At 41.0% G+C, this 62,584-nt stretch overlaps 4 protein-coding genes across 4 annotated transcripts; 3 read left to right on the forward strand and 1 right to left on the reverse strand.

Annotated features, from left to right (window-relative positions):
* Positions 1-6,544: 6,544 nt before the first annotated feature.
* Positions 6,545-46,784, forward strand: mcu (mitochondrial calcium uniporter). Its single transcript, XM_010779008.1, has 9 exons — positions 6,545-6,580; positions 17,546-17,659; positions 38,313-38,376; positions 40,004-40,174; positions 40,413-40,517; positions 40,614-40,774; positions 41,180-41,383; positions 42,711-42,827; positions 42,978-46,784. Exons 1-9 carry the CDS (start codon positions 6,560-6,562, stop codon positions 43,056-43,058), a joined length of 1,038 nt encoding a protein of 345 aa, XP_010777310.1. The 5' UTR covers positions 6,545-6,559; the 3' UTR covers positions 43,059-46,784.
* Positions 46,785-48,330: 1,546 nt separating this feature from the next.
* On the forward strand, positions 48,331-57,238 carry oit3 (oncoprotein induced transcript 3). The gene is made up of 9 exons (XM_010779009.1): positions 48,331-48,399; positions 51,801-52,175; positions 52,291-52,401; positions 53,851-53,973; positions 54,072-54,194; positions 55,260-55,420; positions 55,577-55,989; positions 56,806-56,905; positions 57,054-57,238. Exons 1-9 carry the CDS (start codon positions 48,342-48,344, stop codon positions 57,207-57,209), a joined length of 1,620 nt encoding a protein of 539 aa, XP_010777311.1. The 5' UTR covers positions 48,331-48,341; the 3' UTR covers positions 57,210-57,238.
* Positions 57,239-58,349: 1,111 nt separating this feature from the next.
* On the reverse strand, positions 58,350-58,782 carry LOC104952221 (group XIIB secretory phospholipase A2-like protein). The gene is made up of 2 exons (XM_010779010.1): positions 58,623-58,782; positions 58,350-58,488 (listed from the first exon to the last, which is right to left on the reverse strand). The coding sequence occupies exons 1-2, from the start codon at positions 58,780-58,782 to the stop codon at positions 58,370-58,372; spliced, it is 279 nt and encodes a 92-aa protein (XP_010777312.1). The 3' UTR covers positions 58,350-58,369.
* A 1,840-nt stretch (positions 58,783-60,622) lies between these two features.
* Positions 60,623-62,148, forward strand: LOC104952227 (fibrous sheath CABYR-binding protein-like). The gene is made up of 2 exons (XM_010779015.1): positions 60,623-61,514; positions 62,012-62,148. The coding sequence occupies exons 1-2, from the start codon at positions 60,623-60,625 to the stop codon at positions 62,146-62,148; spliced, it is 1,029 nt and encodes a 342-aa protein (XP_010777317.1).
* Positions 62,149-62,584: the final 436 nt, after the last annotated feature.

Genomic DNA, 62,584 nt, shown 5'->3' on the forward strand with positions numbered 1-62,584 from the left:
GGAGGGGGTTGTTGTGTGGATACTAATATTTCCTCAGGTGTGTCCAGTGAAGCGAAAGGTGGACAGGGAGGTGGGTCCAAATGCAAATACAACGCCGCCGCGTCCATACAATCTTTTAGGCGGGGTTCTTATGTATAATTGCTGAGTGTACATATATGAAATTACTTTTTTAAAACGTAATTTTCGTTTCTACTCTGGAACAGGGGTAAAATTTTAAAGTTATGCTAGTTATAAGGAACTCATTCGATTATCCCACTGCAATACATCCGTACCATCGCCAAGTGCTCATCTTGAATGCAACAAATAGAAAAGAGAAAATAGGGAACTTTAGCTTGTCTCTTTTCCTAAATAATTTCGGCACCACCCACCCATCATATATATTCGGTAGAGATTATAATGAAAGTTGTGGATTTATGTCAAATCCACTTTAGGGGAACTGTTATGTAAATTCAGTGCAAGTCAAAAAGTCACCGTTATTACACGAAAATGAGGTGATGTCAAATAATGTCGAATCAACGGTAAAATGAAAAATACAAAGCTAATCTTCCGATGTGTTTATTTTCGAATAAATCTTTTGAACTCTAAGGTCACACGGTTGAGTAAAACTGTCCTATTGTTGACACCTGACTCATTGAAGACAAATATCTGAAGAGACAAGTTCACACACATGAGACATAATTTACGAGCATCAACTAAACTTAACTTTAACACTAAAATTTAGAGTTGGCGTGTCAAACAGGTAGTCTTTTAACCCTGTGGTAAACAATTGAAACTAAATTTGTAAACATCTAGATTCGCGAAATACTTTCATCCGCCATGACATAAGCTGCCCAATTTGAATTGAATTTGAATGCGGAATACATTACATTTTGGTTGACACGGTGACTTTTATGTATTGTTGGCCTCCGCTCCGTCAGAGCTAAAGAAACTCCCGGTGCGTCGCTCTCAATGATTAATTTCCCCCACCCGGGCTGCGACACCTCTTGAGCGTTAGTCCAAGGTAAAACCATTGGGAGAAGGAAGCATACGGGCAAACAGATTTTGTGGAACTTGCGGACAGAAATTTGTTGAGAGGACAATAGAGGTAGTGCTGTTGGACGTCTAGGCGTGTCGGACCAAATTCCGCGCAGTGAGGTGTCTTTGACGAGAGGCACGACGGTACTCCGTTGTCGTGTGCAGATTTCCTCAGAGGGGCCTACAGTGTGTGTTCTGCCATCCGTCTGAAATCAAACTGCATCATGGAGATTCAGATTATATTTATTGTATTCCAAGAGGAATATTTCTGAATAATGAGCTGCCGTACAGGCTGTGGATCCTTCAGGGAGCTGGTGGTGAATCAATCCTTTACATTTCAAATTGTGATGAGTGTAAAAGGACAGACATGGAGCGTAGCAGTCACATGGCGGCTGTGTGTCCTTGCTGTGTCCTTTCACCAGTGTGACAGTATCTGTGTGTGTTATTGTGCTGCCTTTTTGAACAGTTGATTTAATGAGAACATTGCATGTATTTAATTTGAAGCTAGATGATGTCTATTGCTTTTCCGCAAGTCCTCTGATAATTTCTTATGAATTGATTCAATAAAGTATGCTTGGTGAACTTGACCCTCTTTCTATGTTTTATCTTTATTTCTTTGCCTAAAGCTGTGTTGGATTGAATTCACTTTAATGTTAACTTATACAGTATGATGCCTGAGACTATATAAGAAGGAATGTCACAATGTTCGTTTTGAATGTTCTTAAGTCTTGGTACTTAGATATACTTCTCAACTTTGTGAGGAGCTGTCAGGGGCCGTTTTAGTGCCTATGAGCAAAGAGGTCATGATCCTGAGTTGAAGTCCCAGAGAAGGCTTTGCCCACCTGCGCTGTGTTTGGAAGCCTTCTTATTCAAGTGGAGAACGATTCAAATGCCCCAGATAGTCTTAGAGTGTCCAACACAGTTATGCAATGCATTTGACATGAATTTGTTTAAACCTAACATCATTTTAGAAAAGCAAGATCTGGGTGTGATAAAAGCAAACAGACTCGTCTAACTCTGTGAGGATGTGTCCTCAAGCTACTTCTCTTAACAGTAGTACATTATTTGTATGTACATACTTAGTGATTGTTTCCCATTAAATCTTTCTAACTGTGTGTGTGTGTGTGTGTGTGTGTGTGTGTGTGTGTGTGTGTGTGTGTGTGTGTGTGCATATACTTAACTTATGTTTATTAATAATAGATAGGTATGGATATGTGTTTAAAATATGTCACCCCTTGAGTCAGTTTGCTCTCTTTATTTATTTTTATTTATTTTTATCTTATCTTTTATACCCTTAATAGTCCAACAGAGGGTAAATGTACACTTCCGCATTTGACCGATCCTAGTGTTAGGAGCAGTGGGTTCCATTATGTACGGCCCCCGGGGAGCAGTGTAGGGAACGGTGCCTTGCTCAGGGACACCTCGGTAGAACTTCACTTGGGAACAGTCGTCAATCAAGACCTTCTAAAAGTAACAATTACACGTTCATTTACAACACTTTCTTGATTGGCCTTATCTCTCAATTTTCCTGAAAGTGAACTAGGGTGTTCTTGAACTTGTTTTTCATTCATAGTATTCATACACACACCAATGTTAATCCAACAATGCCCTGAAATGCAGAGAATATATTTATCAGGTTGTATTCACCCATGTCAAAGTCAATCAAATAGTGCGTGCTGATATCCTAGGTGCATTGATACCACAATGTGTTGCAATGCTGAGGAAATAACTAATTAGCATAAACAGATACAAAAAATGTATCTAAAAAATGCAGCTCAATACTGCTGTGATTTACTTTTCTTTTTTTTATTTATTGATTTATTTAAAAAAAAGGGACAGTGTACATTAATCAACATATTAAAAACATGTAAAAGTACTCGAATTCGCCAAAAGGCTAGTTTTCACCGATAGTCCATTTGCCAGATGGTGATAGACATCCTAAAAGCAAGAATTAAAATACCATGACGTTGTTATACCAAAAAATAAATAAATAAATAGACGACATCACTGAATACAGATAAGAGTACAGTAAGTCATGATAATAAATAAAACATTCACAATATGCACTCATACACACACCTACACCCCCACATCAGTAATGAAACTGTTGGTTTTCAATGAGCCACTTTTTTGCACTGTGCTTGAATGTGTAGTAGGATGAAGATTCTCTTATTGGGCGTGGTATTGAATTCCATTGATGGGATGCGTGGAATTGATTGATTGATTGATACATTTATTTCGAACCAGTAAAATAAATAATTACAAAACAAATATTGCAGTGCATAGTCATGTAAGAGAAATCAAAACAAAAAAATTACATTTACAACAACAACAACAACAGCATTAGCAACATAAACAATCCCACATCTCGTGTTCGAAAAGGAGTGAGAAGAATTATAATTTATTTAATCTCACCCCCTTGTCCCTAAATGATTTATATACAATCTATAATCTGCAATAATTATCATTATTATTAATTATTATTGTTATTATTATTATTATTTAGGGCCGGGACTTTAACGCGTTAATTAAGATTAATTAATTACACAAAAATTAACGCGTTAAAAAAATTAACGCATTTGATCGCAACTTATTTTCTGCACCGGCGGAACGTTCTCATGTGATGAGTTCAGGGGTACCGGGATTATACTGGAGGCAACGCAACTAAGCATTCATCGACTTCAGACAACAACAAACAGAAGTAACAATATCAAACATCGAACGAAGAAGCTCGATGAGACGCTTTTGCTCTGGAGGCCCGGTGGATGGGAGCATTTTGTTTTAAAAAAACGGACGCGGATGGAAGCATCAAATAAGAGCACCGGTTGTTTGGCAAATTATGGGCAAAAAGGAAATGTTCATATCACCTTCGCAAGCACCATCAAAGCCTGCGAAGTTCACCTCATGCAAAAACATACTAGCAGCCCTCGCGTGGAAGTCTAGCGTGGACGGTTAGGGCCTAGGGTTTCACAAACTACCAATTATTTACTAAGTCGACTAGTTTTCTCAAAATAGGTAGTCGACTGCTCAGTGGTTTCAAAGTGGGGGGGGCCGCCCGGCCCTGGGGGGCGCAGGTCACGCTAGGGCCTCAGAAAATGAGCACGGGAAGCATAAGAAAAAAAAAATGAAAGACAAAAAAAAAAAATTCAATTACCTCTTTTATGAAATATTTTTAATATCTGATTCTTAAAAAAAAAAATCATAATTATAAAATATAATTTATAATCAATGGGAACATATACATTTGCCATAGTGCATTTTTCTGATTGGCTAACGCAGCAAACATCGTTAAACGCCCGACGCCATGACTGTTCATTNTCCCACATCTAGTTTTCGAAAAGGAATGAGAAGAAGTATAACTTATTAATCTCACCCCCTTGTCTCTAAATGATTTATTTATAATCTGCAATAATTATCATTATACATTAGCAAGCATGCTAACACTCAGAGCTAGCCATGGAGCTAACGCTGTAGGCTACTGGAGAGAATATGTGTAACGTAATGTCCTTGTGGTAAACCCTGCGAGAGACAAAGGTTTGAGGAGGCTGTGGCTCAGTGGATAGTACGATGGACTTCGAATCAGGGGATAGCAAGTTCGAGTCTCACTGCAGTCAGCATGTCGTTCACCCCAAATTGCTCATGTGGGGATTGTCCACAGTACTGAATGTATGTAAGTCGCTTTGGATAAAAGCGTCTAACAAATAACATGTAATGTAATGTTTGAGCTCCATACTGTTTAAGAAATAAAGCTAGAAGTTGGTAGAAGCATAACATGGCATTTAATCACCGCAGCGTTTAGCTGAGCTTCTCCCCGTAGAAATCTCTCTAGCAAAGGGAAAGCTGCGTGATGCTACAAAGGGGCGCGGCTAGCAGAATCAGCCTGTTTGCAACAGGGCTGCAAAAGAGAGGTATGAGCAGTATGAGGCATGGCTACAATGGATGATCTGTTTGGTATTTTAAGCAAAAACTTCACAGACATGTTTTGTATAGGTATGGCCTTACAATATTTTTTACCAATACAGCATAATAGGTCCACTTTAAATTTCCATTCACGTGCCCAGTTTGACTTAATCTTAAATGCCTTTTTTGCCGCAAAACTTGTATATATTATGAGGGAAATTAAATCCTACCTGGAAAATCTGACAGTAAACACTATTTTCAAAATCAACTGTAATTTTAATATTGGCATAAAGCATTTCTGCCCTTTGTTTTGAGATATTGACCACAATGACCTAATACAACCAGATACTATATTAAAGGGCCAATCTATCATCGCCTGTTCTACAGCACTGTGCTCTGCCTCATAAATTGGTGTTCCACCTTCCTGTACGTGACTGTAGAGGAGCAGAGGGGACGAGTATGAAAGATGCAATCTTGCCTCTGCACCTCCGGGAAGCGGGGCAGTAAAGAAGATTGCTTATGTAAATAGCTCTGTTGCTGTAATCTTCTGTTGATGAGGTCTCTGATGTGACAGCTTGACACTGAAGATTTTCCAATTTTTTTGTTCTTTGAATTAAGGAGAATTTTACTTTTGACTCACAGGAGTATCAGGGCATTCGTTTAAGAAGGGATGTCCAATAATAATCACAGAAGCCGCAGCACTCATACATGGTAGTGCTTGATTAAAATGATGGCGTATCGAGGGAGTGTTTTTGTTAATGAAATTGGACAGTCATAATTGTTGTCCTTGGTCGTAGAGTTAATGCCGTGCTGTTTACTTTGTAAGAGCTCATCTTTATGCTGCAACTGGAGTGTGGTATTAACAAGCATGACATCCATGTAGGCTAATGCTAATTAGTGCGTTCTGCATGATTGACCGGACTTTTCCCTCGAGCCCTGCCAGTGTTTTCAGATTGTTTGGAGGACTTTCTGTTCTTTACTTATTGGGCTGATGCTGTTCTGCAGGTGTGCTATAGCAATGCTAGCCCAGCTTTCTGTGGTATGACACAACTGAATTAAGATATAACTTTCATGTTTGTGCATGCACACTCTCGCCTTACGCCCTTTTCTTGATGTGGACGGAGGAAGAAGCTGTTAACCTAAAAAAGGCCTGTGATTTTCTCATCCTCATTCCACACACGGAGGTAAAAAAGCAGCGGACCGAAGAGTTCCAAGACCTGGCAGAGAGGCTTAGCGATGACCCTGCTGCCCGCTGTCTTCACGCTTCTGACTGGCATTGAATGTGTGCGCATACCCTGCAGGCCTTGCATCAGCTTGAAGCGCACACAAGCTTCTCACAACTTCACACACATAAAACCTGCCCACTCTTGTGAGACTTGGGATTGTTTGTCAGCTTTTTGTGTGAACGCTTGTTCAAAGCCTTTGATTTGAAATGAAGCTGTGAGCAGAAAGACAAGCGGCACGGAGAGGTGAAGATACCAGACAATTCCATTCTCACTTCATTTGTTCTTATCCTTTGCCAGCTACCTAGTGTTTGCCATTCTATAAATAGGGTTGAGGAGATGTTGGAGAGGAGACTTTGTTGGAAAATGTATTTCCATGGAGACAGACTTCATTAGGCTTTGGATATTTGATCAGAGAGCCAATGAAAGGGACAGTATTCTGGGTGAGTTTAGCAAAAAGTATGTATTGCATTTCATATCGTCAGGAGAGTGTTGCCATAGCACTGTGGTTAAGTCAATTTACAAGAATGTTGTTCCTCTCTGCTGCTTGCAGATGTCTGTTTTGACTCCAAATTATGCAACCCCATCTTTCATACTTTGCCCATATGCAACAGACTCTTGAAACCATTGTGTTTGTAATGTTTACACCACTTTACTTTGCTTGAAACCAAACACATGCACAGTGAGTCAGACACACAAACCCAGATTTAAATCTAATTTCCATAGACCAGTCTCTGAGAGTACGAGCTTCTGCTCATTTGAATCTCCCTGGAATCTCATGATCCACTGGTATGATCCTGAATGAGTCATGTGAATGTGTTTTCCTATAATAGTGCTCTATTAGGTTGCTGTAAGTTAGGTAAATATTGCCACATGTCCAGCATATGGTAGCTTTATTCAATAAATGTAATGTTTTTGCTTTCGTTGTTTCCTTGTTGTGCTCATGTGGGTAACAGAGTGTCGTCTCCCAGGGTTATTGATCTGGGTGTGGCTGTTTGCAGTTTCTTTGGCATTGGATAAAGGAAAGTGCAATTTTTCCACTCTGAAAATGAAAGAAACTCAGCTGATACACATCTCATTGACCCAGTTATTTGTATCACTTCTTTGGTGTTTTATTTGCTGCAAAGCCCATCTGTAACAGAGCTCCATAAATGTATTTTTATGCATGGAGAAGAGACAATGATGAGAGAAAGGCTACAGATGTATTCCCATACAGCCGCCGCATGGAAATCAAAAGCTTGTCTTTCAACTAGATACCAGGTATCAGCCTGCTTGTTGTTTACCCAGGGAAAGTAGTCGAGCAGCAAAGAGGCAAGAGGCTGAGTTTAGCATCAGAGCGGATCAGTGATGCACCTCCAGCTGAGCGTTCAACTCTTAGTGCCAGACTCGTTACTGAGCTTGGTCCTGAGGGGAACCCTGGGGAAAGCCCAACCTGGACATCAACTGGACGGTAAATAAAATGTATGGAGGAAGGAAAAAAAGAAGGGGAAGTGAAAGTGGAGATTTCTTTAGGGGGAGAGAAGGCTAGGGGTATCTTGTTTTCTGGATAGGTTATAGCAACACAATCACAAGGTTGTTTTTGTCTTCAGCCCTAGGCAACATTTTCTAAAGTTATCCAGATATTTTATACCGCTTTTAGAGACATGTCAGAAATTCTTCTTGCCTAGAATCATGGCCATTTGCAGTTGAATTCAAACCAAGTAAAGGTTCTTGGAGCACTTCAAAAATCCTGGTGCTGCAGTTGCCTGGGTTACACTTTGCAAATTAATATTGTCCCTTTTTCCAACAGAGAGTTGAAGGTTATCCATCTCATTGTCTTCTGTTCTCTGCCCTATATGCAGTGGCGGCGCCAGGGTATGGCTGGGGTAGGCTACAGCCATACCAAGAAATGGCTTAGCCCCACCATGACAAATTACTTTAAAGTAAGCAAATTCAATTAAATAATAAGCAAAATGTTGAGAACACGGCTTGCGAAAATATACGGGTCGTGTCCACAACACACAAACTGATCCTGCTGTTACAACAAGTGCACGTTACTGATGCAATATGGATTAGACGTCACGTTCACAGTGATCCCTTTTTATTTACTACAACACAAATGTGCCATTTTTATTTCATACTGTTCCATTTTGATTGAGACAGGGAAATAATCTAAACCTCACGTGTGGCGTTTCACTGTCAAGGGGGGGCGATATAGCGTGTATGTAATTACATTGCAAATACTGACTTTAGCCCCACCACTGTATGGGTTAGCCCTACCATAGATTACCCAAGAAAAATACTCTTGCGCCGCCACTGCCTATATGCAAAAATGTCCTCAGTTCATGACATCATTTCATATACCAGGATATAGTACAACGATTCTCTGTGCAGACATGCATTCAGTAGGAAGCCTTCTTCACAACTCGGCCATTGGGTGACTGGCCTGCACTCTTCACTCCATTGAGTGAATAAATGTAACGCTACAATGCACAGGCAGTGGCAGTGTTCATTCTAGTCTTGAATTATTGAATTGCCTATGAGGCTTTCCCACAATTTATACTTCCTTTGATGATAAGCTGATATTTTCTTGTCAAATATAAATTAAAGAGAGCTGTTGCTGTTCATTAAAAACATATCTTATTTCACAAAAACCCACAGGGAAAAAGGCATGAAGTCTTATTCTGCAGTATATTACTTTATTACCATTTACTTCACAACTCTCACTGTAGATCCCAACTGACATCTTAAGCACCAAAATACATTTGTTATGTCTTTAAGGCATTGGGAGAGTCCGAGCAGGAGTAGTCTGTCAGCGCACATAGCCTCATAAAAAAATACTGATCAGATAAATGGCTACTGTCCTCCTTTAAATTCTGATGGAAAACAGACCAAGATGGACGGTGCATCAACATTTTGAAATGCTTGTGATACCTGTACCATGAACAGGACCTGCGATGTGATCATGGTGGTTAACCCTATCACAGGAAGGCACACAAAAAGCTTTTGTTTGCCTCAATGATGTCATGGAGATTTGAGGTTCACTCAAACCGCAATAATGTCAACATTAGTTGGGTGCCTTGCAGAGATCTGCTGATTGAAAACCGCAGCATGTTCCGTTTTCATTAATAATATGTTACATACACATAACTCTTAAGCAGAGCCATAATATTGCAGGTCAGCAGAGTTACTTCCTGATATGTGCAGTGGAAATGATATACAACCTCACCTTACAATGCCCAAATATCAAGTATGCTGTAAGTATCGGGTTAAAGAGAGACAAATGGTAGGTGATAGGACAAGCCATTCAGTCAAGTGGGAGTAGTCGGTGCTCCTGTAACCCCTTAATGCCTTAAAATGTGTTAAATCTTTGAAATATCACTGTTAATCTTAATAAGATAAACATTTTAATACTGGATTTTAAATGTTATAATGAATAGTCCAAGCATTTTCAATCTGTTCAACACAGTTGTATTAACATTTGACTGGTTATCTTATGTGGTTGGCTGTAGTGCTGCAGTTTGGATAGATAGGCAAAAAGCAGGAAGCAAAAACTTTGCATCCTTACATACAACTGACCACCTCCTGTGCCTCTTCTACATTTTGCCCTTTTGGGATACAGCACACCATATCCTTAATTCCACTAGAGACACATGACAGGCCTATAAACATTTAATTGGTGTGGTCGACTAGAGTTGCATTACAGTTTGTACTTGTAGCTGCAGCGTTGGGAAGCTACAGACTCTTGATCAAGAGGCCGAAAAAGTGCTTGTGGTTTTTAAACTTAGAGATGCGGGGTGCGGACATTATGCAGTTGCCGTTTGTGCTCATGCAGCAGCTGACTCTTATAAGCAAACTACTTCCTATTCGGATACCTTAAAACCCTTATAGCTTTTTCTGCTGGCGGTGTAGAATAAGAGCCACTTAGTTTAGGAACCTGGCGCCAATTCTGAGTGCAAGCCATATTATACTTAATATATACAGCAGTTGGCTGTGTCACTCAATTATATACCTAATTGTGTAAACACTGAATGTTGGTATTGATTGAGAACGTGCCTTCTTCTGTTCCAAAATTATAATCTAGCACAGTGTGTTGGTGGTTCTTGCTATTTGTGGCTTTCACTGATGCTAAGAAGGAGTGCTTTGTAATGACGACACACACAGAGACCTGCAGACATGCAGAGACACCCACTCAGACAGAATGTGTTCCTGCACTGTTCTTCCTCTCTGTTTCTCTTCACTCACTCGTCTCCCCCTCACGCCCACGCTTCTACTCTCTGTGCTGCTGATCATCGGTTTATCTGTACAGCTCTGTAGGATGTGTAACTGTCTTTTGTTTCAGATAAAGCAAACCACACATTTCATACAACCATTTTGGTTTCACACCTATTTTTTGGCTCTCGGCAGTCTATTTCTGAAGCTTTACATGGGAGCCTTCCTCTTCTGCACTTTATATTCTTTTTGTCCTTCCTTACTTTGGTTTGTTCTGACATTTTAAGGCCATTCCAACATTTACAGCAATGCAATATTGTTGCTATCTCTGCCCATTCTAAGCTTTATTAGGATAGCACCTGGGGCCATAAATCAGAAAATTATATTTTGAGTCGATGTAAGACTTTTTCTATAATGTCTCAGCCTTTGTGCTGCCTGCACAGCCCTTTTATTCTGTCCTATAGTCTGCCCTTGTTTTTCCCTAGTTCTCATCTTGAGAAACCTGGGGATGAAGCTGCTTTGTTGCCGTATTCCATTATGAATGAAGGCAGTTTTCAGCCTGCCCATTCATCTCTGCTGCAGCAGGAGACACTGAGCTGTCAACCTCACTTTCTGCACACCCCCGCCTTCCTGACCCTGTTTGCATAAACAGGGAATACATTGCAAAGGGGGTACTACTTGATTGCGTCATGTTTCTCCGGTGATAAAATGAGGGCGGCCAATGACTGTGCAGCCCTCTCCCCTTCTGTCTGGTTTATATTGGTGTGCCGGACCCTGCAGCATGGCTACGCTAATTTCTTTGTCCGGACTTGTCACACATTTGTACAACCAAACAAATGCACACAAATGTCTATGTACTTGAGAGGCTGACTGTGTCTATGATGTGGTTAGTTTAAGTCCTTCACATCCCCTCGGCTTACTTGAGCAGGTGATTGCTATGTATCCTTGAGCCCCTATCTTTATATGTATACCCATCATCAGGGAACATCCAGGGAAGCCTTGTAACTGGATCAGTTCTCTTAAGCTATAAAATACTTTCATTGGATTGGACAGCGGTCACTCAGCAGCCTCCCCACCCCTCTTTACCCTGCGTGTGCAGGCAACGGGTTGTGCTTAATGTGTTGGAAATTTCATGTAATTCTCCACTCCTCATCTCTTCTCTCGGTGGCCAGTGATTGCATGCAGCCTCTCCACTTTCTCCTTCTCTTAACCCCTCCTCCATCTCCCTTGGGTTGACTGCATTTCTACTACTAGTGAGGGAGATGCAGACTGGGTGAATGAGAAAGGCAGGAATAAGAAATTAGAAAGTAAGATACGGGAGTGGGCAGATGTAGCCAGATTGCTCACCTTGATTCCAACTTTGCCATTTTACTCCCTATGCAATATGGTTTCAGAAAAAAAACCGTTATTGTCATGCTGTTCCTTCCTAGAACTCAGAAAGCAAAGTCAGATAAAGAGGGATCTTGGGCAACCTCTCTCTTAACCATCAGATACAAATTGGCTAACTACAACATTTCCCATAACTAACTGGATTAAAACGCACCTACAGTAATTTGCCAACAACAGTGTGACGGGATAGAAAATAAATTACTTCTGCAACATTTTGCACCATGGGAGTGCCACATGGCTTGGTCTTAGGACCATTGATCTTGTGATTTTGAAAACATTCTGTATGCATATGATCGATCGATACACCCATTGGCAGATAATGTATCAGAACGAAACATATATTTTTGTAACTCTCTTTTGTTGTTCTATAAAGAGTAAGCGTTTACTCTGGACTATGTACCTTTCCATAGTAACCTGAATATGTTTCTTTTTATACTCAATGTGTAATTTAAAATAGCTGCGTGCAATAAGAAAAGAGAAAATGAATTAGGTTAATAAGGCCGTCCCCTATCTGTACCAAGCCCCCAGGAAGTGCGCCGGACTCTGAGGAAAATATTCGTTGTGGCCAAACGGCGGTACTACACTTTCGTATCAGTCGCTGGGCCCGGAAATACTTTTCCCATTGACTAACATTGGGAAAGAGACTTCTGTAAATCGCTGGATCATTTTTTAAACTAAATAAACTACCCAGTATGAACATTTGTATAGCCCTTATTAAAAACATTCGGTCCTCAAGTTGTAAAATGTGCTAATAACGTTAATCTGAGAGTTATTATCCTCGGCATCTAACCCACGGGACCACGCAGCCCGGCACGTTCATGTTACGTGTTCAGTACTACATGCGTTTTACCTTTACCCATGGATGCACAATAAGAACGGATTATATGAATACTTTCGTGACGTTTCGCTCTCTCAAAAATTGGGCCATTTTGTCTTCATGCTCCAATGAGCAACTCTCATAGGAATGAATGAGCCTCCCACGCTGTATCCAGTTCTTATACATGATCTGTACTGGCTCTTTTCTCGATCTGGTGTACTGGTTAACTCGCTTAACTGGGAACAAATAGCAATCCAATCAATTTACTTACAATTATCTCACAGCAGCCCACACACACACACACACGCACACACACACACACACACACACACACACACACACACACACACACACACACACACTATAAATAGTTTTTTGTACAGTACGCTCCATCTGGATTCACTGAGTTGTATTGTTATGTGGTGAAGTGTTAAGTATTATTTTTAGGCTTTTGAATTGTCTAATTCTAAGGAGTATCAGGTGCTTGATATTCCCCACTTGCTCCCCTCTTGTGTATCAAGGCTTGAGTTGGTGCTTTTACTTGTTGGAATTTCCCCCTGCGGTGACTGGAGCGGCAGAGTTGTCGAGGGTGTACAAGCTATTATCAACTGCTTCCATGCAGAGAATTATTTTTCAAAATGAATGAATTGTTATGGCTAATCGACTCTTTGGTAGACATTGCTGAATACACAGTCGGATGCCAACTTTGCAGAGCACACACACAGGCCTATTCGACTGCTCCATCTTTCACAGAGGCGCACTTAACTTGGCATCTGTTATATCTAAGATTAACTATTTGCCAATCTGAGTTGTGAGGTATCTTGCATAAGAAGACATCTGAGTCCTGTGGCTGCTTGCTGATGAGTCGTTTCCAGTAACTGGGGAACACGTCAGTTCAGGCGTGGGGAATGTGCAGAGAGGATAAAATACTGGAGTCTGCGCCTGCCTCAGACTTCATGTGAGCGTTACAGTACATAACCTGTTGCTGCGGATCAGGCAGCTCTCAGGTGTCAACACACTTACAACATGTGAAGCATCATGGATTAGTAGTTGGTGTGATAGGAGCTACCTGAAAAGACTGCAAGCTGTGCACCCTCAGAGTTTAGGTTTGGCATATCACAGTGAGATTGGTCCCTTAGCAGCAGCAAGCTCATAACACACTCCGTCATAAATCAATCAGTAAATCAATACATGGCTGCCAGCGGTTGCTTATTTTCTCCCTGTGACAAGGAGAGTGGAGCACGTTCTGAGTGTGTCACAAGGGATGTGGCTGATGTATGTTATTTCATTTGAAATGGAAAAAAATTCCACTTCTATGAAGTTGTTTTGTCGAGAAAAAAAACGTTTACCACTGAAAATGTCCTCATGATAATAACAAAAAGCTAATGCATAACAATAGAAAGTTACTCCAATAACAACAACAGTTCTTGCTTGAAAGAAATAATAATTTCCACTTAAAAATCAGCATACAGTAAATTGTTAATAGGAATATATATATACATAGGGCTAATTATTATCCCTAGTTTATTGCCTTGCAAGCTTTTAGAAACTGCATTCAGTCTCACCCTAGTTAGCGGTGAATGCTTGAAAATGTACTATTCTGCTGACTGGATAACAGTATGGGATGTTTTCGTGTCTGTTACATTGGCTTTGCAAGCAGAAAATAAGTCTGTCTCTTTACCTGCTTATAGCTTATTGTGTTTGATCGACAAAGAAAAGGCATTGTCAGTAGGGACTTAACCTGCTGGTGCCTTGTGTATCAGGAGACTTGGTTGTTATGTTGAGCGTATACATGCTGTATAATGCTACTACAGTGCTTGGTATCTAGAGAGAGCAGCTGTTGTCCTCAGTGGCATCTAATCAACAGAAATAGTCGGAGCCTCCCCTCACTGGGACACGGGCCTCGTGGTGCAGACAGGTCACAGCGACTCCTTTCAGAAACAACGCATAAATAAACTGAACATACGATAGTTTATTTGGCACTTCCTGGATTATGTTAGTGCCGGTAACGATACATTTTTCATTAAAGTATCCTTTTTAACTTTGATTCTTCTTTGAATCCGAATCAGAAACACTTAACACATACGAGGAATGCATACATAAACACAGTCAAAGAAGATCAATTGTAATTGCCTTTTATACTGTTACAAACTCTTTTTATATTGGTTAAGCATTGTCTCAATAACTATATTTCTGGGTTCTATGTCAATATTGATTTAAAATGACTATGTCATCCTTGAAAATCAAACAGGATTTATGTATGAATTAGTTGACATCATGAAGTCATCTTAATGTTTTGGTGTTTATTTTTTGTACACCATAGACCCACTGTTATTGCACAACAAGTAAAACCTGTAGTACTTTTTGAACCAGAATCTTATTGACCCATACATACTGTATTATTCTGTTGCCGCAGCGTGAATTCACTGCCAGCATGAAAATGAGCCGGTTTGGTTGCTTGGCCGAGACCTCACATCAGTAAATACCCCACATCACTGTGGATACTCTCTTGGCGGTTGTTGGATACTTTTTTATAGTTGCTGGACTCCTGAGTTAATGCTGTAGGCCTGCCTTTGTAAATATAAGGAGGAGGGAGTAATCCTGCAGCAACATGCTATCTGTTATCTCTGACCTTAGCACCAAGGTCCAATGCCTATCTTAATGGTGAATACACTGTGTTAAAAAGCTCCAGTTTGTGTTGAAAGGTCCATGTCAAACACACTCATAAACAATGGAAAGTGTGTTTTAATAACTGACTCAACAATCTTTCCCAGTATTATTTCTGCCTATTTGCAGAGCTGGAGGCAAAAATGTCAGCTGGTTATCATAGCAGCTCCCCAAGGGTAGCTAATGTTCAAGCTTGACTTGTTCTGAGCCTTAACAACCCTGCATGCTGAGAATCTCACTTTCCGTAGAATATATTCTGAGAGAAACTACAGACACCATTTCCCAAAGTGTTCCTTGTGTAAAGATAGATTCATTACTGTTAGTGTTTCCACTGGCAAAAACTCAAATGGCCACACTACGAGCTCTGTCCTTCCTTGTAAAAATGTAATTTTCCAATGCTGAGAGTCGTTAAAAGAGAGGTAATTGTGTGTGTAATAACACATACTGTAGAGAGACATCCATTTGTAGATTTGAGCTCTGATACAGAAAGGACACAGCAGATATGTCATTAGACAGATTAATATATATTCACGTGCCAGCCTGCTTTTTATAGGTTATTTAACTGATTACTAATGGTTAATTAATGTATAGCTTACATTTACTGGCAGCATGGGGGCTTAGCGGTTAGCCCTGCATGTCACAGCTGCCTAATGGTGCATCTCTGTGTGAATGTTCTTCCTCTGTCTGTGTGTGGGTTTCTTTCCACAGTCACAGCACATGCAGATTTGTTGACTCGATAGCGCTTGTAGTTGTGAATAAAAGTGTCAATTTGAGTTTTGAGTGTGAGTGTTAGTCCTGTGATAGACCAGCGGCCAGTCCTGGGTGAACGGAGCTTCTTTCACCACTGCATGCTGGGATACAGTTCAGCCTGGAGTAACACACCTAACACACCACGACATAAAGTGCAGACAAAACAATCAACATATTGGGTTAAAAAGCAGGTGGCAGGGTAGCTCTTTTTGCACTTGCTCTTATTATCTTGATCATAAAAAGTTAAACATTTAAAATGAATTGTTACATGTTTCTAAACTAGGTATTAAATATGTTGGCAGATTATACCACTGTTATGCTGCAATGTAGATACATGTGTTTTTAGAAGTCTAGCTTGTCTGTAAAAAACGATTTATGAAGCAATTTACTTTACTCTACTTTAAATAATGTGACCTTTTGGGATTGCCTTTCTAACTAAGTTAGAAGTATTAGAACCCATTAAAGCACCACCAACCAACCCCAAGATTTGATGCCGGTTTTCGAGAAAAACAAGTTAAGACAGACTCCTTAATTATGGGAGTGTTTTTTGCATCTTCAGAACATCTGAAAGCATGCAGATGAGAAACATCTAATATTTGCATGTTCCTGTGGTTTGCACCTGCAGTCTTCCACACACTTTCAAACTGAGTCATGAACGTGACATTTGGGATGTGAGTGAATCAGGTCCTAACTGTTTTATTTTTAACAGCGTTGCCTCTTAGATGTGCTGGTGGTGATGGTGGATGGATTAAAAAAAAAAATCATGTCTGACCTTTCAGGGTGTTGTTGCTTTCTGTGCCTAAAGCAGGTTTGTTGAGCGCTTGAGTGACATACAAGTGTGTGCGATCAGAGCCCCACAGAGGCTGCATAGACATGGGTCTCATATGAGTGGTTCATGGGGTACACTAGTTGGTTTTCAGCATGCTCAGTCAAGGTGTTTTAATGGAGACTTCATCTCCATCTTATTTTTCTTCAGGGCTGGGAGGCAGGCAACATCTGAGCACGTACACTAACTTTAAAGTGAAAGTATTTTAGTCAATCCAGTCTACCGTGACCCTCTGTCATACACCTGCCTACACACACTGTTACAAATCTCTATCTTACAAATGCTCACAGCCAAAGACACCAAAACAACCCTATTTTGTGCTTTTCCTCTAGTATGATCACGTTAAATTGAAAAAATGCAATGCTTATTGTGGTTTAGAAGTAAATAAGCTGCAGTCCGCTCTTCCATCTCTGATTGACAGTGGCAGCGACAGAGACCCCTCCCCAGCGTACGCAAACGTTTCACATGGAAACTCTACATTCTGTATGCATGGCTCGGACCACATAGTGTTTTTGAATGGCAGCTATAAGGAAATGTCCCTGTCCTGTTCCAGTAATAGAAAATAAAAGCACCACTTTCACGCCTCATTCTTTTAAGTCTCTATTTTAGCTCATTGTGACTTACTGTAGAGCCTGATAGTGGCGGTTGGGAAAATAGCGTGAGGTTTGCTGTTTTCCATTTTTATTGAAATTGTCCCAAACACTTTGTTTTCACTTTGCGCTCGAGATGATGCTCCATAACTTGTTTTTTGTGTCCATTTCACTTCAGCAGGAGGTACTGTCGGCTCCTTTCACCCGTCAGACTGTGAGGAGAGCACATGGCCTACGGTCTGCAGCCCACTCTACAATCTTCACCCAGCCCCCCACTGCCCTGTCTCCACAGGTAAGTGTCTCTGCATGCATGCATGTATGTATTATTGAAAATAACATGTCATTTTAGACGTTATTGAATTCTGTGTAATAAGGCCTCTAGCACAGACCCACATTTATGAGAGCTTTTGGTGTGTATGTGTCTGACAGGACATTGATCCAGAGCTTCTCTATATATTAACAGCAGCTAGCATCAGCACTCTTAGCACTATTAAAAGCTCACTTTATTGCAGTTTTTAAAGTACGACGGATAGGTCAGTCAGAATGTTTTATCATGATGATATCTGATCTATTTTGGCCGATTTTATTTTGCAATTAGAATAACCTGCGTCACTCAGCCTTATACATTTCTGTAATGGACAATTTTATGGTAAGTTTTATAATTCCCCTTGTGACCTTCATAAATGCAAGAGGCCGAAACTGCGCTAAAAACAAAATTCAGCAGAAAATACTTTCTCTTGGCAGCCTCTGTGTAGATGTAAAATTGGATTGATATTAAAATCCAAATAATCCGTTACAATCAATCCTTCCCTGTTTTGACGAGGACTTATCTGTTGATTCTATTATTTTCAGTTTGCCTGTAATTAGCATGTTAATCCTATTTATGGTTGGTGAGGCCACTAAACGGCAGCCTGTAATAGAGCATTCAAATGTATTCAAAAACCCCACTGTTCAAAGCAGCTTCACCGGGGTGTTGTTACTTTGATTCAGTGTTGACATGAAGCCGCGTGTGCTGCCATATGAATAACCCAATACGGACACCAAATCATCGGCGTGACAAGTATGTATTTGGATTATAAACACCAGCAAGTTTTTGCAAATGCAATGTGTCATGCAACAACGGAAGACAAGCCGTTTGGGTGACATGTGGCTTTGGTGTTAGAGCTAACCACCTGGTCATTTTAACCAGCGCACTGCTGCGTGTGTGAGCCAGAAATGTAATGGTATTCATATTGAAAACGATGATTAGTGCAACAGCGGGGGGAGTTTTTTTTTTTTTTTTACATTGGCAGTCAAATTACAGTCCCATAACTTCTAATATAGTTAACAGTCACATAGATGCACCTGCCACTGGCTGGGACCCATGGGGCTTTAACATTTAAATTAGTTTTTCCGATTAAATAATGGATGAGTCCACGCCATTGTGTGCATGTCTCTTTCTGAGCCCAGTGGCGTGACATCAATGCCAAATGAATTTCTTCCACAGTTATACATTTGATTGACTACCGCCATCTGTTTTCAGATCGCATGGTGGGGTAACCCGGCAAGAGTTTGATTTGTATTATTGTCTTTTGTTTGCAGTGTTGTGTTCAGCAACAAATTGAAAAGTACTGAAATCTCTGAAATTACTGAGGTTTTCTAAATTGTGCAGTGAAATGCAGGTGTGTCATACTCTAGAGAGGATGTGCTAAATGGATAATGACTTTGGATACCAAAGCATGTTAAAATGTCTGTTATTAATTATTTATAGATGTAAAATAGATAATAAAACGAGAGCTTGAAGGACCTGTCATTGAAGTTTCAAATATATCCTAAATGCAAAATGTCTTTTGACTGCTTTTTCCAAGCTAAATAATGAAACCTTAAACTCTGTTTTTAAACAACATGAACATCATTTAAGCATTTATAAAAACTTTAAACATTTGTGATTTCACGACTGAGACCTGCTAAAGACCTGAGTGTTCACATGCGTGTCAGTCTCCATGTGATTATGTGTACAATCGTCTTGTTTTCTACACGGTATCACTCGGGATTACACTTTCGCACTATTCTCTGCACAAGGTGACATGTCAGTGACCTTTCAAAATGACACGAAGACTCGTCATAAGATCCGGCAGTAGGCGTCTCGGCGCTGCCACTTCGTCCTTCCTCTTTTCCCCGACTTGGCTTGGTCACACTATCACTCTGTGCACTTGGTATTCCTGTGAGTAAGGTCCAGATAGAATCCAATAAGGCAGACGCATTATGTTAAAAAGATCAGCTCAAGGTTAAGTGTGCATATTTTCTACCGGAAAATGCGCTTGGCCCACCAACAAGCTTGCACGAGATGAAAGTTTTATGATGAGGACAGGATATTTGTTTCTTGAGTGGTTGAAATCCTTTGTCTATGTGTGGGGTAAGAGATGCATTAGCTCATCTCTTTTTTTCTTTCTGTCGGTGTGTTTAGTTGTGTGGTAACACGCATGGGAGGGAGTGTTTGTTCAGTGTTGCTTTGTTTGCGTTAGTGTAGGAAATGGAGAAGGCAGGCCTTGGTTTGCACAGGGTTGTGGGGTAGTAATACGAGGAAAAATGAGCAGCGGCTTCCCCTTGGACTCCGTTTACATTTTGCTGCAGTATCCCGCTCGGAAAGGCAATGGGGGAAGGTCGCTGAGTGAGAACAGGAAATGTATACATTGCTTTCCCTGCTGGAAAGTCACAACATCAGCCCTGGGTTATCCTAGCAAGGCCGCGTTCACAACGGGGTGAAACAACAGCGCTGAGAGGAATCCAGTCGATAGTCCCAAGTGTCCCCAGTCTCACTGCCTCCAGAGGGAGAGCTGTTTGTTCAGAGTGCGGGTGGGGAGGAGACATGGGAGGCTCAGCAGGGTGTGTTTGCATTGCCAGGGCTTGTTGTCTCTGCTAGGTAGGGCTGGGGATGATATATTCATAACCGCAGTAGAAGGAGGGTATCAGCAAAACCGTGACACAGTGCAGAAACTCAACCAGAATACAAGTCTGGTTATTTAAACTTGTTAGCTCTGCAAATCGGTCTCTAAACAGTGCTTGCTTGCCGTCTGTCATACCCTTACTGCATACTTCTTCTTTATTTACATGTTGTCTTTTATCTTTTCTTTGACATCCCTCTGCATTGCTGCAGTACAGGCACTTGTCTCCTACTTGGCTATGCCAGCACTCCCTCTCTCCCTCCTCCCTCCCTCTATTGCTCCTTGGCATCCATCAGTTTAGCTGCAGCTTCCCATGAGGCCTGATGGGTCATTGCCACACACGCACGCACGCACGCACGCACGCACGCACGCACGCACGCACGCACGCACACACACACACACACACACACACACACACACACACACACACACACACACACACACACACACACACACACACACACACACACACACACACACACACACACACACACACACACAGCAATTCTCAGCAGCACTAGCCATGCATGGACCTCTCGACCCATCTGCGTCTCAGCTCCTACAGATGGGAGCCGAGGCAATTTGGAGAAGTTGTCAAATATCACACCAACACATAAAAGGAGAAATCTGAAATGAGAAGGAAACAAGTTTTAGGGTTTTTTGCTGTAAACTAGCCAGTTCATGCTATCGTGTTACTCAATGTGTAAAGGTACGCAAGGGTACTGAAGATAAGATATTGAAGATAAGATGGTGCTGCAGTTCCAGTCTTCAGAGTTCTTGAGCAAGTCGCACTTTGAACCTGTTTTCCTGGATCCCGTCTATACTAAACTTGTCAATGTAAAATAAACTTGATTTCCTTTATTGAGGAAGCATCTGCCATGTCTTAATAATAGTACAATTCATTGAGAAGTTAAAAGAATCTCTGTCAGTTGAAAGGTTTATGGCTTTTCCCTCTCTTTGTAGGGTGATAATGTTAGTAATGTACATTTTCCAGTCTTTGACAGGCGGGTGTAGTTTTATAGCAGAATGAGCCATTTTACATACAACTATAGTTGCATCGTTGGTGAAGATGGAGTTGGGAAATGGCCAATTACCGAAAACGATGGCTGATGCTCCGGGAGGCTGGTGTGTTATGCAGAGAGCCATGAAAAACACTTTATCGCTCTATATAAAAGATACATTGAACTGCCAGAGCACAAGCAGCTTAGATTATTTTCTGTTTCCTTAAAGTTTTTAGAATCTATCATTCTTTCTGTATATGTGTGCACTTTAAGTTTAGGCATTACCTCAGCAAGAACATTGCCATACCTTCCATTTACTGATTGACTATAAACTGTGTGTAGATGCTAGTCCAAATGTGTAGCTCCTTGCCAGAAGGGGGAAGAATGAGATTTTGCTTGAATGTTGTCACAAAGAATTTGTGCTCGATTCTAATTTTCAAACCTGATTTGTTGTATAATGGCACCAAGGAGATTTGGAGGAAAACAATATAGAAAAGTACTAAAGGATTTGCTCAATTGCTCTTTTTTTCATTTCCCCCTTCTGTTAGTGAAAGTGGAATAGTGGAGTGAGAAATGTCAGTGGAAGATGCTGTGTGCAATTTGAGTAAACAAATAATATATATACTCCTTTCCTGATTCATTACTCTCAACCGCAGGCATAATACACACGTTTGTAGATTCAGTGTGACTTACAATTCCTGGAGACATCATTATCTTTATCAATTGTGAATAAATATCCATAAATTAGCTTAGAAGTCTCAGAAAAAAACCTCTCTTTAACTCCAGAACTTGCCAAATGAATCCAGTGATAGTTGTCTAGACATCCATGGATTCCAAAAAGCGACTGGTTATAGCTAATTAGGCACACTCTTAATGGTGATCATTATCCAAAATATTACAAAATATAGACTTCAGTGGCGAGCCGTGACTTTTGTACCTATGCCCTCTGACCCCACCTTCCCTAAAAAAAAAAGAAGAGTTATTACATCACAGCGCATATATACTTAAGCGGAATATCAAAACAACGGCCCGGGGTGCAAAACGCATCAATGACAGCGACCCTCTACGACACAAAACAACACCATTTATATAAACACCTATCATGACAGGGCACGCACAGCCAAGTACCAATTAAAAATGAATTAAGTCGGCACGGCGACCCACATTGAAAATGGCCTAAAAAGGCCTACCTTTGATGATCAAATCACTTAAACACAAAGTCCATCCTCCTGTCCTTTTTGGATGAAGCACTTGATGGCGGGTCATGCAGCTGATCCTTTGCCACTCCAATTTATCATTGTAACTCAATCTTGAAAATGACTCGGTTAATAATTTCGCAACAATGTCATCACTATCACTGACATGAGCCATTCATTTCACATTACTCTCTCTTTGAGCTACTATAGCTTGGCCCTCTGTGAATTTACAGCTGGACCACCAATCAGCTCCTGTCTTCAAAGTAACTCGCATAAACGGCCAAAGGAGCTTCTTTCATTTAACCCTTCACATTCCAATGGGCTGCACGATTTGGGAAAATAATCTAATTGCGATTTTTCTGACAGATATTGCGATTCGATTTGCGATACTTGTTTTTAAGCGACACAACGGAAGTTTATTGTAAAATGCGGCCATATCTCCGGCTAGGAAGGTCGTATCAACGTGCTCCCGTCTCTTGCACCCCTGCAGCCCGAGCTACGAGTGAAAGAACTAAACTTACATGAAACTTCCGTTGCGTTGCTTTAAAGTCAAGCTTCAGTTTAAGATTCACCCTGTAATAGATGTAAAACATGTGATGGAGCATTACTAACCTGACTCAGATGGTTTGTTTCACCAAACCATCTAGGAAAGCTCCATTGGAAGCCATTTGAAAAGGGCAGGCACTTTCAAAAATACTTGGCAGGTGACTGGATCAATCTGTCTATCACCTTCTATCATGGGCCACTTCTGATTGATTAACAATGGCTGGTGCATGTGGAGCACAGTACTTCTGATTGGTGTGGATGACTGACACAAAAGAAGGACAAAAAAATAAAATAAAATCGCAGGCTTTGCGATTTGATAATTGCATCATTTAAAATCGTGATTTCAATTTAAAATCGATTAATCGTTCAGCCTCAGAGTCTCAGAGAGGGCCTAGAGGGCCCTGACGGCTCGCCACTGATAGACTTAAAAAACCATTCAAAAAAAACAAAACGAATTGTGTCAATGGCAATGTTATACTCCCTGTTAAGAAGAGAATGGATCTTCCCCAAATGTATGAAAACAATTATATTAATACAATGAAAAACAATTCTTATGTTTTCTCTTGTTACACCTACAATACAAATGTATTGTTTTACTAAGGCTCAGAATGTCCCTTTAGATTTATTCTGTTATTCCTTGAATACCAACAGTCCTCTTTCAGTTCATACACAAGGGACACAGTTGTCTCAATTTGGTCTGTCAGACATTGAAAACCCCTGATTTAGAATGACTGTTCTTTCTATGGGCTTAGCTGCACCTTTTTAAAGGAGACTGTTGTTGACCTAAATAGCTTTTATTTTATCTTTGCCCTATAACACAGAAACACACCCTTATAAATCACTACAACTGGGTTGCACAACCATTTTTAACCCCCTTCCCATTCAAGAAATTTTATATTCAGAAAATGGCCTTAACATTGTTTTGTATGATTTACAATACAATGTGACAGTAGACATGTGCCATATCCTCTAAATGGTTTCCCTAGGGCCCTTTATATTTGACCTGCTCCTCACTTTCAGTGTAATGTCCAATTAGTATACAGCAGAGAGTCCAAATGTTAAGGTGTGTACGGCTTATCTAAAAGGCTTTATAATAGAAGAGCTAACAATGGTGGCTGTTTAACTAACAAAAGATTAATTTGACTTTGTGCTAAAGGACTGATCGTTCTGCACCGTCCTGACTCTCCCAGAGGAAGAATGAGCTTTTATTTCCTTATTATTATCTTTCATGGTCGGCAGGGAAAAGGCAGACAGAAATAAATTAGAAAGAACACAGCTGTTCCACTTCTGTGACCGGGTATTTGTGTTTTCGCATCTCTGAGTATACAAAATTGCATCACTGCTGTTAACAAATTGATTTTCTAAAATTCCCCCACTACAAATATGTACACCATAATCCTACACTACCTCAGACAGCACTTCCAGACTGCTTCAGCTTTAATTAACTAAGCAGTTAATTAGAACGTCCCTCAGTTATTATTATATAATTATCTGTTTTGAGTGGCTTTACAAAGTGAGTGGAGTAATCCTAGCTGTTATCAGATTTAAGGAAGTGTCACTCGTCAGCTGATATGTAAAACACAATAGTCTAATGTTTACCAAACGACTCTTTGTCAGTATTGTGATGCTGTTTGAAAGAAGTGAATTATGATAACTGTAGCCTTTAGTTTGTTGCCCTAAAAGGAAATGGATTATTCCATCATGACACAGATACTGGTCGGCTTAGTAAAGCTAAAAATTACCTGTAAAACTGAGATTCACTCAATGATAACATTATTGATCTGTTTGTCTACACAGTATGTGTTCACAGATATTGCACAAATACAATTGCAGCAAAAGGTCTCATCTACGGAGATTATATTTATGTTTGCATTTTCAGACAGAGGGTCTGTGGGGATAAATCCAATAAAGGCAGTGAACATAATGCTGAATAACAGTAAACAAACCAGCAAAGTTGCTATGTTAAGGGGTATGAGTATGATTGTGCTCCTAAATTAACTATTCCCACTCTTATACTGAGGTTACAGGATATAACAATATTTTTTTCCCTCCTTTTTATAAAAAAAGTTTAGGTGTCTTAGTGAATTGCTGATATTGATCACACAATCAATATGAAGGACTTAGAGTAAAAAGCGGATTTTCTTTCAGGACATTAACAGGCATTTTCTCTGTTATCTGTTTGAACAGCCTTTTGTGTTCACACTTTAAAGTTTCATTGGCTGTACCCGGCTCTCAAATCAACGCCATTATTTCGGTATAAAAGTTTATGTTGGTCTTAAAAGAACAAACGGGAATTCATGAAAAACTCTAATCTGTTGCATTGAATATTTCTTTAACTGGGTTCTCTTGTGCTTTGATACTGTCAATGTGGGATGTTTAGTAGGGACTGGGCAAATCCTTAAAGCAAAGCACCTAATGACAATCCATGAAACTATATTTTAACACAGCCGCAAGAAATATCAGTCTTCTATAAGTTGTTTTACTGAGCTCTGACTTGACGTTTTTATCTTTAAAAACATGTTTCATTTTTCATTTATTTTACCTTGCCTAGTCCTGTGTTTCCCATTTGATATGGTATTCAAACAGCTTAATCCACACAACTGTTTTATTAATCAACTTTTTCTATTGCCCACGTTCTCTTGGATAAAGGACTCACTATATTGTTAAAGGACAAGCCTTATCCCATTCAATAATTTCCTGTCAACATCCAGAAAAGTGAAATGGAAGGAGGGCATATATCTAATGTAAATGTGCCACCCAGACACTGATGTAAGCAGCTATGTTGAAGACATCTGAATATAAATAACTTCTCTTTGTTATCTTTGAATTGATAATGTTCTTCTAAGCATAATCACGCAGTCAGGATTGAATATTTATGGTGGGCTTCAGTTTACCTGCATTGGTGCTTTAATCGTGTTATGACTATATTATTTATGTGCGTGTAAAATGAAGAGACTGCTTGAATTTCTGAAAAATGATGATTCTGCAGAAAAGCCTTGGCATTTAAATTTGAGAAGCAGAGGAGACGAGATGACATTTACAGCTGATATTTTAGACGGCAGCAAATATCTGCTGGATTTAACTCCGAAGAAATAGTGTAACATTATATAATCTGCGTATCATGATAAAATACAACAAACAACAAAAATAACTCAAATGAAATCCTTAACACTTGATACGATTTGTGAGTGATGAAGTGTTTCCTTCAAAGGATTTCTGAGTTCCGGTGATCAAGCCGACCCCCTGCTGTGTCTGGCTGCTTGCCAGAGGTGACGCCGAAGGCACTCCGATCACACTGAAGCTCTGAAGTGACTAATTTGTTGTAATGGTAGCCCTTAGAGGGTAACTCAACATACATATTATTAACATCTGTTACAACAAAAGGAAGATGTTTTGCCTCTAGATACCCAAATCACTTGAATTAGCTTGGAAACATCCACAGGAAGCTAGTTAGTCTGTTGTGGGAGGCAACACGTCGAGGACACTTTTTGCCCTTGCCTCCGCTCATTCTCCGACATCCAAGCTAGAGTGACGCGTGCAGTGAGGGGGTGAGGGAAATGGGCAGGAACAATAGCAGCGGGGGGTCGAGCGATAGCAGAGGCCCTTATGAAAGATTGAGAATTAAATGACATTCAAACCGGAAATAATTGGCTGCCACAATGGGCCGCATTTAAAGATGAGGATTAAGATATTGTGAATGTGAGCAGGAGGACAGAGAGATATGGTGACGGCGTTTTTGTCTGGCCATTAGGGAGTCTGACTAGCTCACTTCAATTTTAGCTCATGATGTCATTTAGCGGAGATTAAAGGGCAAAGATGAGGGGGGGAGCTTGAGGCAAGAGAAGAGAGGATGGTGACGATCTTTAACAAATTCACCATCAGTTATGCAGTCTGATCCGGCCTTGATAGAAGCTTAATTAATTGCACAGTGTTTTAGTCATTTTTCCGGCCCCTGTCTGGTCTGTGAGTCAGGGTGGTGTGTTTGTCATGACTCCTAGAGCTAGTAGAGGAGGGGGCCATGACATTACACGCAGCAGGGAGAAGGGTTCGAGATCCATGACCCGTTGAGATCTAAAAAAAACAGGCGGCTTCCATTCCCTTGGCCCTCCAGGTGTGCAGAATGATAGACCCTGGCCTGTTTTCCTTCCCCATTACTGCAAACATTCCAAAGTCTGTGCTAGAGCGTGCTGCTCCCCCACATGGCCCCTTGGCAAAGGACATGTGAATATTTGATGCTTGTTGCGAATGGCCTGGAGTGAATCATTTGTTTTTATTATAACTATGAGACAAGTGGGACCCAACCAAAAGAATATCCTAGACTTAGTGTCTTTCTTAGAAAATAACCTATGAATATCAATCTCTAAATATTTGTCCACAAATAATCAGCATTATTTAAATACCAACATAATTTGATCTGAAGTAGGGCACTGAAATAGACATTGTACCTTCTGCTGGCTGAACAATTAAGCATTTGTTTCAGCGTGGCACACAAGCAGAGTCTGTGTGATAGCACCAGCTCAATGGACAACACAAATGTACTGTTTTCACTTCCTATGAATTTACTTTTTCTTTCTTTTATGTAGCTTTGTTAGCTGCTAACAAGCTAACCTGGAACATGCTAAACTTGGTTGCTACTGACAAAAAGGTAAACTCAGCTTATTCAGGGGACATTGAGCCTCTGTTTTCTGTCTAAAACTACAGTCAACATAGTAAGTGAGGAAGTTATTCTCACCGCAAGCCAGGTACCATATACTTTTACTATAAAGTTTAAATATTGATTTAATTCTGCACATTTGGCAGTAGATGTGAAACAAACACACCTACACTTTCCACTCCATTTTTAAACTAGCAGCCACTAGTTCATGTATTTATTATGTTCTCTTTGAAGGGAAACTTTCTTTCCATTGTCATTCATGATGTAAAACACCAACTGTCGAGCACAGAAACAGTGCTTAGCTCAGGTCAAAAGAGCAGCTGCAGACTGCACGGAGAAGTCATGTGGTTTACAGTCTCTCCATACATAGCAGAGGGTTGAGCAGTGAATGTGCCAAGTGAAAATTAGCTCCAGCTAAATTTGGACCCGCACAGAATATATCCTGGGAGAAAAATCCATTACATGATTCTCCAAAAATGTAATATGTATTTTTTCTTCTGTAAAATTGACTACTTTTTGTAGCTCTCGACTAAAAAATCTCCATTCTCGTTTCAAAGATTGAGGCCATTGTAGCATAGAAATCTGTGTGTATTGTGCTGTGTCTGAGCCAGTTGTTATGCTGCAAACTCAACTTCAGCAGTACCTGGGCCAGTCTGTATTGGGAGTGGCATTCATTAGCCCTGTTTTAGCCTTGGCATGTCTGCATGCCATATGTCCATGTGGACCGCTGCAGAGTAAACTGTGACAGTCCTGCTGACACAGCCGAGAGACCAGCGAGTCACGATTCTGTGGATTCAGTTTCAGCTCTTATTTTCTCCAAGGCCATCGACTGATGAGGCCAGACAGCTAATGCTGCAGATTGATAGTTGGATACTGCTGCATTGATTTATTAGGCAATTTTAGCCATGCTTTGATATAATGTGTACCTCTACAGTCCTAGTCATGACAGGGGGACACTGGATAGAAAATCACACAGACACAAGGAGAGCACGATCAAAGTTTCTCAAAAAGCTCCCCAGCTCCATAAATAACAGCTCAAGAGGAAATGACTGGGGTCTGTGAGACACTGTTGGCTGCCCTGTCCCCTCTCACGGTCTCATCATGAAGGGAGCATCAAGGGAATATTGGAAAACAACGCTCTACTAGCTGCTTCTTGACCATTTATGGAAGCTGCTGTCATATTATCTAACAATTGGGTTATGCAAATACCCTGCATCCTTCTATGGTTCTCAGGGTGAGAATGTATAAAAGTGTTCATATTTGAAAGGTAATTACTAGAGATACATTATGTCTTATGTATTATTTTTTGTCCTACGATGATCCCATAATGTATCAATTTGATATGTATAATTTGCTTATTTTGTCTTCCATACTGTAGTCAATGTTTATAAATCATCATCTGACAATTAATTGGTCAGTCCCTACCAGTATTCTTTCAAATACTCAATCAAACCCCAAAAGTGAACAGTCTTAATTCTTAAAAACTTAAAAGAAATCAAAAAAGGGGTATAGAAGATGTGAAGTATGACAAACTAAGGAATTTGGCATTTTATTTAAAGGTACTTTAAAGCCCTGAGGGTCCATTGCTGTTATGTGTATCAGAAAGGCTGCTTCCTTTTGGAGTCATATCTCAGTCGTTTCTGACTACCCGTTATGATGCACATGTTTTTATATTCAGTGTGACTTCTCAAGGATATCTCTGTTATCTATTACGAAGAAACCTTTAAAAGTACACTTAGAAACATAGATAAAAGGTGTTTTCATAACTTCAGAGCTTGCCTGACAATTAAATTGGTACAAAGTTTGTTTTCCGGGCTCTTTGACAAAGCATTATTTGAGGGTCACACCATTAAAGCAAGCCAGGAGATGAAGCAGGCAGCTGAGGGAGAAGTGGAGCATCTCGCAGCCTTCAGCATCCCAGATGTGAGATAAAGCAGTGACCTAGAACTGATGCCCTGAACATGATATTTCATTCAATGCAGGTTTTAATAAAAGTGTTCTTGAACTTTGAGTCCTGGAGGGAAATGTTTTTGGAGAAGAAATCAATTTGAAAGTTGTGTTTTGTGCCTCTTTAATTAACAGTTTATACCAATATCACACCGAGAAATCATGGCAGTTTGACAAACTATCTGGTGGCCAAACCTTGCTCCGTCCTTCTGTAGAATGTTGCTGTTTCCCCACCGCAGTGAGCAGCTACAGCAGAAATAAGAAAGCGCTTTCGACAGCGCAGTAGTGGTCCTCTGTGACCACTACTGCGCTGTCGAAATAACAAATGGGAGGTACTTTATTTCTCAATTCAAAACAAGTGTTTTATCTTCTACGATAATTAAAGCATCTCATGACAATGGGGAATGTTGGTGCAAAATGCAGCTCAGCTCTCAGAGGTGTGATTTCCAAGAGGATAATTCTAATGGTTGGAGGCTTCTAAGGTCACGAGAGGTGCTAGGAGGAGGAGAAAGAAAGCAAGGATGATAAGAAGTGCTTATTCAGCAGCATTGATTGTTCTGATATGTGTGATGTGTTGGAGCTGCGGGCACCTTTTAACACTCTTGAGGCTTAATCAGGGATGTTTGGATGAGATCGGGGCGAGTGTTGTTTGCGTAGTTCAATCCTGGATATGCATTCATTCTTTAAAGTAAGGTCTCAATTACCTTCAAGAAAAAATACTTCTTAAGCAAGAGGGAGTGGGGGAGAAAATACTAAAAGGATAAGCAGCAAGGAGTTCACATAGTCTGCTACAGTAGGTGAGGCGCTGAGTGTTGCGTGACCTGCACAGAAATTACCACTGACACAAGCAGCTAGTGCCATCTGGTGTATGAGCAATAGGGCATGCAGACTGACCACACACACATACTGCCTCCCCATTATGCATGCAAACACAATTTTGAAAGTCTGCACTGTTCTGATCTCTAAAGTAACCTGAGGAAGTCAGAGAAAGCAGATTCTGCCCCTCGGACGTATCGAGTCCAAAAGAGCCGTGAAGCTCAACGGCCCTGGCTATCCTTTAAGCTCAGGCGTGATAGCCTGCACTGCTGTTTAATAACGCATCAGGTCCCATGGTGTTTCTCAATGTCGAGGAGTCTTGCTTGGTAGCACATGTACCTCCGAGTCAGTTGCTTCAAAAGCGAGGCAAGAATCCTTCCTAGCCTCGGAAAACGAAGAATTGTGGAACAGGTGTGCGTCATACGCGAGCGCCGGCCTCAGTAGAATTCCAAGTATGCTGGACATTGGAACAGTGCTTCGGCGGGACTCGATGACGTAGTATCCTTGAAATAGTGGCTCTGGAGCAGCTTTCCTCAACATTGAGAAACACCCACTGTGTTGTCAGGATCTTACTGAAGTGTGTCATAGAAACAAATTAATTCACAGGCGAGATTTTATCCCATGGATTTAAGCAAGTCATGAGCTGGCATTAATTAATCAAAGCATTTCCAGTGTCTAAAAGGCAATTTATTGAAATGGAATGAAAGATTAAGCAGGAATTATTTAGATCTTGCTCTAAGTGTGCAGTCTTGATGTTTGAAATGGTCTTATCAGGGGAAGGTTGTTTTCACTATCAACTCTGCATTGCAGTGGGGAGGTCAGATTGCTTACAGGCTTTCTGTCGTTCGCGCTGTGCTTTGTCACCGTTTCCCCCTCAAATGTGTGAGTGGAGATTACTTAATACTGTGCCTTTCAAGAATGTGACTACAGATTTCATATCTGTTTATGGCTTTTACCAGACGAGGAACACAGGCGAGAGAAAAGGCGGCGTTTTCTTTGGTTACATAAGCTGTTGGGTGCTGAGATGGGGAAAATGATTCTTCTGATTACACTTTACTCAAATCCACTTTCTTCTGTTGCAACTGCTGAGTGCCCGCCTTATCTAGGTGTATATGTGCTTTTGTCTGTTTCTAAGGGGGCGGGAATGTGGGTGCGTGCGTGCTGTGGATTGTGAGTGCCTTTGAACGGGCGCAGTTGTGCTTTTCAACTAGTTAACCCCACGATGGAAGTGTGGGCAGCAAGGAGCTGAGTGGGCAGCACCTCGCCCCCGGAGCAGGAGGAGAGTGGAGGGGGGGGGGTGGCGCCATGCGGCAGAGCTGTGAAATAATAAAGTGGACTCATCAGCCATACTGCATCGCCCTTATGACTTTAACAGAACACTTGTATTACTTGATATATGAGCTACATTCTTTGTCAAATTAAATAAATGTTGACCTAGTTTATGGCAATTCTGTCTATTAATCAGTTTGTCAGGCAACAGCAAATAAATCTGTTTAATAATCAAATTTTTGCCATTTATTAACAAAAAAGGCCAAACATTTTCCGGCTGTTTGTGTAACAAACAATATGTTTCGAGATGTTACTCCGTCTTCTGGGAAATTATGATTGGCATTTTTAGAATCTTCTTACATTTATACAATTTATCAATTAACAGAAGAAAAACAATTCCATTGTTTTATTTTTTTTTCCTATTTTGTATTTGCTCCCTTTTGTTGTAAGTTAATGAACACTTTTTAAGTAATTATATCAAATTAAAAAAATGTTTTCATTTAATTCAAATTTATCTTTAATTATTCCTCAAAAAATACTGCACACCAGAGGAAATTAAACAGTCTCAGTCAGCAGTCTCTTAATGTGCTATAAAACGGCAATTAAACTAGTAACACAAGGATCCAAAAGAACTCTCACTGGTTTAATGAATAAGAGCATCGTCAACACAAATCCCTTTCAGCAGCACAAATAAAAGACACCGTTTATTTTCAATTTAATATATCATAAATCTCATTGTCGTACCCTTCACAATCCACATAGAAATAATGCTTTAAGTTGAGTCAGCGGATTGTCACAGCTGATTATTGGAACTCTGTTCAGTTAAGGTGGTCAATTTATTGTTTTTTGATCAGATTTTGGTACACCTCTTGATAAATGTAGGGTGTTCTCACTATATGGCCTCTGTCTGTCCTCAAGGCACTACTTATATTGATCTATCCCAGCACTTATTTTCACTCTACATACAGTAGCCTCCCATTAAACCCACATTTACCATGTCATGGTAGAGTAGCATGATGGAGAACCCCCCCCTCTGAAACTAGCCTTATCTCAAACGATTGGGTCATGTGAAAATTGATCTCGGCTCCTTAGATTGTAAATCCATCCTTTTGTACACCAGGGAAAGGAATTGAAAAGATTTTAAAAGATCATTTAGATACATGTACGCATAAATTAGATGTATAGTATTTGCTCTATTGACAAGGGTGAGGTGTCCATTAATTATTTCCTGAACGACTTCGAATAGCTGCCGCGTTATCTGATCCGGGACAACGCATTAGCACAGAGATAGATATAGGCGTTGTGAAGAGAAAGTACAGTGTTTTCCCCTCCCCTGAGGCTGCCATGAAATGGGAATTATGTCAGCGCTGGTGTCTGTTACAAACCACAGTTTCCGTTAAGATTTTTTCTTGCCGATCAAATGTCCGGGAATCATTTATTTTACCGGACAAATTTGAAACTTACCGGTCATGTTTCAATAATAATAATAATAAGAATAAGAATTGTGTAGCAGAGTTTTCGTTAGCAGGTAATTACCGGACTATGACCGGTAATGATGATGTTTAAAACTCAGTTAATGGGAGTCATTTTTATATTGCTTCAGTTTATAATCGTAACAGATCGAAATGTTCAGATTCATTTTCAATAAATGATGTGCTTCCACAAACAACAAACAACATAATTATTGCCTTCAAACAAATTACTTATAGTAGATAAAGTACATTATTCAAAAGTTTACATTAACTTTGGATAATAACACGGGAGAAACGGATCCTCTCTTTTCCCCTCTCCCTCCCTCTCTCTCCTGACAGCCCGTCAGTTTCTCATGCAGCTCCGTGCAGCTCGCTAAACAGTGGGCGGGGCTTCAGGTGATCATGCAGAGCTGCGTGTCTCCGTCAGACTCAGCAGCTCTGCTGATCTCTCTCTCTCTCTCGAGTCCGTACTTCACTCGCGTTTATGTCCATATCGATCAGATCCAGCTCTCCTGATCGGCCTTTATAGAGAGCACCGATCAAACTATTAAGAGTGAATATCAGCCGATAATGATCGGCGGCCAATCGATTGGAGCATCCCTAATTATTACCGGACATTTTGACCGGCAGGTTTTTAATTGACCAGTTTTTAATAAATGTTACCAGCTAAAAACCGGTAATTACCGGCTAACGGAAACCCTGCAATAAACATTGTTATAACATGCTTGGCACACATAATCTTCCCTGTGGTGTTTCTGTAAAAATAAAAGGATGTATTATGAGCAAAAAGGGATTTTTTAAAACTGCTGTCATTTTGTGTTCAGATTCAGCCCTTACAACAAAGCTAAAAGAAGTGGCAGTGTGTATGCTATGTGTTGACAACTTCTGTAGTTGCCAGAGCTCAATACATTTTGTCAAATAGATATCATGATTTGATTGAAAGGTATATCTCTATTTTGAGTCAGCTGTTACACTTAAACACAAGCTTGGTGTTGCTATGAAGCAGAATTAACAGAAGTTAGAATAGAACAGAAAGATCTAGAGTTCGCTAAAAGTAATAGATATAGGGATATATCCTAAAAGTAATAAATAAACAGTTTACAAAAAGTAAACTTAAAGTAAGGCATTAAAGGTTGAAAAGTCCTCCGTGTGCATAAGGTCCAAACAGACTATGAAAACATTAGTGTATGATATCTTCTTTCATATAACCAGCATCCAGTTTAAGATGATTGACAGGTGGTGTCAGTGAAGGGGTGCTTGAGTTCATATGGCACGACCGTTGGGATAGCTATGGAAAAAAATCTACTGTATACATAGTGGGTTCTAGCCAAATAGAGAATTCTAACATAAAAAGAAGACGTCATATATTTCACTCTTGCCGAGATGTGCTAAAATAACCCAGTTTGTTTTTAGCTTTGGCTGAACAACACTGGCAGTCCACACTGAGAGCTGCTCTGCTAACAGGAGGTGGAGACTGGTACATTTGTGTACATTTCTCCACACACATAATCTGAACTGAAATGAGAGCAAGGATCTGAGTCGTGTTGCTGGAATTTGACCCTGCAAAGGGAAACGTTTGCACATAGGGAGATATTGATAGTAGGCAGAGCTGTAGCGGCTTCACTCTCAAAGGTTGTATGCCGATCCCTCCCTGGGTTTATATGATGTGTGGATTTTATTTTTTCCTGGCACCTCTTTGTGAAATTGCTACGTTGTTGTACTCTCAGCATGATTTATCTTTACTGCAGATATTGTATCTACGTTACGTGAGAGCAGGGAAGGACTCAGTATGGACCTCTACTCAGAAGCTTTATATTTTCCTCAGTGTATCAAATGTATTTTCCTCTCCCACAGAAAATATTGTTTGATCTATTGGGTCCCCGTGGGCTTTGCATGTACCCCCCTGAAAGCGGGTTTTAAATGGAGGATTGTTCATTTTTTATTTGAAGGAAACACGTGGTATGATGAGATGCAGAGGAAATTAAAGCGCAGTGCAGATGAGAATTGAGAGTAGATCAAAACTAGCACACCAGGATTCAGTGTGAGTAAGGGGAGAGAGGGAGGGATGGATGGATGGAGGGAGGGTGGGTGAATACGAGGGGCAACCCCCCTTTCTAGACGAGGGATTCCTTTACTGCAGTGATCAGCAGTCCCCCCCCCCCTCCTCTCCTCCCAGCAAGTCTACTGCTCCTGTCCTCGCTCCCTCTGCTTTTCATCACACTCCCTCTTCTCATCTCTCCCTCCCTTCCTCTGTTTCCCTTCATCTCTCTTTTCTTGCCACCATACTACTCACACGGTACAGTCACGTTTCTGTGTCTGCTGCAGGGTACAGTATACGCAGCACATGGATAGAAATGCACTTTGTGAATCACACCGTTTTACTCCAGTCTTCATTTCTCTCCATCGCTCCCTTGCTGCCGCTCCATTTATCCTTGCATCCTCTCTCCTCTCCTCCTCCACACCTCTTTCACTCCTGCAGCTCATCTGTCCATCTTCCAAAGCCGATGTTGATTGCCCGTTTTCTTACTCTCTCCCTCTCTTACCCGTATGACATTGATTCCAAGGTTGCTGTGCTATTGACTGCTGCTTTGCTGTTAAATATTTCAGGCAGCCTTTCAGTGGCTGTGTGCCGAGGGATAGAAGGAGGAGGAGGGGGGGCGGGGGTCTCGCTCAGGCGTTCTGCAACTACCGCTGACACACAGGCTGGTGAACAGACGGGTGGACACAAACACATACACACACACCACCTGCACACAGAGGTACATTCACACGTACATGTCATTCTGCTAATGGGTGTACATGCAAACCAGCCCCCTATTTGTGGGAATGAGGAGGGGATGTTGAGGGTATTTTGGCGACATCTTTCCTCCAGGCTTCAAGCAGCTGAATTTAATGAACGAGCGGAGCAGTGCAGACTGTGCAGATATTCCAGACCGGCCAAAACGCCTCTCTCAGCATGTCATCTGATCAGCAGCCTGTTTGGGCTCTACTTGGTGCCACGGGACATCATTTAGCATTCTCATTTAGGACACACACACACACACACACACACACACACACACACACACACACACACACACACACACACACACACACACACACACACACACACACACACACATCTGTCGTCTTTGGCCTGATGGTTTGTAAAAGACACAATTTTAACAATTCTGAAGTGAGGACACATACATATCTCTGGAGCTCAGTTTAAAGTGGATCTGCATCACTGCTGCATTTTTTTTCTCCACATTTTCTAATCTCTGCTTTTTACAAAAATAGAAAATAAAGTTTTCAAGAATCGTTTGATTTCTGATTCAGCAAGAACACTACAAATGTGTATATCAGCAAGCCCTCCGTCTGTGGCCGCTCACTGAGCCTCTGCGCATAGGCAGTGTTGCATTGAGGATGATGAAAACAGCAGTGAAGAAGATCCAGAGCTGACAACAGACTGGTTAGCACCTCGTTACTAATTAATATCAGTCTTTGGCAGCTATTGACAATTCAAAGCATTTTTCATGGTTCTAAGGGACAGTTGTTTGTGTTTATCTTAACATTGACCCCTCCACAACGGAGATGAGATGATTGGCAGACACATTCCCTGATCGACATCCTGGACTTTAACCAAGAGTGTTTGATTGGCGGCTGTGTTTGTCAGGTAGATGCTTGATTTCCCTGACATATCGTATTTTGTCTGCCTTTATTGTAGGATGAACCATACAAGGCTTTGAGAATACTATAGAAATGTGACCCGCCAATTAAACATGATATACTTGTTGAGGTCCATGCAGTCACTGTGCCCTCTCATGTGTCATACGATGGATATTAGCATCTTGAGTTTCCTTTGTTGTCGCACGTATCACAGGACATCTGTACTGCGGTGGTCCACCATTTTCTGGCTGTCTAGTGAATAAATGCCGTGATAGGTAGACAGGTGTTCAGGTAGCTTCTGTTTTGCTCACTCCTCCGATTCCAGGAAGCATATGTTCGCAGTGACAGCATGCCATATACACTTCAGTGCACACATCCCTGCATATACACCTGCTCTCCCCTGGGATAACTGTTCAGTGTCTTGGGTCTTAAAGGATATGTTAGTGACGAACATTGGATTTTGACCGAGTGACAGTCAGATTGTGTGCATGTCATAAATCTGTTAACCATCTGTTTTAAAGCATTGACAGTGTGCAAGACGCCCTGTTCCTCCAGAGATTGAAAGGTTAATGAATGTGTGATTTAGTGGTTGATGCTCTGCTCCCATAGGGGAACGTATGCGTTAACATATCAATTTGCAGAACTACGGTGTCTCAAACCACGACAAATTGGAAGAGAAACAGATCCTTTTTTTGAGGTTTGAAAGCGAATTGTGTCTGCGTTTGTGCCCTTAACTAAAAATGAATCTCTGTTTTCGCCCCCTGGCATTCTTTCTTCTTTCCGATATCCTCATCTCTGTTCTTTCTGTGTAGTGTGAGGAGATCTGGCAGCACGATAATGCTTCATCGCCGCTCAGCATAAAATGTGACGAGTCCTGTAATTCGAAGCATGTGCCGACACTCCTACTTTGCTGGGTGTACACTAGCAACAGAAGAAAAAAAAGAGGGTTTCCCCAAGCTCTGCTCCTCTGATCGTAATCCTTCTTCCCTCCCTCCCCCCCTCCCTCACACACTCGCTCATAGGCTGTGACACAACTGGAGAATTTATACTGAGATACATTCATGCTGCGATACATTCATGCTGCATTTGGCTGCCTTCTCTCTGTGTCTCCCACTGTGGTGGATTCCTCCAAGTGGGGGTTTTCTGTGCCCGAGCACTGGTGTATTTAGATGTGGGTTTTTTTATGCGTCAACCCCTTTGTGAAATATTTCCGTGACCGTGAAGCTGCAGTTGGATCTGCACTTCTTGGGTGGGGCCTGAATGTCTGAACATTTCTAGAAACTTACACAAAGGGAAGCCATTTTGTAACGTAATACACAGTCAGTCCTGCACATTGAGAATCAGAGAAGTAAACGGGACAGAGTAAAGTCATGTTGCCGAGTGTCACACCGTCACACTTAACATTAGATATAAAAGATCTGTGTACAAATGGAAAAGAACAGCTTTCTGCCCTTCTCTCTTTCTGCCTGCAGGTTTGGAGGGGCGCCCCCACATGGCACGGCCAAAGACTGTTGTGTTCCTCCGCCACTCCAGACGGTAAGTCCTCATCCTAGTTCATCCACCTTATTTCTGTCCACACCAGCAATATCAAGGATTTCCCCCAATCCAGCCTCTTTCTCCTCGCTCGAGATAAATGAGTTCTGTTATTAAAGGAATTCCGCATTGATCAGACAACGACCCGAGGCTCGTTTGGAATTAACAGCCAGAACTCATTCATATGGAATCTGTCACGGGGAAGCATCTGCTCATCTGTGTGAGAGGCGGGAGAGATGGAGAGCGTTAACCAGAGGGAGGAGGCAGCACTGCATAACATGCTGGTTTTTAAAAGTGTTCCTTGATAAATGTAGGATAGGACCTTCACACTTTAAGCAGTGTGCCTGAGGAGAAAGGGAACAGGTGCAGCTGTGACACTGTGGATAAGGTTTCAAATTGTCACCATAACAGAGGAGTGGGATGAAATAAAATGTCTGCATCTCTGCGTCTCTGAACATGGTCAAGAGGCCCTTGCCGGCTGATTCCCTTCTGAGCCCAAGCACAGATCTGCTGATTCACTGCAGTGGACACGCAGGAACACATTGTTGGGTGCAGCAGCAACAAGGCAGCTCAAATCACCTCTACCACACACACACACACACACACACACACACACACACACACACACACACACACACACACACACACACACACACACACTCACAGCCCTCTCCATTTATTCGTGGCTCTGTCATTTGGGGCTACTCAGCACGGTAATGGCTACAGCTGTGTGCCCTTATTATAACCATAGTTTGGTTACGCACCATAAGAGCTGGATTACAGAAAAATATAGTGCCACTAAGCAGAAACTCAAAAATAAAACACAAGTTCTTAGGGTCGTGCTACAGCACAGAAGGAACTGCACACTTAAAACTGAAACACATTCAGTTGAGTCCCAGGGACTCATTCATTTCATTCTTCTTATTTTGTTGCTGCTATGAAAAACCAAAACATTTCATGCATTGTGGGTCTTCCTGATGGTCAGTCCCAGCACATACGCATCATTTGGAGGTCTTCCTATGAGAGTAACAAATATCAATAGTTGGCATCAAGGAATCGACATAACAGCTCTATGAGGGAAAGGTTAGCAATATTATGCCGTATTGATTTGGCAAAAACAGCTGTCAGTGTATTTCTTTGTTTATTGTGTGGGAGCACTGATGTTTGAGATTTAGTCTGTTGAATCAGGATTTATGTAAGATTTACGAATAATTCTGAATAAGTTTGCAGATACTGTATGCATTTAACACAATCTCAGTAAGTGCTACTAACATAGATCCATTTGTTTATTTATGTCAACTTGAATAATTGCTGACTATTCTGATATTCAATTTATCGTTATTAAGTAATTTTCCAAGTCCAAATAATCTGATTCTAGCTTATAAATGTAAATATGTGCTGCTTTCTTTACTCCTATATGAGTAATATATATCGTGTGGCATTTAATGTGTGGCAATGTGTGAAAGATATGGTCATAGTACAGGAATTTAGGTTAACATAATTTATTTTACGTTGAATAAATGCATTGAACATTGTGTTATGTTTAGAAGCAGAGTTATCATTATAGCTCATCTGCACCTTCAGGTGTCATTTTAAATTGTCATGTTCTTGCGTGCCCCCCCCCTCAAAGAGGTGACAGTGGTGTATCAGAATGGGCTGCCGGTGATCTCAGTCAGTTTGCCGTCCCGGCGAGAGCGCTGTCAGTTCACCCTCAAGCCTCTCAGCGACAGTGTGGGAGTTTTCCTGCAACAGCTCCAAGCCGAGGACAGAGGCATCGACCGCGTAGCCATCTACTCCACGGGTACGCACACACACACAAGTACTGCACACACACACACTCCTGCTGCATCCATTTACCCCAGCAGGTTGTTCATATACAAACTTGAGATCTTACTCTTTAGTGTGTAATTGCCCTCCCTTTCCACTCATGATAATCGGACAGCCTGATTATCAAGAGACGTGGAGGGTGTTTGAAGTGGTTACCCATCAGCGCTCCTTCTTCTCACCGCCCCCCTCTTCACATTTGTCTCTCTCTGCAGATGGAGCGAGGGTCGCCTCCTCCACAGGAATAGACATCCTGCTGCTGGATGATTTCAAGCTTGTCATCAACGATACCACACACCTTGTGCGACCACCACGGAGAGGTGAGGACTGTCAAAGAGATTTAGGGGAGAGTTATTGTTTTATTGCCATCAGATGTGTTGTATTAAAGCCTGTTTATGTGAATGCATTTCCTTCAGAGCTACTACCCCACGAAGAGGGAGAGAGGCTGAATGACGTCAAGTTTCTGGTGCAGCAGCTCTACACCACCCTACGCATCGAGGAGCACCAACTCAGCAAGGAACGCGAGCTGATTGGACGACTTGAGGACCTCAACTCTGAACTCCGCCCCTTAGAGAAGGTCTGACTTCTTTATCCTCTTTACTAGACTCATGAATAATCACAAGGCATTTCACCAGCCAACCAAGTGTTTGATAAATAATTGAAGGTGACTCAGCAACTAAACAATTTGCTCAGTGAAAGCCAAAGGAGCTGCTCTGAATTTCCTCTCATCTGCATTAGTTCAAGATATCAGGCCGTTTTTCCAATCAGCCTTTAAGGATTACCACTCAAAGTCTGACTAGCTGAGCCAACCTGATTTTGGATAAGGGTCTCTGAAGGGTTTAATCATGGCTGCCTTGGGCCTCTATTCTTTTTACAGCTGAAAATCAATAATGCTTTCTTCCTCACTACATTCTCAATACATCTCCACTTCCTTTTGATCCAGCTGACTCTTTTGTTCTTCTTGTTGTTGACTTCTGCGCAGATGAGGGTGGATCTGAATAGGAAGGCAGAGCGGCGTACCACCTTGGTGATGTGGGGGGGCATGGCGTACATGGCCACCCAGTTTGGCGTACTGGCCCGACTCACCTGGTGGGAGTACTCCTGGGATATCATGGAGCCCGTCACCTACTTTATCACCTACGGCACGGCCATGTTCATGTACGCCTACTACGTGCTTACTCGCCAGGTGAGAAAAAAACAAGACAAACACACAAATATATACAGTATGCATAATTAATGATTGAAGTGAAGTTTGATTGCATCTTCTGCTGCTGTGAGGGTGAGGAATGTTATGATGACATCAATCTTAACAATCAATTATTGATTGTCTTGTTTGCTATGTGGGTGTTGTGAACTGGGGTTGTATGAGGTGTTTGTCCATAGGCGTAGTATTACTTATTGTGTTACTTTGTTGATTTAAAGGATTGGTTTGAACTCATCAAATTCACACAATTACTCAATCTTACTAATGGTTGCAGTAACCGCCATATTCTGCAAGGAGATAAATATTGTGATTGCACAAGTACTCTGGGCGCTTTGGATCTTTAGTTAGAAGGGCTTTGTACACCCTATAAACCCACTTTAAAAATCCAGACTATTCTATTTAAAGGGGCCCTACTTTACTAATCTTTAGGTTTCATGATTGTATTTTGTGTCTCTGCTTTGACATGTTTACATTCTTTAATGTTCGAAGTGATTTATTTCCCTTACTTTTCCCCTTAAGTCTGAAACCAGAGCCCAGTCTGCTCTGATTGGCTAGCTGGCTGACTCTGTTGTGATTGGTCAACAGTTGGCCAACCCCTTAGCCTATCGCGTACAATGTGTTGTAGTGCTTGCTAACTGAAGGGCGAGTGTTATGTAGTGATGCCACTATGTTGGGGAAGTAAATAAAGGATTCCAATTGAGGCGTTTCAGGCATTCATAAAAACCTATTTTACAACCTATAAAAACGCATAATAGGGCCCCCAATATAAGGTAATGCTTCCTCTTAACTTTTGCCAATGAAAAAAAAGCAATCTGAACTTATATAAATTGTATTTAATGACATTATGTATACTAAAGGTTTAGCTGATTCATCGTAAGGTTATCACCACATTAATCCTATTTATAACCTAGTGGGAACAGTGTTGTTTTTTTTTTTTTTACTCTATCCAAATAACGTGACACTATCGATTCCTTTAGAGAAATTGTCTTCTATGACATTCTGCAGAAACTCTTTGAGCAACCAGAGAACAAGCATTACGGTAATGGAATTCTCTCTTAGCTGCACCCTGCATTAATTAGTATTATGTTTAGCTATTTACAAGGCTGGTCTGGTGGCAGTGTTGCCCTTCACTAAGCATTCATTAATATCCGCTGTCTTCTAACTCCCAAGGACACAGAGTCCATTTTACGTTGCATTTCTCCGTGTTGGGATTTGACCCAAGTAACAGCAAGCAGAACATGGACGATATGATCTGATAATCGTGTTTCTCTTACAAACTTCTCTGTCTGTGCTTCTCCATAACCTGTAGGAGTATATTTACCCCGACGCTAGAGACAGACAGTATCTGCTGTTCTTCCACAAGGGGGTGAAAAGGACACGCTTTGACATCGAGAAGTACAACCAGCTGAAGGATGATATTGCTGAGGTACAGTTGCTAGATATCTTGTGATGTAAAATCACACTGGGGATTCTCACATTTTTACAGTTGAATACTGTAACTGCTGTACAAAGAAATGTTTTCATCCCCGTTCCCCACACTCTCATATTTCTTCTCTCCTCGGCTCCCCCCCCCCAGGTGGAGTTGGATCTGAAGCGTCTTCGGGACCCGCTCCAGCTCCAGCTCCCAGTCCAGCAGCTCACCTCCAGTAAAGATTGATGGGAAAAGTGACTCCCTCCTCTCTCAGCTCCTGCAACCTCCTTTTCCTCCTCCCTCTTCCGTCCAACACCCTCCTCCCTCCCAATTTACCCCAAACTCTCTCCTCCGACTCCTCCATCCCTCCCCCATCCCTCCCACACCCAATAACCCCATCCCTTTCTCGACTGTGAGAGTTAGTTTTTCCCCCCTTTTTTTTTTCCTTCTTTTTTCTTTTTTTTCTTTCCTGACTGAAAACTCCAGTTGGAATTGCAAGAGGATAACCGCTAAAAAAAAATCGAAGATAGGATGGCGAGAGTACCGGGAACTTGAAAAAACTCTCCCAGCCAAAGGAAGGGTGAGGATGATGAAAAGGACAACGATGATGAAGGAATAAAACTGGGCACTATGGATACGCCTCAAGTCTCCGGAGGGACAGCCTGCAGGGAACTTCAGGGGGCAAACAGGACTCATTATCACACCTCTAGACACAGAGGGGCGCTGATTGTGGAGTGTGTGTGTGTGTGTGGGGGACTTTCAGGGTACAATGGGACACCGACCCTGGCCGATTCGAGGGTCGACACACCCGCTTAATCCGGCTTCCTCTTGCAGTCAAACTGTCGACACACACACCTTCTCTTGGTTGGGGCAGGAGTCTCTATCCCACACGTTTACAAGGAAGTCCTGAATGTAGTCGCACCACCAGGGGACCTCCGTCTTCCTGTGGCTGAACTCTGCTGCCTCTCCCTCCCTGGGCCCCGCCTTCTCCAGGTGACGGACAGCTGTCCCTCCCAGTGTGACCTTTCCTTGCAGGATATAGGCATGACGACGCCTCGTTTCCTCTTCCTGTTGACGTCCTGTAGCGGCCCGGGTCTGCGCAAGTATGAGAGTACTACCGACAACAACATCACTGTGTGTTCTTTTACTCCGAAAAAAATATTTTGGCACTTTTTATTTTGAAAGCCATAGTATATTTGTTATGAAAAGAATATAAATATATATATGTATACAATCAAATAAACAGATGACCAGAGGCTAGTTTTTTTCAGTGGGGGGAGGAGCTCTCTTACAAACATAATTTCATCAGAAACTACTAACTTACATCCTCTGGAGATCTTCTGCCATGAAGGGTCCTCTGCTAACAGTCCAGCACACACACACACACACACACACACACACACACACACACACACACACACACACACACACACACACACACACACACACACACACACACACACAGAGCAGTATAAAGTATGTATTCACTACTAACTATTTCATATCTTGTCCTGACAAACACACAACGTATTTCACAGTAACTATGGCATGGCCACCAAAGGAGGGGAATCTATGTTGAAATCAGGGTGAAAATGACTGATCGGAATTGATTTTGAGCAACGCAGAATGTCGATGTGGATAATGCCATGCTTGACCTCAATAATCATCTCTCAAACACAAAAAATGCTGCGGAAATGCTTAATGAAGGGGTTAAAATGTGCAGTGACCATTGTCTCATAGAAACCCACAGGCATGTTTATATATCTGATGAACTGAGTGGCTTTAGAAACGAGTAAAGCCTCATTATACAGCAGGAGTAATCCGCCTGCAATCCTTTTCCCACAATATCATATATATAATTTCTCCTTTCCCAATCCAAAGTCTTGTTCTTGGAGGTGAAAAATGATCATTTCCAGATATTCAGTGACCTGGCCTTTAGCTTAGCAGCATGTGATGTGCTTTTCAACATAAGATTTGTATAGGATTCTCCTTCACAAAGCTTATAGACAAAGTAACAGAAGGCTGAATCTAAAAAAAAAAAAAGTGTCATGGCATTTATTCAGAGGCTTTTATTTTTGTTTTCTCCTCCCACTGTTGCTATAACGCCCCCCTGCTCCCTCGAAGGCAGGGTAGACTGCATGCTGTGGTATGCCCTCAGTAGAAATGTGTGAATGTGTAGGAGCATTATTGCAATTTTGTACTTAATTGGAAACTTTTCTTTGCCACATCTAGCTGAAGTCTCACCCTCCCCCCTGATTGAGGTGAATCAGAAGCCATATGTTACATTTTTTTCCATTTTGGGATGGTCACTGAATAAACCGTTGTTTGGCTTTACTTAGCTTTCTGTTCTGAAGACTTCACCCATAACTGCTGTAGATGGCCTCTGCAGAAAAGCAATGACTTGACATCCCCTGAACATGAACATCGTGCATGTGTGTCTCGTGTGGACAGTCGGCTGAATCCTACTGCAGAGATCCATGTTTAACTGCAGATTTTGTATTAAAATGCATGATTTTAGGTCAAATCAGAAGTTATTCATGCAGATCTCAAGGCAGGAGTTGGTCATATCTGTTAGTGTGTGTATGTGTGTTTTATCTCCAAGGAAATTGGTGCCTCTTGGATGACTAATCATTTAAAAGGTAGATAATAATTAAGTTATCTGTAGAAAAGCAATGATATGATCATTGAGAAAGTAATTATCTTATTTGGAATGCACCTTTATTCAAAGGAAGGGTTACATTTACATTTTTGAGAGTAGAAATCAACTTTATTGTGCGCCTTTGAATGCATGTGTTGGTTTGATACACGTCTTGACAAGTTGGTGCATTGTGGGCAAAGTTTAGATCATTCATGAATCCTTTGCCTCTAACCACTGACTGGTAGAAAATAAATTCCGCCCTCATCCCACTTCATGGCAGCCATCACACACACACACACACACACACACACACACACACACACACACACACACACACACACACACACACACACACACACACACACACACACACACACACACACACACACACACACACACACACACACACACACAGTGACGTTGGTGTTTCCTTGGAGATGTACTGTGGCAGGTGAGAGAGCCGCCACAACTCACCATCACCCCCTCTTTTTATCAATCCATCCACCGTTTATTGCCTTGTTTTTTTCTCATTTCTTTTTTAAAAAGCTAAATATATCAAATATAGGGAAACTTTATTATAAAGAGGGTGTTGCATGAATGTATGTTTACATGGGAAATTATGTGAAAATAAAAAAGACGATTTATCAACAAAAAAAATAAACTGCAGAGATAATTTAAGAACGTTGTTTGTAGAGATTCCTAGATATAAAGGGCAGTTGACAGGGCTGCAACTTTAGAAATGCCCTGCCAAATCTGACTTAAATCCCAGCCAACCAACTGCTCAAACCCCACTCCCATCCTCACCTTATTTACTCCCATAAACCCCTCCCTCAGAGTGCATTAATACTCCCCAAATGGAAGGATAAAACACCCTCCATCCTCGATGCACCTGTAAAGGAGGAGACCTCATGACCTCGGTTACTAACGTCCTGGATTTAAGTCCAAAGAAAGTGTCAGGCTTTTTGGGGATCACCTCCCATTCTCGTCCCTCTCTCCCGTCATTTTCATCCACCCTCAGCCTTTTTTCCTCCAAAGCGACATTATTATTCTATGTTTTCAAAGTGTGTTATGTTTTTAATATCTTGTTTGTCTGCACTTACAATAAGATGTTTTAAAATGCCTATAGAGTGACGCAGAATATGAGATTGAAATGAACTTGTACTCCATTCTGACCTCTAATTTTATTTCGTTTTTTCTTGTCTGTTTTTCTTCTGTTGACATGATGCTGTAATGTTGGCAAAAAAGAAAAATGTAAAATCCTGTATCATTTATGAAATATGTATAAAAGAGAAATGTAATTCAATTATCAATAAAATCCTTATCCAGTTTTTGGAGACGGTGGTCCAGTTGACGTTTTTGGTGTTCTCACTGGAAGTGATTAATGGTCATATTTCAGGAATTAACATGAAGCAGCTTCTCAAGGTCTTGACCACCATCTCTGGATCTCCTTGGCCTCCAGCTCTTCCTCTACAGGACATCCTAAGAGATAGACCTGAGAGAATACACTGTTTGTATACAATAGGTAAGTGACGCACAGTTACTAGAAAATAGAAACTTATAAAACGTTAGGAAAAAAATGGAAAGAGAAAGAAGATTTAAGATCCTTCTAAATGTAAGGTAAATATCATTTCAAATAATGCTTTTTTCATTACTAGTTTGTATGCACATGCACATGCTATAGCTACATGCTAATGTCCACATGCTTGTAAAATCTTTACCAATTTTGCCATCTTGCCATCCATTTTGACCGATCATGGTGCTTGATGAAAGTTTGGGGAATCACCAAGGTTTTCATATTTGTCCTAAGGGCAACTTGAACAACCACCAAATTAAATAGATGATAGATAGATACTTGTCTTTATTGATCCAAAAACGGGAAATTCTTGTGTTACAAGAGCAGCAGTGTGTTTAGGCATTACAATATTTAAAATAGATGATTTAAATATCAAAAACTAAACGGCACATTTTGAATGACTCTCCGTTAAATACTGGACATTTCTCTTAAAGGTTCCCTTATTGGTGGCACCAGAGGCAAGGTAAAGGTCAACAAAGTAACAGGCTTCATCCTTTGTGGACCATGATATGTGTTTACAAATGTACAAAATCCATTTCAGTGTTGTCCAAAATGACCGTTTGCATTGACATCCACATGCCTTGCCTCTAGTGGCTAAAAAAACGCTGATACTGCAACACATCACGACAAAAAACCTAAACATTGTCAGTATATTTAGAAAACCAACTTATTTAATCACATAAAAAGTACAGTGAGTTCCACTTTATTCCTTCTAACAGCCTCCTGGATTAATGTCCCCATTGATTTGATTACATATAAGACAAATGACTCTTAATGGAAAGGGCCAAGCTTTAGTCATTTTCTGGCCAGTACTAGTAGTCAAGTAATAAGCTAAATGAGAACATATTCAGTCTACTGGCACAGGGTGTCCTCAGACTACTCTGTTCTGAATCCTGAGTGTGCAAACCTTGCCGTCGCCTTCAAGTGAAAGATGCCTCAGCATGACACTAAACAGATTAATCAAATTGGTTTATTGCTCCTGGAGATTAGATCATTGCTCGTTCTTCCACGTCCTTTAAATCAGGATGGATGAGTCAGAAAATATATGAAGACATGTTTAAAAGTCACTATCTCACTTTTTCACAGCATGACAGCAAAAAATGGTTTGGTGTAGTTTAAGGTCATGTGTGCAAGGAGGGAGGGAGGAGAATGTGAGGACTGTATAGTGTCAAACAATGGGAGGATGGTCCTGTCACTGGATTTAAAGGTCAAGAGGTCAAGGTGGGACAGACTGACAAAATGACACATGCAGATAAGAGGTGCCTATAATAAGAGGATGAACCAATAAAGCTACACAGACATGCATACTCAAACTATCATGGTTTTATGGTTGCTTACCAGTCTGCTGCTGGAGGTTGTTGCCGTTGCAGGTGTAGGTAAGTGTAACATTTCTTATTTGCTCACAAAACAACAGTTTATCTTCTAATATAATATTATTATTTTTTTACCAAAATGAGTTTATTTTGGAAAATATGGTCTTTTCCTCAATGGATTAAATGATAAGACTTGCATACTCTCTTTATATATACATTCTTATTTTCAACAAAACCCTTAAAAAGACCAAAACCAACCAACAATGTGTTAGTACATCATCCAATACTTTAGAACTTCACGACACTCAACCCAAACCTATTTATTCCTACTGAAGTTGCAAGACTTTGAAAGTGCTAGTAGTCACAAATATACTTCAATGAAAATATAAAAAAATTAGGTAATATCCTATAACAGGTCAGCATTGCAGCTTTTAGCAAATGTTACTCAAACCAGGGTTACTATTTTTTTTCTACTTTCAGAAGTGGATTAACACATATTATTTGGTGCTCTTTGATTATTTACAGCAGGAGACTTGGGAATGTCGATTTTCTATTTAAGAATGAAGGTGTTGTCCAGTGTCCTGTGTAGCTCATGTATGTGTTTAAAAATTTTTTTTAACAATACTGGGGGAGAACACAGAGGAATAAAACATAACAGGCTTAGTCAATACATGGAATTAAAGTGTTACGGGTTAAAATGTTGTCCAATTCTTCCCATTATATTTGTAGACGGTGAGAACAATTATAGAATATCTCCAGCTTCATCCTTTAACAAATGATATTAGAACAATAAGGACACTGTCAGCTCTAAGTCTCCATCTGTGCGGAAAAGAAGGCGTAGGCTGACTAAGGTCAGGCTGGCCTCCATGTTCTCTTAATAGCCATAGTAAGTTATTCAAGCTCCATCTGGATGTAAGATTTACACTCCCATTAGCATACACCCGAGTCAGCTCTGTCCACTGCCCTTTGTGAGTTCCTCATGCTGGAACACAGTTGGTCAGTCGTAAGTCTCCAAAACTGGTCGTTTATGCTGTCAGTGAGCCCCGGCCTGTGGATGGATCCCTCTGCTTGCATTGGAGCAGCAAGTAGAGACACAACGCAATGTCCATTAGTCGATGGAGGGTCAAAATGATGTGTGGTGACATTATTTGTGGTTGAAAAATGTGTCTCACAAAAATATTTATGTATAGCTTCTAGGAACTAAACTGCAATTCGGTTAATGTGAAAGCACATATAAGAAAGGGTTACTGTAAACCTCTAGTCAACTTTTATGATGTCCAACATAAAGCACTTTTCAAACAAGGTACAGGAAAGCATAAACATGGATATTTTATGTAGCAATCCAACTACATTGGAAAGCCTAGAGTTTGGTTACAGTGGTGGTTAGTGCTCCAGTAAAGTGTTATGTGCTAGTTGTCAGCTGTCATATATTCTGGCTCCTGCCTGTCACTAAAGATACTCTACTGCCTCTCGCTGTTTCTTCATCCTGCAGATTCTCAGTGATTAACATGTTCTCTCTCTCTTGCCCACTTTAGCCTCACATCTTCTTGTTCTTTTCTGTTTGTTTTATGTCTTCATCTTAATTACTCTGTTGAGAGGGAATTAAGAGAGTAAGGGAGAGACTATTGATTGTTTTTGCTGCACTAGTTTACTCTGCTCATTCAGTTGTTGTTCGGATTCTGCAAAGCTGGCTTTAGTGAAAAAAGTCAGCACTGACAGGACTGGATAAAGAGTTATTTGTCGATACTTTGTTTACTTCCAGTTCAATTTGAATAGACCCTGTGTTACAGTTTATCTTGACGGTTCAAAGGTCTGCTTCATGGTTACAGGTTTGCTGCAGTATAGATTGGATGCAGTGCTGTGATTTGAACCTTTCTTAAAGGTCACTTCAACAAAATTACATCAGCAATAATAGAAAGGAGGACTTTAAACTAAGGTGTCTGACCAGATTACAACAGGGATGTTTGTGTTTGGGACATATTTAACCCTAGAATGCCATTTTTGTATTGCCTTTTTTTTAAATGTAACATTTACCACCAAAACTTTAATTTCATCCATTTTATCAACGTGTAACCAGAAATCCCTAAAACCTACAACAGTAATAGAAATATATCTGTATGGACGTACACGAATAAAGTAATACTAGTGACAGGTAGAGTTTAGAACTTAGCATTGCATTCACAAAACTTGTTTGGATTTTTATTTATTTTTTAGATTAGTATTACAGTATCAAAACTAAAAGTTGTTATTAGTCTACGCTAGAATGTAGCCTTTACTCAGGGGTAGACATTAAGGGTAAAATTCCACTTATCACTCACTGGCCCCACCATTGTAACCACTGGCCCAAGAGCATTCGTCCAAAAATAAAATCGACGAATAATGAAGAAAATTAAGACATTCTTTGCAATAGTAATGTATGCACAAACTACATATAAAGTCCCATGACATATGTCACCCTGTACCGGTTCCATAAGAAAAGGCTGAGGTTGGAGAGTCAGGGATCAAAATCACCCCAAAGAGTAGGCTACTGGACACCAAAGAAGGTGTTCTCAACAGAGCAAGAGATGCTTTTGAGAGACTACCTGATGGAGGCAGCTGATTTACTATGGTCTCAGCTCAAAGGAGGTAGGTCTACATAATTAAGGTAGAATAGGCTATCTATACAGATGGAAGTCACTTTTACACCTGCCACAACTGTGAATCAGATTAATTCCATCTGTGTTCTGTTTTAAGTTCTGGTCATTGTTCATTGTTTGTTGGAGGATGTGTGAAACCCCATTAAAATCTTGTTGCCTTAGAATTTGACAGCTTTCCCTCTTTTTTGTCATGTAGTGTGAAAAAAGGTAACCGTTATTAACATGTTACAACCTTCCCTGGCATGTGTTACAACTGTCCCTGTACACAGGGTTGTAACATGTGTCAACTACATTGTTTCAGTAGTTGACACATTGAGAATGTATAATATAGCAAAATGGCTATCCTAGTGTAAATGTTTTTTTACTTATTGGGGAAAACCCAAAAAGTGTTACAACTGTCCCTGGTCTCCCCTACGTTATGCTGAGCCAGCTAAATAGTGCGTCCGGGCCAGCGGGCCATTTATAATGTCGAGCCCTGCTTTACTGTACAGTATATTGCTGTTAATGGGTCATTTTAGCATTAACATTTAAGCAGCTAATTATTTAACCCATATACTGTACTAGTGGATTACTTAACCCATTTGAAGGCATCAAAATATATGTTTTATATGTATGGCCTTAAACTGAAAAACTGACTGAGCTTTGAAATTTGATAGACAATAAATATAGAGTAGCTTAAAATGGAAATACTCACGAGTAGTGACTCTTAATGTTTTCCAACCCTCGTCTCTGGCTCATCCTCATTCTCTTAAAACACACATTTACATCAAATCCATATTTGTTTCCCCCTCTGCTACAACTAAGTCTTGTTCATCTTTGCCACCTCAGCCCTGGACCCCTGCTCTGCCTACATCAGCCTGAATGAACCGTGGAGGAACACAGACTACCACGTCAACCAGTCCTCCAGCGGGCCCCTGTGTGACAGCCACGTGTCTGGAGAATGGTACCGCTTCACAGGCATGGCCGGGGACGCCATGCCCACCTTCTGCGTCTCTGAGAATCACTGCGGCACACACGCTCCCATCTGGCTCAACGGCAGCCACCCACAACCCCAGGAGGGCATCGTCACCCTGCCTGTGTGTGCCAGCTTCAACGACAACTGCTGCCAGTGGAATGCCAGTGTGGACGTGAAGGCCTGCAGCGGAGGGTACTTTGTATATCGCCTGCCCAGACCCTCTGTCTGCTTCCACGTTTACTGTGGCCGTGAGTGAGCATTATGTGTGATATGCAAACACTCATTTTCTTATCAAATAACCAGACTTACTTTCCGTTTTCTTGTCTATTGTTGTGTTAATAGATATTATTTTGTGTTGCACAGATTTCTATGACATCTGTGATGAGGTGGACTGTGTAGGTCCCACATGTCCCAAGTCTGACTGTCTCTGTACACCTGGATTTGTCCTGGGACCGGACAGACAGACATGCCTGGGTGAGACAGACGGAGAGGGGAGGAGGAGAGGAAGGGAGGGGGAAGATAAGATAAGTTAAGTTGTGTGAGAGACATGGAAGACAGATAGGCTGGAAATGGTTCCTGGATGACAATAACAAGAGAAAAAAACAACATTGTTTTGACATAAGCTGTTTTTATGCTATTTTTATTCAAACTTCCATATTTACTTGACTTAATGGGATAAGATAGAACCATCAGAGACATCAAAACACACCATGAATGATTAAAGTGGTGTAGCCTAATTCTTTAAGAATGAGATTGAGATTTTAACCACGTGGTCCTCCGACTCACCATGTTGAGAGGGATATCATTTCAATTCATTTAGAGTGAAAGTTCATCCTTGACATTAAAGGGTAGTTTTACAAAATCAAATATGACTAAAGGTCTACTGCTTTGATGTCATTGCGCCAGCAGTTCCTGTATAATGAAATGCAGTTTAACACCAATCCAGACTATGCCAACAGTAAGTCATATAGATAGAAAAATGTAGCTTTCAGTAAATCTTTTTTAACTGCATGTCTTCATCAGTGGAAGGAATTATGTCAGCTGAGCAAACTCCATTCAATTCACTACATTTTCTTGACATTTAAACCAGCAACACTTAACACAGTTTTATCCATAACCTTTGGATAACTCCTTTAACAGCTTATTCATTTGTATTCTCTTTTCAACCATCTATCCATGCTTTTAGCTCTTGATTTGGACATTTACCAGTTGCTTTTAGCTTATTTAACTTCTCTGCTCGCTGACGTTTAAAATCCATTTTCTGTTTTATTACATAAGCTACTTGACAATCTTTTCACGTGGGAAACACTCCTCTCGTGTAGCACGTCCCTGTCACTGCTGTCCCAGTCATTCTATCTAGTTTCCATATTAATAGAGTATTTACATATTTATTTACACAGATTTACATATTCTAAACGATGTGATGGGTCTGGATATGATCTTTTTGTATTTGCTGATTCGCTCTTCAATGTGGAGGTGTGTGTGTGTGTGTGTGTGTGTGTGTGTGTGTGTGTGTGTCTCTGTGTGTGTGTGTACACCTAATGATGGGTGTCAGGCATGCAGTGGGAACCTAGCGAGCATGAAAACTCCCATTATCTTATTATTCCCTCATCAACCAAATCTACCTTTCCCCGTCTCAGAAATGACTTCTCCATTTCTCCAACCTAGCTCACTCTTTTCTCCTAGTCCCTTGCTCTCCCACATTTTATTTCACCCATCATTATTTCCTTACCAGTCTCTCAGGCTTACAGTTTCATCTCACTTTTTAAACTCCTTTAAAGTTGGTTTATCATCTTTCTCCCAGGAACACTAAGTGAATTACCTCAAGGGGATAAACCCCACCCATCTGGTTCTCAGTCGATTCAAACAGGACTCATGTGATAATAATACCTGACCCAGCAGTGGTGTGTGTCCATTTTATAGATGTAAATGAGTGTGAGAAGGGCAACAGTGGCTGTGCAGAGGTGTGTGTGAACACCAAAGGCTCCAGACGCTGTGAGTGTGTGCCGGGCCGTGTGCTGGACAAGGACGGACACAGCTGCAGAGGTACATCCAGGTTTTGAAGTGTATATGACACACCAGTCACTAAAGTATGGAGAGATGGGAACAACACACTGTTATTCATCTTTTTTTCTTTCATGCAGAGATAGCCGGCTGTCATGTTAACAATGGAGGCTGCAGCCATGGCTGCTCCTCACTGATGGACTCCTATCAGTGCCATTGTCCCAGAGGGCTGGAGCTGGGGGAGGATAAACGCACATGTCAGGGTGTGTGTGTGTGTGTGTGTGTGTGTGTGTGTGTGTGTGTGTGTGTGTGTGTGTGTGTGTGTGTGTGTGTGTGTGTGTGTGTGTGTGTGTGTGTGTGTGTGTGTGTGTGTGTGTGTGTGTGTGTGTGTGTGTGTGTGTGTGTGTGTGTGTGTGTGTGTGTGTGTGTGTGTGTGTGTGTGTGTGTGTGTGTTCAAACGTGCATGCAGAGTTACATAACCAATCAGATAGCAAGACAAGCTGATATGCACACTTGTATTCAGGGGAGACACTGCAGGGGAATAGAGTTTTATTTTTAATAGATATGAACATGAAACCATGTGATTATATAATTTGGGACCATTTTGTATTACAGCAGGTTATCTGAAATCTTAAGTAACTTTTAGTGATTTTAGGAGAAGTCTACAGACCCGGATAGACACAGTTAGTAAGATAAATGTGTGTTGAGTGTTCTGAAAGAATGAATATTTGCCATACATGTATCACAGTAATCTGACCAATGTTCTAGAAAGTATAGGTTTGGAAAAAATGAATTTCCTCAGGCTTTAACCGAAATTCTAACATTTCAGTGCAGGGTTATATATCTGTCAGGAAAGGGTTCTTAACTATATAACCAGTGAATAATAATCCACAGACCTTTTTACTGAGAAATGAAACTATCCTGCCAATATTATGTTGTTTTATACCAATTTATTTCAGTGTCTTTTATGATAGCACAAGACAGGTAATTGTCATTTTAATATGGCTTTATCTGCAGATTTCTTTACGGATTAAACAATAACAGCTTATTATAAATATATATGTTTAAAAGTAGTGTAACATCTCTCAAAGGTGACACCCTCAGATCACATTTTGTTCAATTTAAGGTTGCAAACAATTATTATTTTCATTATCAATGTACAATCATTTCTCAATAATCTATCTCTATTAGTGTTTTCATGTACATGGCTGACAGAAATATTGTATTGATTATTTTAATCTCTTTGTTGTTGTATCCATGCGTTTTTGCCATTTCATTGGACCATAATAGTGTCATATATTTCTCTTTGTTTGTTTTGTTTCCTGCAGTGCCAGTCCAGTGTGATTCCGGCTCTATAGTTGTGTCAGTTCCTAAGGACCTGGTCGAAGGCCTGGAGCTCACCCTGTCCAACTCGTCTTGTCGAGGTGTCTCCAATGGCACCCACATAAACCTCAGCTTCAGCCTCAAGACCTGCGGCACGGTGGTGGAGGTCTGAGGCCTTGTGATGAAATGTTTTAGACTGAATGGGCTCAGGGTTTATTCTTATAACAATGTTAAAGTGCTTTGCCTTAAATGGGATTTGTGTGAGGTTGTCACAAACTGAAAAAGCTATTAAAACAATTGTAAACTGAACGTTGACCCCCAGGTGACAGATGACAAGATTGTGGGGACCAACCTGGTGACGGGCCTCCCGAGGAACAGCCCAGGCAGCAGCAGGGACTTGATCGTCCGCACCAGCAAGTTACTGCTCCCGGTCACCTGCGAGTTCCCCAGGGAATACCAAGTGTCGGACGGATACCAGGCCAGTCAGCGCAGCTCGGCCCTGGAGCTGGCAGGCCACAGCAAGGGAGTCTTCCCCTTCTCCCTGGAGCTCTTCAAGAGTGCAGAGTTCTCGGAGCCCTACCAAACCCCGCCCCAGCTTCGCCTGCACGACTCCCTGTTCTTCGGGGTGGAGCCGAGGGAGAGAGTGGAGGGCCTCTCTGCACTGGTGGAGAGCTGCTTCGCCACACCAGGGCCAAACGCTGACCAGGCCCTCAAGTATTACCTCATCAAAGACGGGTAAATATTGTGGACGTTGATGTTGTACACTTATTGCAGAGGTGTAGAGCTAGAACCATACACTGTATATATAAAAGCTAGAACTGCTGCTACTTTTTTTAAGAAAAGGTTTCTGCTTAGCTAATGCAATAATAAAGGATTAAAGCTAGACCAAACTCAACATACATTTACATTTTGCATGTATCGGGTATGTGTTCCAAGAAAAAATCATTAAAAAATACAAAACAGGTTTGTTTATATTAACTATAGGATTAAACCCACTGTGGCTGACCAGAAATAAAAGCATTATTGATGGAGAATCAACGCTATATCATCAGAAAATATTTACCAAGAGGTACAGCTATGAACAATTGTCATCAGACTAAAAGTAAGTATGTTGTTATGTAATGTGGGTGTACTGACCCTTTAAAAAGCTCAAGCACACAATGAAAACTGCAATATTCCCTCGGTTTTATATTGTCCTATTAATATGAGAAATGCATTTGGGCCTGCGACCTTTATGGCCCTTGTAATAAACGTAAACAGGACGAGCTGCTGTGTTTCCACAAAGCGCTAGCATCCGCTGCTCAACAGTTATAGGACAGGGAGAATCCCCCACACAAGGAAATGTCAAATGAAAACTGCCACTGGCCTCTTACTCTGATTGATGTGGAAAGCAACTAAATACTATTTTGAGTGGAAAATGGGAAAGCCAAAACAGCCTTATTATGCGGGGAACACCGAATCTCCACCGCTACTCTAGTCCATTAGGGCACGGCTATTTTGGTGATATAAAAAATACAACAGTGCTTCAATATTTTTCCCTCTCTTAATCAGGTGTATCTCTGATGAAACTGTGACACAGTACTCATCAAAGGACCAGCTCTCTAAGCACTACCAGGTCCCCGTCTTCAAGTTTGTTGGCAAGGACAACAAAGTGAGTAAAAAAAGAAGCATGCTGGGAGCCAGCTGGCATGTAGGTGTGGTATTATGCCTGTGTAGCACTATACTGTAAGGACTGTTTTCACTGACTGATTGTTCTTCTCTAAGCGTATTCAGAACTAGCTTGTCTCCTGTGTTTGCAGCAAGTGTTCCTCCACTGCCAGGTGTTGGTATGCGGGGCGGGGGACTCCCACTGCTCTCAGCGTTGCCGGGGGCGCGTCCGCCGCCAGGCTCGTACCAAACCTCAGGAGAAACACACACTGAGTGGAGGCCCCATCTTCATCCTGCCTGATCCGTGATGCTAACATGTCACCATCAACACGCACAGTCAGAAACAACACCATGCAGAGTCATATTCACTTTAAAGCAGATGAACTGACCATTTCAGTTTATTTATTTAAATACACATATACATCATATATGCAGATGTACAGTATATACACTCTAGTTTATCCCTAGTTCCAGTGGCAGTTACATTGCTTTAGATTCTGTGTATTACAATAAAACCGAGTTTGTGGTGTGTCACTGCCACTTTGCCACAAGTGAATGACATTTCTATTAGAACTCATTCTAATAGAAATGTAGAAAAGGGGCCACATTTGATTTGTAACAACTGTAGCATGAATTATGTTTTTCTAGGTCACACTTTGAGGCATTTCTCAAGCTTGATTACAGTTTAAGGAATTTGTAGATTTATAGAAGTTGTTTATATTTCACACCATCACTGACTTAAAACAATACATGAACTCCGATAGATGTATTCTGACTCATTTGCATGCCAGTGCTGTGGGAAAGAGATATCAGTGTGCCGAGCCTGAAAATGATGCATACGCTTCATCACTGACAATTAATCCAGAGTTAATCACGTCATTTGAACTGCAATTAGTCATGTATTCATTAATAAAAACAGACAAAACACTAGCAAATAACTTAAATAAAAAAAAACACCAGCCGTAATAGGCATTACATTCATTTGACACTGACTTAATCTCTAAGCAGACTACCTTGATAAATAGCATCACGCAACATAGCGTCATAGTTGATAAATTGTGTCTCTCCATCTAGAGGAAATTAATCCAACTACAATATCCTTCCCATCAGGCACTTTGTTTGGAGTCATCATAGTAATTTATGGTAATGGAGTCATAGAGGCCTAAAAATGGCCTAATTTGAAATGGAGTATGGAGAGTAATATGCATACGCAGTTAATTACGATTTGGAAAGTCATATCCAGACACCTAATATATGTCAGTACTGCTTATGAATAAAACCTGTAAAAAAACTGTTAATTTGCATTCTCCATTTGTCTGTTTTTCCTTTTTTGAAGTCCCAAGCTGTGGACATTGAGAGGGTTCTTGTGAAGTATCTTTTCTTTGAAGCTTATAAATACACCGTATAATATGTGACTCAGTTATTCATCCATGAAAACATCCAGGGGTTTTGTCCACAGTGTTCTGTGTCACAGTTCATCCCTCTCCTCTCCCTCGCAGACACACGCCGCCCTCTGGCTGCTCATGTAAGGCCTGCATCCCAGAGTCCCCACCGTGCTGTGCAGGGCGTCTGCCATCGATTCACAGGCTAGAGGGGAAAAGAAAGAGAAATAGACAAAAGGAGGAGGAATGGGTTTAATTTCCTTTTTGATATCTCACAGTTTACATGAGAGGTTCCCTGGTGGTCATATTAATTTGTGTAAATATCTGCAGTTATCTCACCTTTCACCTTGGACACAAAGCCCAGACTCTTCCTTAGGTCGGAGCAGATGCCATGCACACACAGGCGAAACTCGGAATCACAGTCTTTCTTGCTTACGCCGCAAGTGTCGTAGCACATGTCCAGCATGTCACAGCAGTTTGTCATAGCAGGGATCCCCATGTCAAGCTTTAAAAAGGGAACACTTTATTATGTCAGTGCAGTTTACTAATACAGAGGCTAGCATCTACAGCAGTGGTTCCCGACCTAGGGGGCGCCAAAGATCACAGGGGGGGGCCAGGCCTCAGATGATTTAATGCCAAATATCATATTTAGACTTTTTTTTTTTTTTTTTGTATATAATTGTAACGCAATACATGATTGTCACTAAAAGGACATTACAATAAAATATAAAAAATAATTGATTAATTCATTTTAATAAAAATTCAAGTTAGTAGCTATTAAAGGCATAAAAAGACAGCAATGTATAATTCTTTCTTTAATAGAAATGTTTCTTCTGCCCGTAAAGTGTCCAGGCTTGTCTGGATAAGCGCATTTTTTAAACATAGTCATTGTCCATGCCGGTTTCAGTTGGATTATTTGTCACAGTTGCTCCGATCAGATTGGTCTCCTCCATTTTGTAGATTATTTACAACTTTTGAATCCACATAAACACATCGGCAAAATCCGGCTTACTTTGAGCATGTGTTTTAAACAGTTTAATCCCTTTGTGAATTTGCCGATGTGTTTATGTGGATTCAAAAGTTGTAAATAATCTACAAAATNAAAATCATTACTACTGAGTGCTATGGGAATAGAAGGCTCAGTCGAGCTGTGGCTCTCTGTCAGCCTGGCTACAGTGCTGAAAAGAAATCTTGCATTATTCTTATTCTCATCTATTAATGAGTGTCAGACTGTGTGACCTTTATCAAAACAACGTGAAGATGGTTTGAAGTTTGCGAGATCCTTGATAAAGGTCACAGGCTGAAAGGCCAGCGTGAGATGTGCCCAAATGATCCTTCCTCATCCTTTAATTCCTCTCAAGCATCTCCCACTGCTCGAGAGAAACACATTGTCAACAAAGTACGGCAGCAATATAACATCACCATACAAAGCCAGTTGATAGCTGATGGGAAAGATATGACAATTATCTGAACAAAGCAATACAAATGACTCCCAAAGTTTCATACAACTTTAAATCATATTAAATAACTAAAGTACATGAAAAAGGGCACTGAGGTAGAGAGATTGAACTCTCAAAAGAAGCTACATTTCAGAGGACCAGCATGTGTCTTGGTAAAGAGGACAATTCTCATATTTTGGAAAGTGAAAACTGGCCTCGGGAATACCTGGACTTGGTCTAAATGGCACAATCAGCTACAAGGCTTTTTTCTTAGTCTTAATTCGACTTTTATTAGGTAATTATTTAACATTACACACTTTATCTAAGCAATGCAAATGACCTTGAGTCAATCAAATCAAAGTGGGAGGTGGGGGGGGGGGGGGGAAGATATTTGCAACCAGGAGATGGTGCTGCTTCCTCTTCATCAGGAGTCACATACCTTCACTGTTGTTATGAAACAGCTGACTTCATTCCCTGTATTTTATATACCAAAAATAAAAAAACATTACTCCAATGCTGTTATTTCTCTTCCCCCCCTCCCAGCTACATTTACTTCACTTTAATGATGTGTGGTTTGAAATGATATAATGTGTGACTGTTCTTTGTTGTGTATGTGGTTGTACTTTTGTATATGTTTGTATATATTTGTGAAATAAAAATGAAAAAATGTGCCGAGAGTTAAAAAGGAAACCAAAGCACTTCCATGTTCCATGTGTGTTTTAAGTCTTTAAAACCCAAATATAGCAATGAGATTATTACACTATTACTTTGATGTGTTTGAGAGCCACAGAGAATGAGAGGATTACAGTAATTATAGAAGCTTTTTTTCTATTGTATTGATATGAGGGGACCTTTGCCCCCAGCATGAGCGATTGCCTTGCTGTCTGCCACTGTCTGATCATGGGTCAAAGTCTGCTCCCCAGTGGCAGAGCCAGTAGGATCACAGTGTTTTGTCCCTCACTGTCTCGCTCTTCTCCCTCTGTTAACAACACCTCGCCTGAGGACTGCTTCCTCTGCTTGGATTGTCACCAGCTTACCACCATGCTGTTCCGGACTGTGCTTCTGCTCACCTTATGCGTGTCCACAGGCATGAGTGCCACTTTAGGCTTCTACCTGGCTCAAGCAAAGGAGAAGGAAGCTCCATCTGTGGAGACCGTCACTCATGGGATTGTGGAAGCTGCCCCTGTAAGCACAGCTGAAGAACATGTTGTTCCTGCAGATCCAAAAGAAGATGATCCACCTGGGGATGAGGAACATGTCGCTCTTTCAGATCCAAAAGAAGATGATCCACCTGCTGAGGAGGTACATGTCGCTCCTGCAAATCCCCAAGCAGATGATCCACCTGCGAATGAGGAAGATGTAGCTCTGGCAGATCCCAAAGAAGAGGATCCATTTGCAGCTGAGGAACCTGAAGCAAATACCATCGTTGGGGACAATCGAGTGGCTGATATACTTGAAGTGGACAACGTAGCAGCTGGTGAACCAGAAGTGGATGTGCCTGTAGCAGAAGAGCCAGAGACACGCAGTGATGACGCTGCTCTGGAAGATCTTACTGAAGCTGAAGCAGTCACCCAGGAGCAACATGAGGAAGAGGAGGACAACGACATCAAACCAGTCCAGACAGAGCAGTCCCAGGACGAGCTCGAAGCAGCAGAAGAAGAAAAAGAAGAAGATAACAGCTGGAGCTTCTACTCAATTAGAAATAGATTCCAGTCTATGAACGGATACTACAACTCCCTGGTGGAGCTTGTGGGGGGACGCGATGGTGTGTGTCAGTACCGCTGCAAATATGGTAAGAAGGAAGTCTTGAATACTGTCATTTATGAGAACAAGTATTTTAGTGGCCTGCAAATGGGCCTCAGAGAGAGCTAGATAGTCAAGGTTGTTGTTTCTGTTTTCAAATGATCCAAAACAAATATTTTTAAACGACTTTCAAATGATTATTATGTCGTCCACATCCCATAATCCTTCTGTTGCTGCGTATTTGTAATCTCAGCACACTTTAAGTGTCAGATCAATCACTCTGCTGTCTGATATCAGCTTCCTATGTACAACATGCTAGGCCTGCAGGCTGCTGATAGGCCGAATACATCCTGGTTATCAGTCTGAGAGGTAGAGGTACAGACCCACAATCAATACAGATGTTCTAAAAACAAAAGTGACATCTTATCTGTGAAACTACGCACACTCAGTAATAGAGATATAGTGTGGATTCTTGAGTACGACATTAGTGGTTAATGTACCTTTTCTTTAGTTTGAACATTAAATGGTTCTTCTGTTTTTTCGTAGGAGAAATTCCTCAACCTCGTCCCGGCTACCAGCTCCCAGAGCCCAACGGCTGCAGCTCCTCTCTGGTTGGATTCCAGGTGAATGACGCAGTAGGTGGCCTGTTTATAGCACCAACAGCCCAAACATACATCATTTAAGGAACACTTCACACTCAAAAGGACCATTTGTGTATCAATTACCCACCCTGTGTTACTTTCAACTTTGAATGAAAATTAACCCTTCATGTAAGAATAATAAGAATACTCAAAATGGAGAAGGGTTAGGGTTAGCCTTGATAACCTATAATAACTTTTTCTCCTGTTCACTTATTCTCAAACACATGCATTTTTGCTTAAACCTTACTATTATTATACTTATGCAGCAGTGGCAGGAAACTTATGTTTTTCGAAAACCTTTCTCCGTTTATTGTAATCTTCTTTCTTCACCGCGGTAGCATGCGAGACATTTCTTCAAAAGTAACACAGATGAGTCATTTTAGTTTTAATTTTTAAGATAAAGTAGCCTATAACTTTTAAGCTCATAATGTAGCTAACAACACATGCTGTAGATCAGTGGTTCCCAACCTTTTTTCCC

Source organism: Notothenia coriiceps, unplaced genomic scaffold (assembly GCF_000735185.1).
Source record: "Notothenia coriiceps isolate Sejong01 unplaced genomic scaffold, NC01 NC01_scaffold00019759, whole genome shotgun sequence".
In the NCBI taxonomy this organism is placed as follows: domain Eukaryota; kingdom Metazoa; phylum Chordata; class Actinopteri; order Perciformes; family Nototheniidae; genus Notothenia; species Notothenia coriiceps.

Coding starts and splice junctions, on each gene's coding strand:
- LOC104952227 (XM_010779015.1), top strand. CDS start 60,623: ATGGGTCAAAGTCTGCTCCCCAGTGGCAGAGCCAGTAGGATCACAGTG. Junction 61,515..62,011: donor TCAGTACCGCTGCAAATATG/GTAAGAAGGAAG, acceptor GTTTTTTCGTAG/GAGAAATTCCTCAACCTCGT.
- oit3 (XM_010779009.1), top strand. CDS start 48,342: ATGGTTTTATGGTTGCTTACCAGTCTGCTGCTGGAGGTTGTTGCCGTT. Junction 48,400..51,800: donor TGTTGCCGTTGCAGGTGTAG/GTAAGTGTAACA, acceptor TTGCCACCTCAG/CCCTGGACCCCTGCTCTGCC. Junction 54,195..55,259: donor GGATAAACGCACATGTCAGG/GTGTGTGTGTGT, acceptor TGTTTCCTGCAG/TGCCAGTCCAGTGTGATTCC.
- mcu (XM_010779008.1), top strand. CDS start 6,560: ATGAAAGGGACAGTATTCTGG. Junction 38,377..40,003: donor TTCCTCCGCCACTCCAGACG/GTAAGTCCTCAT, acceptor CCCCCCTCAAAG/AGGTGACAGTGGTGTATCAG. Junction 41,384..42,710: donor ACTACGTGCTTACTCGCCAG/GTGAGAAAAAAA, acceptor CATAACCTGTAG/GAGTATATTTACCCCGACGC.
- LOC104952221 (XM_010779010.1), bottom strand. CDS start 58,782: ATGGGGATCCCTGCTATGACAAACTGCTGTGACATGCTGGACATGTGC. Junction 58,489..58,622: donor CTTTGTGTCCAAGGTGAAAG/GTGAGATAACTG, acceptor TTTCCCCTCTAG/CCTGTGAATCGATGGCAGAC.